The sequence below is a fragment of the Chaetura pelagica genome, unplaced genomic scaffold (genome assembly GCF_000747805.2).
Source record: "Chaetura pelagica isolate M959 unplaced genomic scaffold, ChaPel_1.0 scaffold50, whole genome shotgun sequence".
Classification (NCBI taxonomy): Eukaryota; Metazoa; Chordata; class Aves; order Apodiformes; family Apodidae; genus Chaetura; species Chaetura pelagica.
In genome coordinates this window covers 3,104,266-3,176,354 of record NW_009952366.1, presented here as the reverse complement: position 1 = coordinate 3,176,354, position 72,089 = coordinate 3,104,266, and positions in this window count along the sequence as shown.

Below are 72,089 nucleotides of genomic sequence, written 5' to 3'. Positions count from 1 at the left end.
AAGAAAAAAAAATTAATATACATGTGCATATTGCTGTAAGACAAGTTAAGAACTAAAAACCCACATAATTTCAGAAAAATATTTCATCTACAAAGACAATGGCTAAAGAAACCTGAATCAGTGATATTCAGGTCTTCTGAGTAAAACTGTGTCTCACCGACAGACCCCCCCAAAAAAATGTGATCCTGTGGAAACAAGTGTCACATGATCTGTATGTATTTTCAGTCAGCTTTATTGCTTAGTAGAAATGAAGTGTTTTGGTATCTTTTTTCTTTTCTGAAATTAATTTTATTATTTTCAAATTACATACCATCTTTCCTGTAAGTGCATGAACCTGTAAAATTTTTCAATTAAAAGCTTCTCGTGTTTTGGGGTTTTTGTGTGATCTGGTTAAAGGTACTTGGAAAACAAGGAATCTCTGCTTCTAAACTGATTCTGTTGAAGGTTTTTTTCTGTGAATGGTAATATACTGTCAGATAATCATACGAATTGTATTGTCCTTGCCAATAAGATATAATCTAATTATGCAAAAAGGAAAGAGCTGAGTGCTATAAATAGTTTGACAGATTTACGAGATTTATTTACTTTTTCTTTATGAATGGGTCCTTATCTTGTGAGCAAGTTGTGAGGTGCAACATTATTTAATGCAGTGTAATCTGAAAGGGAAACTTTTCATAGAAAGGCTAAAATCTTGAATTTGTTAGAAGATGTTTCATGCTGGATTCAACAGCCTGAGAGAGGTGAGACTGCTGTTTTATCTCTCATCTTAGCAATTATTTTTGCTGTAAAACTGGACTAAGGTAGTTCAGATACACTGCACTAAGCTAATCCGTGGATCTCAAGCAGCTGAACAACTGAGAGGCAGATTACAATTTTTCACTGGGTACAAAGCCAGGTGACCATAATCATACTTACAAAATGGGAAATTATGAAATTAAAAATGGCTCAATCAATAAATTCAGCTTCTTAGTAGATTTACTTAGTAAAAATCTGCTAAGGCATAGCAGAATGTGAAGATGCAGCAGCACCATAAAATCAGTGCATGAAGCACAAAATGCAAGATCCTGAACAACGCAGAGAACTTAATTCTCAGCATGACTTTATGAAAGAATACTATTCAAATACACAAATGCATATGTTTAGCTAAGGACAGGATTACTCCTTTCATAGAATCATAGAATCATAGAATCATAGAATCTTAGGGGCTGGAAGGGACCTCGAGAGATCATCTAGTCCAACCCCCCTGCCAGAGCAGGGTCACCTAGAGTACATCACACAGGAACTCATCCAGGTGGGTTTTGAATGTCTCCAGTGAGGGAGACTCCACAACCTCCCTGGGCAGTCTGTTCCAGTGCTCTGTCACTCTCACAGTAAAAAATTTTTTTCGGATATTCACCTTGAACTTCCTATGCTCCAATTTACACCCATTACCCCTTGTCCTATCACTGGTCATCACCAAGAAAAGCCTAACTCCGTCCCCCTGACACTCACCCCTTACATATTTGTAAACATTGATGAGGTCACCCCTCAGTCTCCTTTTCTCCAAGCTAAAGAGACCCAGCTCCCTCAGCCTTTCCTCATAAGGGAGATGTTCCACTCCCTTAATCATCTTCGTAGCTCTGCGCTGGACTCTTTCAAGCAGTTCCCTGTCCTTCTTGAACTGAGGGGCCCAGAACTGGACACAATACTCCGGATGTGGCCTCACCAATGCAGAATAGAGGGGGAGGAGAACCTCTCTTGACCTACTAACCATACCCTTTCTAATGCATCCCAGGATGCCATTGGCCTTCTTGGCCACAAGGGCACATTGCTGGCTCATGGTCATCCTCCTGTCTACCAGGACCCCCAGGTCTCTTTCACCTACACTACTCTCCAGCAGTTCAGCCCCCAACCTGTACTGGGACATGGTGTTGTTCTTCCCCAAATGTAAAACTCTGCACTTCCCCTTGTTGAATTTCATCATGTTTCTCCCCGCCCAACTCTCCAACCTATCTAAGTCTCTCTGAATGGCAGCACAGCCTTCTGGTGTGTCAGCCACTCCTCCCAGCTTAGTGTCATCAGCAAACTTGCTGAGGGTACATTCTATACCCTCATCCAGGTCGTTGATGAAGATGTTGAACAACACCGGTCCCAGTACCGACCCCTGTGGGACTCCACTAGTCACACACCTCCAACCAGATTCTGCCCCATTGACTACAACTCTCTGACTCCTTCCTTTCAACCAGTTCCTAATCCACCTCACTTCCTGATCACCAAACCCATACCTGATCAACTTTTCTACAAGGATGCTGTGGGAGACGGTGTCAAATGCTTTACTGAAATCAAGATAAACCACATCTACCGCTCTACCATCATCTATCCACCTAGTAATTTCCTCATAGAAGGCTATGAGGTTAGTCAAACATGATTTACCCTTGATAAAACCATGTTGACTGCTCTTGATGACCCCCATGTCCTTGATGTGCCTGGAGATAGTGACAAGAACAAGTTGTTCCATCACCTTTCCAGGGATGGAGGTGAGGCTGACCGGTCTATAGTTACCCGGGTCCTCCTTCTTGCCCTTCTTGTAGACTGGAGTGACATTTGCTATCCTCCAGTCCTCAGGCACCTCACCTGTTGCCCATGACTTACTGAAGATGATGGAGAGTGGCCTAGCAATGACCTCCGCCAGCTCCCTCAGCACCCTTGGGTGCATTCCATCTGGACCCATTGATTTATGGATGTCCAGATTACTCAACTGATCCCTAACCCAATCCTTCATCTTCTAAAGAAAAACATATGTTCATGAAACTACTGCTGAAGGGACCAGGACATTTATATAGTATGGTTTTGAGCCCAGAGGGGTACTCTCAAGTTGCCTTTTAGGCACATATCAAATATTTCACAATATATTGAAGTTTTAGTCTAATAATTATAAATAGTCATGAAAGTTTAAAGTCTAAAATAGCTCCTCAAAGCACCTGTATGCATCCTTGTTTCTACAGTGGAAAGATATGGATTTGATGGATGGAACACTCAGTGGATAAGGAATTGGCTGGATGGTTGCACTCAGAGAGTTGCAGACAAAGACTCTATGTCCAAGTGGAAATCAGTGACGAGTGAACAGTATTGGGAGCAGTGCTATTTAGCATCTGTGTTGGCAACATGGACAGTGGAATTGAGTGCACCCCAGCACGTTTGTCAATGACACTGAGTTCAGTGGTGTGGTCAAGATACTGGAGGGTAAGGATGCCATTCAGAGGGACCCTGACAGGCGTGAAAACTGCATGAAGGCAAAGTGCAAGGTTCTTCACTTGGGCTGGGGCAATCCCAAGCACAAATCCAGGCTGGGCAGAGAATGGATTGAGATTGGCCTTTCATCAACAGTGATAAAATCAAGTATCGTGATACTAAACACAGTCATTTTGTAACCAAAGAAGTTTCTTCAAAATTTTTGCTTTCTTAAACTTCAACCTCTGTATCATGGTTAGTAGTATACAGCTTTCAAATCAGCTTAAGAAGGAAGAACAGAGAGGAAGTATACAGAGAGTGGAAGCTAGGACAGGTACCCTGGGAGGGTTAGAGACAGGTTGTCCGAGCAGCTAGGGATCACGTAACGAGAGCCAAACTCCAGATGAAATGAAATCTTGCCACAGATGTAAAGAGCAGTAAGAAAAGCTTCTATAGGTATGTTGGGTATAAAAGGACAACCAAGGAAAATGCTGGTCCTCTCCTGAGGTAATACAGCCCATGTTTTTAAAAACAGAAAAAGAAGACCTGGGGAACTACAGGCTCTGGTCTCAGTCTCACCTCTGTGCTAGGCAAGATCATGGAACAGATCCTCCTGGAAAATCTGCTAAGGCACATGGAAAATAAGGAGGTGACTAGTGACAGCCAAAATGGCTTCACTAAGGGCAAATCATGTCTCACCAATTTGGTGGCCTTCTAGGACAAGGCTACAGAGATGGTGAGGCAGAGCAACTGATGTCATCTGCCCAGATTTGTGCAAGGCATTTGACACTCACCCATACGACATCCTGGTCTCCAAACTGACAAGACATGGATTTGACAGATGGAACACTTGGTGGATAAGAGATTGGCTGGATGGCCACACCCAGAGAGTTGTGCTCAATGGCTCAGTGTCCAGGGGGAGGCAGGTGACAAGTGGTGTCCCTCAGGGGTCATTATTGGGACCAGTGGTGTTTAACATCTTTGTTGGAGACATGGACAGTGAGATTGAGTGTATCCTCAGCAAGTTTGCTGAAAATACCAATTTGTGTGGAGTAGTTTACACCCTAGAGGGAATGGATGCCATCTAGAGGGACCTTGACAGGCTGGAGAGGTGAGCCAATGCCAGCCTAATTAAGTTTAATAAGGCCAGGTGCAAGGTCCTGCACCTGGGTTGGCACAGCCCCAGGCACAAATACAGGCCTGGGTGAGAATGGCTGGAGAGCAGTCTCATGCAAAAGGATTTGGGGGTGGTAGTGGATGAGAAGCTTGACAGGAGCCACCAATGTGTGCTTACAGCCAAGAGGGCAATCTACATTGTGGTTTCATCAAAAGAAGTATGACCAGCAAGGGGGAGAGAGGTGATTCTGCCCCTCTACACCGGTGGGGCTGCACCTGGAGTACTGTATACAGCTCTGAAGCCTTCGTCACAGGAAAGGCATGGAGTTGCTGGACAGGGTCTAGAGAAGGAAGGGCCACAAAGATGATCAAAGGTCTGGAGCACCTCTGCTGTGAAGACAGGCTGAGACAGTTGGGACTGTTCAGCTGGGAGAAGAGAAGGCTCTGGGAAGACTTTATAGAGGCTTTCAGTACCTGAAGGGGGCCTACAGGAAAGCTGGGGAGGGGCTTTTCACCAGAGAGGGTAGTGACAGGACAAGGGTTAACAGTTTTAAACTAGAAGTGGGGAAGTAGGTTAGACATTAGAAAGCAATTCTTTACTGTGAGGATGGTGAGGTACTGGAACAGGTTGCCCAGGGGTGTTGTGGATGCCCCCTCACTGAAGGTGTTCAAGGCCAGGTTGGGCAGGGCTTGGTGCAGCCTGGTCTAGTGTGAGGTGTCCCTGCTCATAGCAGGGAGGTTGGAACCTGATGATCTTTAAGGTCCCTTCCATCCCAAATCATTCTATGACTTTGTGATCCTATGAATTTTGAACTCCTCTCTAAACCATGAGGGACCTCTTTCAGGAAACCTCAAACCTCTGAAAATTCAGTGCTGTGACATTTCCCAATTGGACTGAACTTTAAGACATCTGTAACACTTTGTAAATAGTTAAAGGAAATATGATCTGCCGCACTCCAGAAAACTTTCAAAAGCTGTAAGTTTTTGAGCATGAACATAATTTTCCCAAGTTTCCTGATAAACTGCAAAGTTTTTTCTTTTTAAGATTTGGGAACTGAGATATGAATTAAATATGTGCAAGCAAACAAATAGAATACACTTATACTTTTAAAACATAATGTAAAACTGAGTTCTTTTCCAACTCCTGAATATTAAATTCATTAATTCAGCCAAATGAAGACAGATTATGTCTGCAATCAATTTTGAAATATAACAGACACTATAAACTCTATTTGAGTAAGAAAATTTCATGCGCCACCACAAGATTAAAATAAAACATAGAATTCAGCAATTTAAGCATATTCTACTTGCATTGGAAACGAATTTCCGTAGACATGAAAGGATTATTTTTTTCTTTAAAGTACCCTTTTTTTTATACACCAGAGAAGTTCAATAACATGTTTCTCTGATGTTCTTCATAGATTAAAGGCAGTGAAGTAAGTTGTGTTATTGACTGCAATTTGAAGTTCTTTCATTGGTGAATTATCCATTTAGTAGTACAGTCTGCTTTCTTACCAAAATTGTAACTAGTGCATTTCTGTTATATTTCTGACTCTGCTGCAAACAGTTTTGGTATTAATAATTGATTAAATATTTATCAGATGGAGAATATTCTAGTACAAATTGCTATATATCGTGGATGGTAAGGATATTCTTCTAAAGAACTTTTAATATAGAGTTGATTTGCATGAAAAATAAATTCAGGTATATCAGTTAGAAGTTTTACTTGAAAATACTTGAAATATAGAAATAATTGTCTACACAGCTCAACTAGCTAGAACTGCAGTAACTAACATATTTCCATTGACTTAAATTTCAGGAATTGGGCAGTTCAATTTGGATTATCTATGAAGTTATTTGATATAAAATAGAGTTTGAGTGTAGGAATTCTTTATCAGCTTCTTTCCCTTTGCTGAGCATGCATCACTTCATTCTCTGTTTAGGTTTTCATATATTCTTGCTATCAGATACAACACAGAAGAAAAAAGAATGCTTCAGAAATGCTTAATAAGACTGTATGCTCTTTCATCATCTACACAGAAACATAGAGAAGAACCTTCTTTTTCTGTCAAAGTCAACAATACAACTAATCTTAAGTTTATTGTCCTGTTGCTAGGTAACAAAAGTAGACATTAGCTCTTTGGAAACATGGACATATTTATCTAATATCTGACAAACATCAGAAAATGAATTTCTAGTGTGGAGACTTGATCCTCTGCTGAACTGACATTTCAGATGATAATTACTTCCACAACTTCATATTTTTCTGTTAACACATAAATCTATAGTTGGAAAATTAAAATAATACAGTAATTAATGCTGTAAAGAATGCTAAAATAAAAATCCTTAATAGCTTTAAAATTCATTTAATCAATTAATTTAATCTGAAATGCACATCCAGAATTCTTATTTAATTTTTCTCAAAAGAATTATCTAAGGTGTATGAATGTGTGAGTGTAATAAAAGCACAGATTATATTGTTTCAGTATGAAACAATGAAAGAAGAGACAGCTTGGATTGGAATATGATTGGCTTTTGCCTTATAAAGCTCTTCTGATGTGTTTCTAAATCTTGCCACATAACAGGAGAACAGTTAATTGAATGGATCAGAAGCGATCTCAGATTCTACAGCCTCAAAATCCTGTATAGCAGCTGCATTAATGAAAACTTTGTTAGGGAGGAGAATGAAGAAGGAATCTGCATTCTGTTTTTTGAGATAGAAAATGGCAGTTACTTTACTCTATTTTAGAAAATGGTTTTCAGATCATCATGTCTATAGTACCACCTTTGCAATAGAACACCACAAGAACATACTGTTTTCTTCAAATTAAAGTAACTGTGTCTTTTATGGGTCCCATCATCAATTTCCCATAGCAATGGAAATCAGGAGAGCTGGAATTTCCACTGTAGTTTTAATTAGTTTGATAATCAACTGTATCCTATTATAGTTGAATGAACTTTGTGGCTGTGTCCTACCTAGGACTGAGTTTCTTTTTGTATAAATTGGAGATAATATTATTGTTTTATGAGAATGTTTCAATGACTAAATAGATGTCTAAATAATGTTCTGAAAGGTGTAAGAAGGAAGGTTTTCATAGTAAATATTAGTATTGCTCTTCGGCAATGTTACATGGAGACTAAGATTACAGAAGTGGGAAGTGGACTGAAGGTCTCTCTTATGACATTGCATGAATGTCAAAAGTGTTGATAATTTTCTGCAGGACACACTAAGCCCAGATTTTTTAATTTTTACTTCAGTTCTGTGGCATTTCTGAATTTGAGATTTACTGAATACTTGTTAGGAAATGGTTTACGAGGTGTGTTTTTCTCTTTTTAAAAAAATAATACATGGAAATAGAAGAGATTTTTATTATCAACTTAATGGAAAAAAACTTTAATAAACCAGATTTTAAATTACTACTTCCAAAATAGTTAGACATCAGAGAGACTATTTGTTTTGAACTTATATGACTTCTTACTAGAGGTTGTGTGACAGGAACACATCAACTTAGATGCTACCAAAGTGCTCAGTGGTAAATGACTTCTGGTGAAAGCCTCATGCAATTAACATGGAGGTGATGCAGTGGGACTTTCTCATTATGCTAAATGAGTAAGTCAGAGGCACTGTAGGGAACACGAATTCCTCATGAACAAGTTCAAACCCACTCCTTTAGTCCTTTTTTCATCAACATTTCGCTGTCGTTTGTGACTTTGAATGTAATCTTTGATCTCTGAGTTTTTACCAGAGTTCTCCAGAGACTACAGAGTGAAGAATATTATTGCCTTCTTGCATTTTCATAATATCAAGACAGCACAGGTCCACTTCAGTATGATTGCTGTCTTGACTAGCAGTCCATTTTATTATGACCAGAAAACCTCATTCATTCTGACTAATGACTGAGACACCCCTTACAAGTTACTGAAATATGCAAGCGGGTCAAGAAACAAGGAAAACTCTCCCTTTCCCGAATACAAATGTGTTTGATTCATTGATCTGTATCAAATGGTTTTAAAGTGATTTTCATAACTTCAGAAATGGAATGGGATTGTAGCAGACTGACAGTGACATTAAATATATCTCAGGAAGGGAAAAACATTGTAAACAGGATAAGTACATGTGTATAAGACTATCTGAATAATGCAGCAGGCTCACACACATTAAAAATTACAGCACAGAATCTCAGCTGTAGGATTTGCATTCCTCTGCTGTTATGATTTATTTCTGGTGTTTTGATAGTGCCCAGGGGTCCAGTGATAGACTCCAAAAGAGCTTCATTCTCTAGTACACAGAACATAGGTTCTCTTTCCTTATTTATTTAATGATGATCAGGTTTCTACTTATTTATGAATGTTTTAATGTAAAACTAATTGTAATTATTTCTGATTATTACAGTAGTTGGTAAGCTAAGGATGAAACATTTTGTTAGAATTAATGACAATTAACTGTCACTCTATTGCAAAACCTCATGGGAATTGGAAACTAGTAGACATTTTTTAATACTAATTAGAAATGAATCTTTCTCTCTAATATCAGAATAAACCACTGATTTTTTGTCACTAGCTCATTTACAACAGAATTGGAAAGAGATTTGTCAGAGCTCTCATTATTGCCTGACTGTTCATCCTCTACATCCTCCAGCACTTAAAAAAAAAAAAAGCAAAACAATAAAATCTGACAAAGCTGCAGAGATTGTAGCAAACTAACTACACGTTTTTCATTTAACATATTTTTTGTTCTGCACAATTAAACCAAGCGGACTCCTTTTCTTCTACAAGGAAAGTTCAGTGCCTCCAACTACCTTGAATTCCTCCCATTACTTCTTTTTTTTTTTTTTTTTTTTAATGTGAACAGGATGCTACTCACAAACCTCCCTCAATTTCTTATTAGAAGGCTTGGGTGGTTTTTTGTTTGATTTGTTGGATTGGTTGGTTTAGGATTGTTTGTTTGTTTTGCAATATTTATTTAGATATATAGTGCATACAGTCTTTTGTCTGTCTAAAGCAAATCTTGCCAACATTGGCTGTGCTATCTTGCAATATTGTCAAAATAATCTCTTGCTGCTATATGTCCATTGTTCATAAACTCCTGTCCCTGTAGATATATACATTTATATAAAAATACTCAACTCTCTATACATCTCTCTATATATATACATATATACATGTGTGTGTATATCGCTGCTATTTAACATATTTGTCAGTGATATGCCCAGTGGGATAGAGTGCACCCTCAGCAAGTTTGCTGATGACACCAAACTGTGTGGTGTCCCGCACCTAGGTTGGGGCAACCCCAAGCACAAATACAGGTTGGGCGGAGAATGGATTGAGAACAGCCTTGAGAAGAAAGACTTGGGGATGTTGTTCAATGAAAAGCTTAATACATGTGAGCAGTGTGCATTCACAGCCCAGAAATCCAACCACATCCTGGGCTTCATCAAAAGAGGCATGGCCAGCAGGTCAAGGGAGGTGATCCTGCCCCTCTATTCCACACTTGTGATACCCCATCTGGAGTACTGTGTCCAGTCCTGGAGCCCACAACATGGGAAGGACATAAAGCTCTGGAGCAAGCCCTGAGAAGGGCTATGAAGAAGGGCTGGAACACCTCTTCCGTGAAGACAGGCTGCGAGAGTTTGGGCTGTTCAGTCTGGAGAAGAGAAGGCTCTGGGGGGACCTTATAGCAGCCTTCCAGTATCTGAAGGGGCCTACAGAAAAGCCGGGGAGGGACTTTTTACCAGGGTGTGTAATGATAGGACAAGGGGCAAAGGTTTTAAACTGGAAGAGGGAAGATTTCCAGGTTGGACAGGGCTTGGTGTAACCTGGTCTAGTGGAAGGTGTCCCTGTCTTTTCAGGTGGATTGGAACTAGATGATCTTCCAGGTCCCTTCCAACCCAAATCATTCTATGATTCTATATATACACACACACATAAAATTTGGTTAGATTCTAAATGTGCATTAAACATTGACAAAGTATTTTGAAAACATTGTCTAAATGTACTTAAAATCTAGAAAAAGACCATATATTTACTGTATTGAACATGGCTGGAAAATCAAAGCCAACTGTATTTTTTGAAGTTGCCCTTAATATATTTTTTCTTTTTCTTTTTCTTTTTTTTTTTTTTTTTGAAAGGAGTTTTTTCTGTTGCTGCAGACAACTACTTTGGTTTAATAGATCACAGGAAATATTAACGTCTTCATGAACATGTACACTTTTTATTGAACAAAATAATAGAAAATCCAGTAATAAAGTTTCCTTTTTAAAGATTAAAGTTTAGTAGAATCAAAGAACAATACAGATTGCTTGCTGAAAGGAAGGGCCAACTACAGTAAGTTGCTTACAGCCACCACCGGTAGCATTTTGAATATATGCAAGGACAGTACAACCTCTCTGGGCAACCTCTTCCAGCATGTTCCATCCCTTCATGATATTTTCCAGCATCTTTGACCCTCATGACATTTTTTTTTCTTTGCATCTAGTTGCTAGATCTTCCTATTGCTGCTTTTCACTCCTCCGCTGTACCTGTCTTTGAGATGTCTGGCTCCGTAGCAGATCAGATAGCAATACAGATTCCCCTGAGGCTTCCCTTCTGTAGGCTGAGCAGATGCAGCTCTCATCCTTTTATGCCAGGTGCTCCAGGCCCCTCACCATTTTGGTAACTTTCTGCTGGACTCACGCTCCTCTGGTGCTGGGGATCACCAAACTGGACACAGTCCTCCAAATGAGGTATTACCTAAGAGAGGAGAACATTCACCTCCCTGGATCTGCTGCTGGAGTGCTTGATGAAGCAGCCTGGTTGCAGACAGCCACCTTCTCTGCTGCCAGGCTGCCTAGTTGCTTACCTTCTACTCACTGTCCAGCTCATCTTTTGGTGCAAAGGTGACATCTGGCAGCTTCCTAGATAGGTAGATGAAGAGATAATTGCATATATGCAATGGATAAGGAACTGGTTAGATGGTCGTGTCCAGAGGGTAGTGGTCAATGGCTCTAAGTCCAGATGGAAAACAGTGACAAGTGGTGTCCCTCAGGGGTCAGTGCTGGGCCCAGTGTTGTTTAATATCTTCATTAACGATATTGATGGTGGCACTGAGAGCACCCTCAGCAAGTTTGCCAATGACACCAAGCTGAGTGGTGTAGTCGATATACCAAAGGGACTGGATGTCATCCAGAGGGACCTGGACAAGCTAGAGAAGAGGGCCCAGGTGAACCTCATGAGGTTCAGCAAGGCCAAGTGCAGGGTCCTGCACCTGGTCCAAGGTAATCCAAGATATGAATACAGGCTGGGGAAGTCACGCTTGAGAGCAGCCCAGTGGAAAAGGACCTGGGGGTACTAGTGAATCAAAAGCTGGACATGAGCCACCAATGTGCAGTTGCAGCCCAGAAGGCCAACTGCATCCTGGGCTGTATCAAAAGAAGTGTGGCCAGCATATTGAGAGAGGTGATTCTGCCTCTCTACTCTGATGAGGATAGGCTAAGGGAGTTGGGATTGTTCAGAGTGAAAAAGAGGAAGGCTCTGAGGTGACCTCATTGTGGCCTTCCAGTACCTGAAGAGGGCCTACAGGAAAGCTGGGGAGGGTCTTTTTAACGGGGTTTTCAGTGAGAGGACAAGGGGTAATGGTTTTAAGCTGAAAGAAGAGAGATTTAGGTTAGAGATGAGGTGGAAATTCTTCAGTGTAAGAGTGGTGAGACACTGAAACAGGCTGCCCAGAGATGATGTGGGGGCTTCAGCCCTGGCAGTGTTCAAGGGCAGGTTGGATGGGGCTCTGAGCAGACTGCTCTAGTGGAAGGTGTCCCTGCCCATGCAGGGGAGTTGGAACTCGATGAACTTTAAGGTCCTTTCCAACTCAAAAAGTTCTGCGATTCTGTGATATGGAAACATATAGGTGTGGGTTTGTGTACATGTTTACAGAGGCGTAAAGATGAAAACCTTCCTCCTTGCTGGGAAGCTGTGCTTTATGAAATCTGCACTTCATTAAATCTGCATCTGCTGTTTTCCAAGAAGTTCCACAGATTCCAGATGAACTCAACAACTTGAAACTCATTATATATAGGATCAATTTTTTTCTAACTTAAAAATTCAGCTGTTTTATGTTTCTCTCTTTTTCCAGCTTATCCAAAGCTGAAGAATTTACTTTAAAATAGCATTTTTTTATGTTTCTTCTCTTAGTGAATCAAGAAAGTAACCTGTGCAAAAAGCACACTTAATTTCCAGACTGAAAATACATACATTAACCTAGAACAAAGGTTCTAGGTTCTAACAGTTTTCAGCCCTTGGATGTTCATAAAAAATAAAATTAACTTTTTTTGTCTATAGATTCTTCCTTTAATGTATCCACATGTAGACACATGCAAACAAATACACATGCAAAAATAATCCTGTAAGCAAGAATCCGTTATCCATATAACCTACTCTTGTACTTTAGTAAATATGCATATATACATATATTCAATTGCATTAAAAGTTTTCCTTTGTTCAACAGAAAATCTCCTGCAGTATTTAAGAAAGTACTAGTTCGTCACAGGGAGTCACTGAAATTTTATGCGCTTTTCTAAGTACATTAGAAATCCAGAGGAATAGGTTATGTATATTTTAAATTTGTTTCATCCTTGGTTACTAACCTTTGTATTCAATTTCCTTTGCTGGTTGAAAATTCTCTTACTAATCCATTATGTCAGGAGCATAATTCCTTCCTGGTTCCTGAACAAATTATTCACAAAGAGAATAAATTACACTGCTTCTGGGGGAAAGATCTGCTTTATAAGCAACTCAGATACCTACTATGTTAGATCTAACTAATAAGGCTATCTAAAGCGCTGAAAACTTTAAGATACATTATTAGACATGCCTTTGTTTCTTCAGAGGTGCTCAGTGTAACAGAGGTGCTAGTTGCTTTAACTGCAGTGACTGTGTTCACTGTGCAAAAACATCCAAGGGAGGAGATGATCTCTCAAGTAGTCTATTACCTTCTCCTAACTTCACTCATACATAAAGAAAAAAAAAAAGAAAAAAGAAAAAAGTAGAGGGGCTAGGGAGACCATCAGCTGACACTGGTCTAATTTCCAGTGATATCTTTTACTTCAAATGAAGCAACAGTAATTACCATGTTCCTTTTCACTTTTTCCCTCACAGCTGCTGAGTGTCTTTCTTTGGTCGAAGCTCCTGTTGGAGGACATTCTAAATTATGAAAGAGGGATGGATAAAGTGACATGGTGCTTTATGATTAGTGCTTCTATTACAGGTTAAAAAATAAAATAAAATAAAATAATCTGATTAAGAAAGCAAGATTATTTTAATAAGACACATTTCCCTGGCACCGTGAGGAATGTCTTGATTTTGCTTTTAGAATTTAAGATTTTAAGCTTTCAAGAGCATTCTAAGACATCTGGACGTAATTATCACTTCAAATGGGATTGGTTTTATCTTTCTGACCTGCTATTTCCAACCTGGAGATTTGCTCTCCCAATCTTAAGATAAAATATTCTACCTTGTGGTGCTTCTTAACATTTTTCGTTAATGCATACTTCATTTTAGTGGGATAACCTGCAAGATACTCTGTAATTCAGATTAACTTCTGAACCTAGACAATGTCAAATGGTGGAAATCTTATAATGCAAATCTAAGAAATGTTAGCATCTAACTTCATCTCGATCTGAGACTAATTATTTTTTACTTTTCTGTTTGGAATATAAATCAGTTACCATAATTCATCATAAAATAATAAAAAATGTTTTTATTTTACTCGAATATTTCATTTGATAGGTCATTCCTTAAAAACATATTTGATTATAAATATAGTAAATATTTCAACAGATGGAAGTACTTGGCTAGATCCCATTCAACTGGGAAGAAATTAATGCAATCTTAAGAAGAAAAAAATTAGTTTATCAGTATGATAAACTCATGATCACTCCAGACATAAGAAGCCACAGTTCATGTTTTCTTGACACTGTCTTTGATAATTGCTGATAGCGTTCTCACGCTGTCCAGGGACAGGTCCCTGGGGAGTTGGTCCACAGAATCTGTGTGTCTAGTTTGTCTTTGCTGATCCTAACAAGAATTAATTCCCCTTAGCACTGGTGAATGTATAAATACTGAAGGCTGTCTAATATAATCCCATATGCAAACATGAACTAAGATAATTTTTGCATAGAACAAGTATGTGTCTTAAAAAGAAATCATAATTCATTACATAGGTCTTTTGGTGAAGTCTCATGAGTAAAATCTCAGTTCTTCTCATCATAGCAGTCTAAACATGAAAAAATAGGGGTTTTTTTAATCAACTGTGTCTGATAAAATCTGCAGTTGATTTTTTTTTTTTATAAGAATGTGAGTTTCAGCAATGCATTAGAACAGTAAAAGGTTCAGCACAAAAATTTTAAATACATGTATTCTTTTGCTAAGTCATATTTACAAAGGTATAAGCCCTTGTCTGTCTGGAGGAGGAGGCAGTTGTTATCAAAAACACAATTGTAGACACTTTTCTGATAATCACACATCTCTATACACTGCAACTTTTGACCTGAGTGTGGGCTGATAAGGTATTTAAAAAAAGCTAACAGAAGTGTTGTTGAAATTGAAAGACTTGAAGGGTTTGGACCTGAAAGCTACATATAAATCAATCAATACATTTTTTGTCTCTGGTGCTTGATAGTATAGGTAAGGGACAAGAAAACCTGCTGGTTCTGAAATACTTAAATATACCTAATATATTTGAACAATGAGATGTAGTGTCGTATTCTGAGAGACAGAAGCTAGAACAGTAAACATCAGAACACCATGAATAGATGTTTTAATTTTAAATATTATTGTGGTACCTTAGCACTGGAGTTAGAATCAAATCATGGGTGAACATTCAATAATACTGCTTGGTGGCCAACAGGATACACAGACAGAGGAGGTAACACTTTAAATATATAGGAAATAAAGATTTTTATTTTTTTTTAATTTAACCTTGTCTGTTTCTTGTGGTATTTATAATTTGTAAAGCTTAAATTGTATTTTATAAATATTTTATGCCGTATTTTATATGTAGAATGCTCCTCACTCTTTGTTCTCTACTTTGGATGGAGAAATTTGACCTTCTGATTTTATATGATTTGCTCTACTCAGTCTTCTTATTCCACAGAGAGTCTCTGCAAAATGAAAATTGTATTAAGAATTAAGAGGTGTCAATTTGCTGCAGGGACTCTCAAAACATCTTTGATATAAACCCAAAACATTAATGTGCACAGGGTTTTAAAATCAGCTATAACAACAGCCAGAGTAGAATAACAGTGTAAGAAAAGCTGGAAGCAGTCTGCACTGGGCCATGAGCCAATATTGAAAATGAATTAAACTGAAATGCATAATTAATATATAACCTAGCCAAAAAAATACTTCAAATATTATTTTGATTCTGAGATTACTTCATTTGTTGTTCAGAGAACAAGGTAAAAATTAATCCATACAATTTTGCACATAGACAAATAACTCCAGCCACTGCCATTTACATGTCAATTCTAATAACTTTTGATTTGACATGAAAGCACACATGTAAGTATCTTGCATCCCCATACCAATCGGCACTTCTGCTTTAAGGGGACTGCCTACAATAACTGTTCATAGAATCAGAGAGTATCAGATTGGAAGGGACCTCACAGACCATCTGGTCCAACCCTTCTTGGGAAAAACATGGTCTAGGCAAGATGGTCCACCATCATGTCCAATGGCTGATGGTTCTCATTGTGAAACACTTACCTCAGGTGTGCAATCGAAACCTCCCCAGGGGTAACTTCTACCCATTAGCACTTGTCTTTTCCATGAGACTCCTTGTAAAAAGGGAACCTCCATCTTCCTTGTAGTGACCCTTTAAATACTGGAACATGGTGATGAGATCTCCCCTAAGCCCTCTCTTCTAAAGCCTGAACAAAGCCCAGTTCTCTCAGCAGTTCCTCCTATGGCAGGCTTCCAAGTACTTTGATCATTCCCTGGACCCTCTCCAGCCTGTCTACATCTTTTTGGTATAGTGGGGAACAAAACTGAAAACAGTGTTTCAGATGTGGCCTGACAAGTCCTGAGGAGGGTGGGATAAGGAATTTTTATCTCTGCTGGTGATGCTCTGGTTAATGCAACCCAGAATCCTGTTGACTTTCTTTGCCAGTGCAGCACTGTTCGTTCGTATTGAGCTTGCTGTCCACCAAGACGCACAGGCCCCTTTCCACACAGCTGCTCTCCAGCCAAGTAGACCCCATCTGTGCTGCACTCCTGGATTATATTATCCCGGGAGCAAGACCTTGCACTTGTTTTTGAACTTCATAAGGCTTCATAGACTCTTCTGACCTATCTAGGTTGTCCTGCAGGTTGACTCTCCTTTACAAAGTGTCCCCTTCCCCAGTCATTTTGGTACTGTCAACAATCTTCATCAGGGTATATTTGATCCCGTAATCCAGATCACCTATGGAGATACTAAAAAGTGTTGGGCCCAATATTGATTCCTGGGGGATCCCGTCACCTCAGGGACTGGTGACAGGTTGCCGGTTTGAAAAGGAGTTATGTACCACCACACTCTGGGTGCAGCTTGTCAGCCAGTTCCCCACCTGCTGCACAGACCACTTGTCTAGACCATAACATGTCTGTTTCTCATGGAGGAGGCTGTGGGGAGCTGTATTGTCAGCCTTGGAGAAGTACAAGTAGATCCAAGCGGCAAGACTTGAGCTGGGACTCCCACGTGAGTGAGGGAGGGAGCAGGCAGATTACACAGAGATGGTGCACAGCCCTCACTGCAGGCCAGCTCAGTGTGACTGTGTGCTTCTGTAACCTGACTAATCTGTCAGTTTAGATTAATTACGCTAGATAACAGAAGGGCAAGACTATCAGAAAATCTCAAGCAAATTATAAAGATGCCCTCCAGCTGCAAATTTATCTTCCTATCCAGCACTAACAGCTATTAGTCTTGTAGCTTAGCAATTCAGAGAGAAAATAGACGGCATATCATCCTGATAGATATCACTATCTACAGAAAGTCACTTTGAACAGATTCAGAAATTAAGCAGGGTCGGTCCCTGTTTTGCCAAAGGTGTATGTCTCTTCAGAAAGGAGGCTGAATGGGTAATTCTCCCTCTCCAAATGACAAGCTTCAACAACATTAACCTAAACTTTTTTCCAATATCTGAAGATGAAGGAATGGTCTTTCAACTCAAACACGTTAGAATCTGTGCAATATTGACAGTCAAAGGATTTTTGGCTCTTATTCCTTTAAGCTTTTCTGAATATTTTACCAGTTGCATATTGTTCAAGTTTTATTTCAGTTTTGCATGGTGAATATTAAAAAAATAAATCAAGCCATTTAGAAATTCCTGCTATATCTCTTCCCAAAAGTAACCTTTTTAAAAAAAAATTCTTCACTTGAAGATTGAGTTATAATCAGTAAATAAGTTGTGTTTTACCTTACTTAAATGGGACATTCATTAAATACAGACAATTTCAAAAGTAATTCTATTTACTTACCATATTGAATGAGGTGTTTCATTTCATTCAGATCTCAAAATAGCTAAGGGAACATATGTTGATTTAACTTTGTCACATTGGAGATACATTCTGTTTAGAAATGTATTGCACATGGAAAGTCTTCATAGCTTTTGCTCTCATGCTACTTTCCAACACATGTAGTAGCTATTTGCTTACCAAACAGAGGTGCAGGAAAGGTAAGCTAGTTAATGTGGATACAGCACTTTGAAAACTTTGAAACCTTTATAGGAATGCTAAATGTTACCCATTTGGGACTGATGCCAAGATAACTGTGTTCTGTTGTTTTACTACTTATTACATACTGTTTGATACTATAATCACTTGCACAAAAAATTCTGTTGCAGGCCCATGCCAGGGGGGCTAACGGCTGTCAGGATGCTTTCGCAACTTCTCCCCCACCCCCAGTTTGGAGGGGTTGTTGAATAAGACCGAGGGTCACATGTGGCATTCACCTCTCACAGAGGAAGAGCCATTGCAGAACTGTATTTTAGAGTGGAAGTTAGAATACATCCCCACCATGCTTTCAAATTGCTACTGAGACCAATGTTTAGTTTACGAATTAACCAGTTTATTAAGTGTTAACACAAACTGAGGGATGAGGTTTAGGGAAAATGTAAGGGTGACAAATGGCTACCAGGGATATATCAGGGAAATAATGTGTCCTTTAGGGAGGTAATGCAAAAGTACTGTGCTCTTAAGGCATTCTCTCCGAGAGAGGATTGTGGATCAAAGGAGAGGGAGGGAGGAATTCAGCCCAGCAGGAAAGTTAGAAAGTTAGAGTTTATCCTTCTGTAGCGTGTGGCTCCTGGGATGGGGCTTCTTTCCGGCAGCAGTGCTGGCGTTCCAGGGACTGCGAGGGGTTGGTTTCCGCGGCAACCTGCAGCAAAACTGGGGTAGGGCCCCGGCGCCTATGGGAGCCCAGGCAGGCAGAGTCCTGGAACCAAGCTCCGTATTGTGGCAAGTCCAAGGACAGCGAAAGCATCTGAATGGGCCTCAGGGGGCCCCACCTGCTGTACTCACCGCCTTTTATACCCCCCGTGACCCACCTGTCCAGTCAGTGTCACTGTCCAGAGCCAGTTGGCACCCATGAGTCCCAAGTTAAGGCGGTAACTAGTAGGGACAGTGCATAACTTGTTGCACATCCTTCCTGCCTTGCATCACACCTGTTGTTTGGCTTCTTCTTGTCCTTGAGCAGCAGGCCTGTTTTTAGTCTGTTAGCTGAGAATAATCAGCAGAAGGCCTTTGCTGACTTAAAAGACATTTTGTTTAGACTTAAGTGGGAAAGAACCGTTTCCCAGAACTTCGTTAAATCATACCCTTCCTTTTAAGCTCTGTTGTTTTGTAGCCATTTGTTTTTTGTTTTTTTTTTTTGTTTGTTTTTAATCTGCTCTTATATCATGTGAGGATACTGTTGAAATAATTACTTTTCTAGCTTTAGGAAACTTTTGTAATAGAGACAGTTAATCTAATCTTAATCTATCACAACAGTTAATTCAGAGAGAAATCCAAATTAGTCTATAAAGTGTGGTAGCTTTTATTTAAAAAAAAAAACCCACAAAAAAAAACCTTCAGGTAACTTTGTGGTTTTGTTACCTTTTTTGTTTGTTTGTGGTTTTCTCTGTGTTGTTCAAAATTGTCCAGTTTCCCATACTGTTCACCCATGTCTTTTATGTAACTGTTTTTGCTTACATTTCCTTACCTTTTTTTTAAAGGAATTAGGTTTCAGTGCCTATTCCACTTTAAATGACATTATTTTACACCTTCTTTTATCTCATTTTGTTAAATTGTGCTAAGTTCATTCTTCATGTTTTGAAAAATATATGAAATTTCGTGTGAGTGAAAAGGGGCTTAACTTTCACAGACTAAGAGAAATGTCTTGCTTCTATGAAGTCAATAGCAAATCTCCCAGTAATTTCAATACAGATATTACTTTATAGATCTCTAAGCTTAGCATATTAGTTTCAAAGGAAGCTAACTCTCTTATTACTTCAAAAGCCATCCCAAATTTCAAATAATTGTATTTCTTCCTCTTCAGCATGGCTTTTCTGTTTAAAATAAAACCAAGTAAATGAGGATACTTCTACAGTTAAAAATTTTTTTAAAGTATCACAATACCCATAATGAACAACACTGCTAGTTATTCCTTTCTAAATACTATTATAAATTCTTTGACCTAATAGAGTCCTTCTACTTTGTTACCTCTTCTTATTAAATATAAGCAATTTAGAGATTTTGCAGAAGAACAAAGACTAGTAGGAATGTTAAAAGCTTACGTAATTTCAGCCTGGATGAAATTTGTGTGACGAGTTTAAAATACCAGTTTAAATATGCTGGGTTTCAAGTGTCACTTAAAAAATAATGTGAAAATTAATCAAATCTAAAAGTAATATTCATTGCAGTTTTATAATTCTTAAGTATTTATGTAACTGGATTTGTGTTTGGGTGAATCAATTCTTATATTGACACATTATCAGACACACAGGTTGGTCAGGTGCATTTTCACCTGTATTTTTCTGCAAATACCTCTCATAAATATTAATAGGAGAATGACTTAAGAAGCATATACTCATGGAAAAATCATAGAGTTCAACTACTTTAATTATCCTTCAGAATATTTTAGGAAGAGAGCGCTGTATTGAGTTCCTCCTCCCCCTTGAAAATATAATTCATGTTTAAATTGCCTTTACGTTGAAGTTAAATTAATAAAACAATTATTAAATTGGGACAATATTGTTAACTTGTAAGATGAACCATGCCAAGAAAATCAAGCAATACACAGCACTGTTTCAAATATTACCTGTAACCTTAAATATCCTCTCAGTGAAAAGCCAGTGAAAAGTCAGTTATCCTGTGATATGAAATTTAATTATTAGATTCATACAGGGAAAATATGCTCAACTAAAGCGTCTTCCAAGGAAAGACTAGGAAGGTTTGTGCATTCACCCTTATCTCCATCAGCATTGTGCTTAGTGAGCATGAACTTAATTATGCAGTTACTGTCTTTTGCCTTCATGCGATGGTGGAAGCAAGCTTTCTGCAGTTAGCTATTTTAACTACCTTTGTGGTCTCTATGGCTTTCACATACTACTCCATCTTTTTCTTTCTGCTGCTTAGCTGTTTCCTCCTCAGTTTTCAAAGAATCAGACTGCTTGAAAAACTCACATTTTTCTCACTTAGGATACAGCAAGAAAATTCTCAAATATAGGGATGAACTATGGAAAGTTCTTCAGGTCAGGGCTATATGTACTGGAAAACTCCTCATATAGTGGTTGAGAGAAGAGCTGACAATGAAACACTCTACATGAACAGGAACGTTTGATCATCAAGAGGACCAGTGGGTTCAGGGATGAAAACCATTGCAGAAAGCTAAGGAAAAGGACTGTGGCTGAAACTTTAAGAGTGGATTTACAAGTTAGAATCTGCAAGTCTTTACCTGTGTGATTCCTCGGAAGACTTAACGAAGGTAAATAATAGAGGCACTTGGGAATTTTTTTTCAACATAAAAATGTGACTGCAAGAAGAGACTTTTGTACATAGGAATGAGTTCACTATTAACGAATACACAGAATGTATGTATGTAGAGATTAATTTCAGACTGAAAAAGCTGTGGGTAAGCTATTAAAAACAATTTTAAACTCATGATTATTTCAATTAAGTAAAAGTTTTCACCTTCCATTATTTTTTTAATTGTATTTTCACAGAAATCATATGATCATAATGAAAAATGTTCTACAAAACTCAAAGAAAAATTAGGCCCGTACTTCTTTTCTTCTTTGAAATATTTTTAAGAGGCAGGAGATATATGGTTTCAAAAAATTCCACAGATTGGCAAGAAATATTTCTCTAGATTTATAATTTGTATTTATTTTTTCTTCTTTCTGTAATTATGCTGAATGGCCACTGGTAGACATTATGAGACAGATTTTTAGGGGTATTTTAAAATGTTTACAGCATGACACAGCTAACTCTGTCTGAGGTAAGTTTATACAATAGTTGGGTGGAATCAGAGGAATCTACCAGTTCCCTAATTAATGAAGAAAAAGCTTTTACCCACTTGTCTATTGAGAAACAGTATTTCAGTGGGAGAAAAAATGTAATGGACTAGAACATAGTGATTTGGTAAAAACAAGAGCTATATATCTCTGCAAAAATGGGCTTCTCTTCAGTACCTGATGAAACTAAGAGAAGATTCAGTCAACTAAGTAGAAGATCAAATAATATATACTCTAAAAAGGTATTTTATCTCATCTTCAAGAAGGTGATGTTAGCTGTTGAGATGAACAAGTTTTCTAGAAAAAAAGTAGCTCTTTTTCAGTTTAGCATGCTCATGTGGTACTATACTGTATATTTATTACTTCAACATGTATTGAAATACTCAGATAGTTGGAAAACATTTAGAAATCTCTATTCCAAAAACAACAAATAAGAATCTTCTTTCTGCTTCTACTGAAATGAAGTTTTTGGGTGGTTCTAGAGGTTTCTGTGGTTTTTATAGGTTTAAAATTATTAGTGCTACTCTATTAGGTGAATAATGGAGATTTTTTCTGCCGGAATATATAATTTTTTAGCTGAGTTACTGAGCTGGAGAGTTTCTAAGGGTTCTAAATACGAGAATTTTTAAGTAAGAAATTGAATACTTCCCCCCCCACCCCAGATTAGGAAAATCCTGTTCCCTGTTGCTGCTGTCTCCATATTCAGGGACAATATTGACATCATTCAGTATATGCTTCTTAGAAGAAAAAGGTCAGAGTAACCATAATTCTTTGGTGCCTCATCTGGACTGGGATTTTAGTTGTCTGAACACAACTGCAGTTTTATTTTCTGAAATATTACAGAATCTGTAATTACTAGTAAGTAACTGTCAGATTCTGTCTTTCTTTCTTGCAATTCTATAGCAAAACTGTGTAACCTGAAGTTTGTATTATTACTCTTTCTGATAATTTGGTAGACCTGATAATTTGGTAGACCAGATGATTTTGCCATGCTTACACTGTTATCCTGTGCTACCAGTCCCAACTATGACCTTATTAATTTTGTTTTCTATCTCTATTACTAACTTAGTAATAATATGAGCTTAGTATATGCAGTGGAATTATAATTTCCTCTTGTGTATGTTCTTAGATAATTTATTTTTTTACTGTATTTCTTCTGAGATATATTATGTAAGATACATAATGTATGAGCTCCTTCAGAAACATATTCATTCTTTCTTCCTGTGAATGCAGACTTCTGCTTTATGGTCTGTTTTGTCACTAACAATGCATATGAATGGTATTTGTTATAAATCTATTCATAGTTCTTATTTTTTGCATACCTTGCAGTGTTAAATACTCATGTTGATTGAACATAATAATAATATTCATAATTATAATTTAGGTAATACACGACTGCTGCCACAATCAGACAGCCATCCTAATCCTTAAGTGTGAAAACCTATATAGTTTTTCCTTCAAATTAAAGCCATTTATATTAAGCAAGGTTATTTTCTATTCAGAAAATTGAAGAATATTTCATATAGCAAGTAATTCTTCATAGAAAGCTAACAATATTTTTCATCATTCATGGTATGATAGATTTTTGTGTTTGTACTGTACCTAGTAGTTAACACAATAGGAGCTCAATCTTGATAGGAACATAGGCCCTGACAGCAGTATAAATATTTAATCATATTAATTAAGTTTAAAGGAGGGAGTCAAGAATAAACCCAGTGTATAAGGAGCTTGTTACATTGGCTGAAACAGGAGTCAGTGGAAAATTTATCAGAGTTTTAAGACTTGAAGTTAAGAAATAAAAATAGAAATTGCTAGTTGAGGTCAACGTTACATTTCACATACTTAAATTTAAGTAATGTCCCTCCAGTATAGCGAGTATTTAATGTAGTAGGCAGCTCATTAAAACAGTTCTAGTTCTGTAATATTTCACAGTAGGGAAGAGTGTTGGCGAAATGTGACATCAAAAAAGACTGCTGAGAGACTGAAGGAAAGAGGAAAAGAAATAAAACAGGAATTGTAAAGTAGGCTGTTAACAAGAATATGCAGTATGTTCATTTAAATTAAAATAAATAAGTATATCTTACAAATAAACATGAAGTTTTTCTATGAATGGTTGAAGAAGTATTGGAGAAAATGTAATGTTTAAAGTAAATTAAATTGATGGCAAAGAACTGTTAAGGGAATTTTACAATTATTTTAACCTTCTCAGTTCACAAAAGAAATGTCAGTATTTCACAAAAATACAGATCTTCATTTTGAAGTTTGTTGGGGGCTGAGCTAGTAGTGAATAGGATTATGATGGTTACCCTTGGACAAGCAATACTAATAGGGTGTCTCAAATAGCAGTATCCATCTGTGTTTAGACAAAATAATGAGCCCTTTTTCAATTAAAAGAGGAATTTATTCAGCTGAGCAGACAACTGGTGTCTACTGCCAGTTGAGCGGATTCTCTGCAAGGATGCATTGTTTTTACTAAGTAAACACTACAAGTCAGCTGGGTGTCCAAAGATGACTTGAGATGTCCTAGACTTACAGGGATAAATGCAAGGTCTTGTACCTGGGAACGCATAATCCAAGAGTGCAGTTCAGACTGGGATCCACCTGGCTGGAGAGTTTGGAGAAATGATTCTTAATACTTTTTTTAGAAAAATTATTTTTCAGAATATCCAGTTCACTTCCAATCCAGTGGAGTGAAAGCTGTCTAGTAGGACAGCTCAGAAAGGGAGCAACATTGCAATGTATTACAATGACAAGAGAGCAACTAGTATAGTAAGAGGAAGAGGAATACTCTTGAGGAAGAGTGGCTGGAAAGCTGTCCAGCAGAAAGGGACGTGGGATTTCTGATTGATGAGCAGCTAAATATGAGCCAGCAGTGTGCCCAAGTAGCCAATGCAGCCAATGTCGTCCTGGCCTTTATTAGAAATAGTGTGGCAAGCAGGACCAGGGAGGTGATCATCACTCTGTACTCAGCATTGGTGAAACTGCACCCGGAATACTGTGTCCAGTTTTTGGTACCTCAATACCAGAAGGAAATTGAGTTGCTGGAGTGTATCCAATGAAAGGCAACAAAACTGATGAAGGGCCTTGAGAACAAGATTTATGAGGAGCGCCTGACGGAACTGGGGCTAGTTAGTGTGAAGAAAAGGAGGCTGAGGGGAGACCTCTTCGCCCTCTACAACTACCTGAAAGGACATTTTAAAGAGTTAGGTGCTGATCTTCTCACAAGTAACTGGTGATAGAACAGAAGGAAATGGCTTAAAGCTGCACCAAGGGAGGTTTAGAGTAGACATATAGGAAGACCTTTTTTCTCAGAAAGGGTTGTCAGACATTCAATCAGGCTGCCCAGGAAGGTGGTTGAGTCACCATATGTGTAAAAGTTGTTGAGATGCGGTGCTTGGGAATATGGCTTAGGGCTTAAAATAGAGTTAAAGATGGGACTTGATAACCTTGAAGGTCATTTCCAGCCTAAGTGATTCTATGATCCTATAGGACAAAAACAAATTATGTGTAGTGCTGTTATTTTAAAACTCTGCTGTATTCTAGAAGAAATGTGCTACACAATAATGAACTCTGCAAATGTTACTTCATTAGAAGGAACAACTGATTTCAGATTGTATTTCAGACGTCCTATCTCTGACACTCAAGTGATATGAAATAATTATCCCTCCAGAAACAAGCTAAAGATAATTCCTAGCAACTTTCTATCATGGAAACTTACCTTGTTAAAGTTACAAGAGAAGATGACAGAACACCAAATTTAAGCCTGGAAGGATTTTTTCTCTTTTCATACTCACTCTTGATGCAAATAGGGGTTTTCTTTGACAGTTTTCCAGCCTACACTGATGAGAATAGTCAATATTTTAAATTGTGTATTTAATGATCTTTCAAACCAATGAAATGCGGTATGTTTATTTCACTTTTATATTAGATGACTTAGTCAGAATGAAAGAAAAAGATTTCAGTCAGTTGGAAGAAACTTCAATGAAAAAGTTTTCAGACAAGTAAAGAATTGTATTAAATTTGAACTACTTCATCATATATTAATAATTTTTAAAATATGTTGTTCAGGGCAAAAGGGTAGAGAAATTTCTGTATTGAAAAATGGTAAAGAATAGCTGTATGGGCACCAGCTTTTAGGTTGTGGGTGGAAACAAATGTTCTGAACATCAGGTAAAAATATGAAGGGATGGCTTTAGCTGAAGACTAACCCCCAAAGGAAACAGGTGTTTTTTTTAACTCTTTGACCATTTATATATACTTACATATATGTGTGTGTATATATATATATATTTTTTATTTTATTTTATTTTTCAAAGGAAAATGTAGCAGAGAATGATATTTTCATGGAGATCAAGGAACTTTAACTTTCTAATGGAAATAATTTTGTGTCTTGATGTCAGCTTTGGGGCAATAATGTTCCATACAGTGGTGTTTGGGATATTCAGAGCAGTATTTGAATAGGCACAGAAGCACTGAAACATATATCTAACTTCTAGTTTATGTTTAGGTTATGATTTTAGGCATGTCATCTATATTTTTTTTCTTTTTGTATCACAAATGTTTATTCCATTCATTAAAAAATATTTTAAAATTAAATTTATATCAGTCTGGTTCTTGATCTCTGAAATACTTTATTTATTTATTTATTCATTTTTACTTTCTTATTGCCCAGATAAGCAATGTTCCCCAGAAATACAATGTATTGCAGAATCTCAGAATGGATAAAAAATGCACATTACTAATGGTGTATAATTGTAACTTTTTACAGAAGCAGCACAACTCCACATTTGCTGTGTCTGTTCATGGTCAAAGTATTAATAAAAAAAACTCCCTTATTTCATGAGAGTCAATATTTCTCATATCCAGACTCCAAAGAAAGATTTCTTCAAGTTAATGATTCCATTTAAACACATAGCAATAAGCCATGTTTAGTGACCTTTACAATTTCCAATTACAAAGCTATCCTTTCTTTCAGTGTTTTCATTTACTTTTTTTTATTCTTTGATTTTGTTAATTTGTCAATCAATTAAAACTGCTGTTGTTTCAGGTAGTAAATTAACTGTAATGTTTACCATCCCCTTGGCACATACTTCTCAACTGAGCAGAGACTAAACATTTGAACTGACAGAAGGTCCTGCATGAGTTTAATTGAGATGTTAACAACTCACCTTCTCCATCCTGTTTTCTCTCAATCAAATCCAAGCCAGCAGCTACATTTACAATTTTTTAAACCTCTGAGCTGTACGCAATGACCAAGGCTACTTGAATGAGCTCCTAGTTCACCCTTAGAAATTTAGCTGTCCAAAAATTATTCCAACCTATATAGCTTTTATATTAAGCTTTTATATAAAGCTTTTATGTATTAAATGTCTAAGGATTACTTTTGTGGGGGAAAGGGAGAGAAATGACTGAGGATCAATTTGCATTACTTATGGTACCTGTAGGGCTAATCTGATCCTTCTGTTGTAGAATGTAATGCATCCTTATGAGAGGAAATACCAGCTGTGGGTCTGAGTGCATGGATTATTTGCCATGCAAAACTCTGTGATACGGTCAAAACCTCCCTCCTTGCTAACTTTCAGGGTTTTTTTTCCTCCTGTTTCTATCACTGAATTTCAGTTTATATAGGGGACCTAAGGTCTGACTAATTGTTGCAAGAACCTAAAAACAATAAAATAAAATCACATACATCGGAACAGTAGATAACCACTGAGGACAGGAAGTAGTGTCCTCTCATTTGGATGATTATCAAAGTTTATTCTTTGGCTCACTAATTAAATTATCATGATGGAATCAGTAGAAAATGGTAATGGACAATTCTGCCTGTATTGATAAGTTTTTTTGGCATGCAAGATCCTCAGCCATTACTTTAAGTGCATTTACTCTAGAGGAACTATGTTACACTCTAATTCTGAATGACAAAATAATTTCAATTTTCTGATTATGTAATGCCTTACACTGTTTGGGGATTTGTTTTGTTTTGTTTGGATTGTTTGAGTTTGGTTTTTTTGTTTGTTTGTTTTAATGTGTTTCAAGAAAGTATTTTTAAATATTTCCTGTGGAGAAAGATAATAGCTTCTCTTCATTTATAAATATTCTGTGGAGTAAGTAAGTCAAATGTTTTAGTCCACTCAACAGAATTTATGTAATAATGCATTTTCCTGTCTAGTGTCAGTCTTTTGCATTTTGGTTTACTAGGTCATGTAGTTTTTAGATAGATCAGAAAATAGTGACTTCAATTATCTAAAATATGGTAATAACTCAAGTGAGGAAAGTGCAAAAATGCAACACTGAGTCATTGTTTTCTTATCTCAGTGCCTTTTTCTTAGGTTTTCATTTTAATTCTTTGAATGTCCTTTTATCATCAAACTGCCTTCCACATGTTATTTTGCTTTTTTTATTCTGACACTTCTTTTTCAAGTGGGTAGCCACTGGAAGTGTATTATCACTGTTGTTGTAGCTCTGTTTCTCAGTTTCTAAAAAGAAGTAAGTCCCTTGAAAATTGTAGTCACTCTGCCAATGTTTTTTCTGAAAAAAATCCTGTGATGGTTTAATAGGAGAATGAAATCTTTTCCTTTCCCTTCCCACCTCTACCCTGTCACTGCCCCTTCTGTTCCGCTTCCTCCCTTTCCTCTTTCCATGGCTCTTAAAATAATTATTTATTCCTAAAATATGGCAGCAAATTGGCATCATGCCATAGACTTTCTCACATAGCAAAAATAAATTAATCTACAGCATAGATGGACCTCAATACAGATTGTTGTATATAGGTGATTTCTACATATAAATCCACACATAAAAATAAAATATTCTTCAGATAGTTTGCTTTCATTAAGATGATGATGCCTTTCAATATGTTTGTGAATCAACACTCCTCTTGAAAGGTCATCTATCCCTAGAGTGTTTACAGTAATTTACAAATTGCTCTACAGAGCAAGGACTTCCCAAGTGTTTTGCCTTTCTCTGAAAAGGAGTGAAGAGGTAATATTTTCCATCCCTAGGGATTTTAAGATCTGTGGTTAACAACTTCTTTTAGATTCTGCCCTAACAACTTTGCAACATACCCAATTTTCACTCAGGTTTTTCTACGTCAAGAGAGTTATTGCTATGCTTGACTGAATAGCATATACTCCAATCACTTCATATCTTCATTTTACTAAATGGTTTTAGTCTGGATGATGTGTGTTTCTCTTCAGGAAGTCCTCCTACTTCATCTTCTGGTGCAAGAGAAAATCGGAATCATGTATCCAATGTATTAGGAAAACTATAAATGTTTTAGAAGTGTATATAGAGAGAGATTCTTTAGACCATAAATGAATAGAACTGTGTAGTCAAGTGTGACAGATACCTCTTTCTTTGTTATCACAGTGTGTCAGGAAAATATTTCTGAATCACAGAACCTCACTTTTGATCAAATTTAACCAGTGAGATTTACTCTGTATTGTATATTAACCAAACTTTACCTCTATATAGTTACAATGCTCCAAAATGATACAGCTTCTCCAGCAAGATTATTCCACAGTCTTCCACTCTTGATACTGTTTTCCTGAAACTCAGCTATGTTTTCTGTCTTTAATTTACTGAGAGGGAGATAAATGAACATTTCTTATGACTGCATCAATATTTAAAACCAAGGAGACAGCTTTATTCCAAGGTTTTGTGGCTACACAATATTTTAAGCACCCTGAGCAATATGGCTGCTCATAGGATCCCAAACAGTTGTGGGAAGTGGCAATCAGAATGCACAGATTGTGTATTCTTTATTCTCAGTTTTATTATATTATAAATGGGAAAAAATCAAACTGTTAATTCTTTTTTCAGTGGTCAACTTACCTCATGACAGATGTCATAGTCATACATACTCCACACCAAACAGTACTCTTCTGTTAGTGAATTTTAGGGACCAAAAGCCATAAATATCATCTTGCAATAATAATTCTGTAGCTTTCATTCCTTTATTGTTATAAAAGGACATTCAGTTTGTCACAGAGCATTCCAGACACGTTTATTTTTTTTTCCCTAGCAATGTGATTGAAAAGTAACATCACAATATATGTATCTACTGAGATTAACATTAGTGAAACAGATTTCCTGCCATTAAAATTATTCCCCAGCTAGTAAGGAGAAAGGAAATATAGATGAGAATCTCTGGAAGAATGCTTTGAAAAATAAATTGGAAAACAGATAGACCGTTTGCAGCAAAATTGCATCTGCACTTTAGCTGCTGGCATTCTACTTGCTCCTCAACTTGGATGAGAAACACTTTACAATGGTATTTTTTTTTTTTCTTACTGATTCCTTTTGGGAAGATAATTTTCAGGTTAATAATGAAAATGGGCTTTAGGGGGGTGAATTTTAGACAGATAATAGTACTTTTTCAAAAAAGAAAAAAGGATAGAAAATCAAGAGAAAGAAAAGCACAGAGAAACAGAACAGATAAGGAAATAGCAAATAAAAATTACGGCTTCCAAAACATAGAAACAGATGTCTAAGATCTTAGTTCTTCTTTATGAACTCATATTCCTGAGTCTGAATGAAAACTGTTTCTTAAGAGTTTTCAAAATATACTGCCAGGAGGACTTTGCATTTACTTTCATTTTGAATCATTAAAAGAGTAATTAAAAAATTATATTGTATACAAAAAAAAACCAAAATGAAAACCAACCAACCAAAAAACCCCTGAAAACAACCACAAACAAAAAAACACAACCCCACACACCCAAAAAACGCCAATGAAAATAACCCCACCCAAACCTAAACAGCTCTGTCCCGACCACTAAGGATTTCTAGTACTTATCTAATTCTGGTACTTTACTCAGACTATGAATTTGAGGGGACATTTGCATTTTATTTTTGACCTGTTGCACAGGCATATCACAATCTAATCGGTTGAGCAAAAAAATGATACATGCATGTTGGAACCAGTCAGAATTACTAAAAATTAATCCACTGCTTAGACAATAAATTGAAATCTGCCAATAAGAAGCCTTTGCACCTGCTCACTCTTTTATATCACAAAAAGTCAAGAACATTTTTGTCAAAGATCTTCCCAGTTTTCCTTTTGCTTACAGCTTTTCTGCAGCTGATTCATAAGATACCATTGCATCTTAGGCACTACATTGTTTGCTCTATTGTTTCTTAGCCTTGATTAGTAATTTGCAGTGTTCAATACTTACTGGTTCATCAGTTTTTTCCAATTGTTTTGCAGGCAATCTTTGGACTATATAGCAAAAAAAATCTCCATATGTGTCATGCTCTGTTCTCTAGTCTACTGTGTTATGCACAAGGTGACAGTGAAAGTAAATACATCTCGCTTACTTCTGGAGTAAGATTACTAACTAATTTCACTTCCCCCTTAACAGTGAAGATTTCTATGCAAAATTAGATTCTGTAAACTTACAGTAAAAAAAAAATATATCTGAAGTATAAAAGGGGAAATTGGTGCTTTTCACAAGTATCTGTCTTGCTGTAAGATGTTAGAATCATAGAATCATAGAATGGTTTGATTTGGAAGAAGCATTAAAAATCATCTAGCTCAGGGCCCCATCCAACCTGGTCTTGGACACTTCCAGGGATGGGACTTCCAAAACTTCCTTAGGCAACCTCTTCCAGGGTCTCACCACCCTCACACTTAAGATTTTCCTCCTAACATCTAGTCTAGATCTCTCCTCTTTCAGTTTTGATCCATTACCTCTTCTCAATACAAGCTCTTACAACAAGTCCCTCCCCAGCTTTCCTGTGGGCCCCCTTCAGGCACTGGAAGACGGTTATAAGGACCCCCCGGAGCCTTCTCTTCTCCAGGCTGAACAGTGCCGACTGTCTCAGCTTTTCCTTGTAGCCAGCCCTTGGATCACGTTCATGGCCCTTCTCTTGACTTCCTCCATGAGCTCTGTGTCCTGTGCCCTTCTTACGTTGGGGGCTCCAGAACTGGACAGAGTGCTCTAGGTGGGGTCTCACGAGAGTAAAGAGGGAGAATAATTTCCATTTCCATTGACCTGCTGGCTATGCTACTTTTGATGCAGCACAAGAAAAGGTTTTTCTGGACTGCAAGCACACAATGCTGGCTCATGTTGACATTCTCATCCACCATCACCCCCAAGTCCTCCTCTGGACTGTTTTTGATCCATTCTCCACCCAGCCTGCATTTGTGCTTGGGATTGTCCCAACCCAGGTGCAGAACCTTGCACTTGGCCTGGTTGAACATCATGCAGTTTGCACAAGCCCACTTCTCAAGTCAAGCTCCCTCTGGATGGCATGTCAACCTCACCATGCATGTAGATGTCATTGGCAAACTTGTTGAGGCTGCACTCAATGCCACTGTCCATGTCACGGACAGAGATGCTAAATAGCGCCAGTCCGAGTATTGACCCTTGAGGAACACTACTCATCACTGGTCTCCATCTGGAAATCAAGCTGTTGATCACTACTCTTTGAGTGTGCCCATCCAGCCAATTCCTTACCCAGGGAGTGGTCCATCCATTGAATCCATAGTGTTCCAGTTTTCATACCAGGATGTTGTGTGGGACAGTGTTGAAGGCTTTGCACAGGTCCTAATAGAAGATGTTGGTTGTTCTTCATTTGTCCACCAATGCCATGACCCCATCATAGAAGGCCACCAGGTTAGTCAGGCAAGATTTGCCCTTGGTGAAGCCATGTTGACGGTCACCAGTCACCCCTTTGTTTTCCACATGCCTTAGCAGAAACTTGAGAAGAATCTGCTCCATGATCTTGCCAGATGAGAGGTGGGACTGACTGGTCTATAGTTCCCTGGGTTTTCCTTTTTTCCCTTTTTGAAAATGAGAGTTTTGTTTCCCCTTTTCCAGTCAGTGGGGATTTCTCCAGACTGCCAAGACTTTTAAAATATGATGGACAGAGGCTTTGCAACTTCATTGGCCAGTTCCTTCAGGAGCTGTGGAGGAACCCCATCTGGTCCTATAGACTTCTGCACCTTCAAGTCCTTCAGATGGTCACTAACCTGCCCTTCTCCTACACTGGGGAGAGCTTCCTTTTCCCAGTCCATGTTTTTGCCTTTTCTAACTTGGATGGTGTGACCAGAGCCTTTGCCAGTGAAGACTGAGGCAAAGTAGTCATTGAGTACCTCAGCCTTCTCTATGTCCTCCATGGCTAGGTCTCCAGTTTCCTTCTGAAGCTGGCCCTCTTCTTCCTCTATTGCTGACATACCTGCAGAAACCTTTCTTGTTATTCTTAACATCCCTGGCCAGGTCCAACTCTATCTGTCCTTTGGCCTTCCTTATCTGATAGCTTGCTTATCTGACAGCTTGTCAGTTCTCCCCCCAGGATACCTGGCCCTGCTTCCACTCTCTGTGAACCTTTTTTTTACACTTAACTGTGTCCAGAAGCTCTGCTCATCCACAGATCCCTCCTGGCTCTCCTCTTCTTTGGGACACGTAGCTCCTGGGCACAGATGAAGTGATCCTTGAATATTAGCATAATGTACATTTTAATATGGTCAATATGGAAATAAATGCACCTTTATCTCAGTGAATATAGAGCAATACCTTGTCACTTGGCTGAAAATATTTCATGTTGTGTAAAGAACTGGTATCATAGAATCAGAATCATTAGTCATACTCTAGAGACAGGATTTGCCATCACATGAGTACATGTGTCTGTATATGGAAGATGTGGACTAGTTATGTGTGCTGGTTTTGTACATATTAGTGCTGTTAGGAAGCATTTTAATTTTCTGGAAGTTTTTCAAAAATATTTGAAAGATTTGCATAATATGAGAGAATATGAGACAAGAAGTGGATTACTAGAAGTTGTGATACACAACACAGGTCCATCTCATACTTGCCCTGTGCCCTCTACATCTTCCCTGGGGACTTACAGGGAGCATACCTAGCAGGGTACCTGGCTACACAAATCTAGTGAGATTTCAGTTATTTTATGAGATAATAATTAAACAATTTCTAGAAAGTATCCCAGCAAAACTTCCGAGGCAAGGATAGTAGTGAAAGATTTTCAGATGAGTTTCCCTGAAACTTTTATGCTGTGCTACTTATTTTGAAAAATCTGAAGAGAAAACTGTACAGGAAGAACAATTTTTTTTTGTAAATTTGTTGAGAGGATTGAAAAGAAAATAAATTTAACACATTTATTATCTGTAAAATTAAAAAAAAAAAAAAGTCATAAGGGAAGAATCATATTACTTAGCCTTATTCAGTGGAAGAAACATGGAAAATTTTTTGTCAAGTTCTACTTACAAGGCTGAAAAGAAATTGTGATTTTAATTAAAGCAGAACTCCCGGTGTGCTTCAGCAACCTCTACAAACCTGTCCATCATGTAGATTTTCTGTCAGGCTTTTGTTTGTCTTGTTTTTGATCCATTTTTTAATGGTTTATATACCTATTAAGGCTACTTTCTATATTACTCTTCATGAATCAGTGTGATGCTTTAATTCAGTGATAGAACAAATAAACTCTCTCTCTCTCTCACATCATTAGCATATTCTGGAAATATAATAAAGGAGATAACTATTTAGAACAGTGTGAACCTCTTTCACAAAATGTAAATTATAAATCTCCATCCAATTGACTAATCACAATGCATTAAGTTGTGGTGGGGTTTTTTCTGAAGCAGGAAAATTGCAGAGTGAGATTCAGACAGATATGATTAACAGAATACAGAAAATGGGGAGGAAAAGTATTTCTAAAGAGGCTCTAATCACAGGGTTTTAAAAGAAATCCTTTTTGCAGGGGATTAATTGCACTGCAAAGTACACTTTCCTGATCATCAAAATAATTCTGTTTGTTGCATTTGTGGTCTGTTATTATCCCAAATAGCAGGGTGTGGAAGCGATCAGAAAAGAGATGGTATATTTCATGATACTTCTTGCTATAAACAGTTCATTTTATATATTCATAAATAAAAATATTTTGTGGGATTATTATTGACTATAGCTATTAAATTTGCCTTAGAGCTTGAAAGTTTGTTCATGTAGTTGGAAGATTTTTTCCGTCTCTTTCTTTTTTAAAAAGTGTTATCCTTTGTGTTTGCACTGTTTGAATTTTTTCCCAATTAATTTAATGCAGCTTACCACTTAATTATTGAGAACACTGTGTAGTTATTTCTCCTTTTAATACAAATTACATTGATATAAATTATATCATGGCATATTTTTGACTGAGATGGAAGGAGCTTTTTTCAATTTTAGAAAACAGGGGAGGAGTGGCCCAGTAGCACCTGTGTTGATGTACCCAATCTCTCAGAAACTCATCAAATGAATGTTTACGGCATTTTCTGCAGGAAGGAATAATTTTCCTCTCCAAGCTGTTAGAGAATCTCATGGTATAGTTCTCATTCAGACTTCCCCCATCAGAACTTGTCTGCATGTAAATAAGTATGGCCCCTGAGAACAATGTAGCATTACTTTCTTGAAGATTGCAATTTCCAATATTTGATGTTCTGAGACAGCTTGAAAAAGCAGTAGCACAGAGTCAAAAGAAATCTTGCTTGAAAGATTAGCCATACTGTTTTTGTTCGTTTTAGTAATGCAAAAACTTTGATTAATGGACTAGTATGAAAATTTACTAAGCAACCTATGTATAAAAATGTTATTCTCAGGAAGAACTATGAGTACCTAGTCTGCTTATTACACTTTATATCAAGTAATCAATTAATAAAATATATAAGCAAGTGCTGGAATTCAGGAACTTCCGTCCAAGTTCTAACTCTAGCATAGTTTGTTTTATGCTGCATAATGGACATGTCTGTATCAGTATTTTAGTTCAGATCTGGAGTGAGCTTTTAAAGTGAACTGCATTATTTTGTCTACTTAACAGAAATTACCTCAGAAGAATCTCAGTCTATACATTAAATTATTTTCCCATTGAATGAAACCAAACCTATGCTTCAGTAGCTTTCAGTTCACAGAACTAGAGTGGAATTAATCAGAAATAACCTTCTCTTCCCTATCACCATGCCTATGATGTGGAAATTGAGTCCTCAGACTGAAGCACTTGGATCTACAGGCTCTGGGCCACATAAATTGCTAATGCAGCAGTGTGGCACAGGTATTGCATGAAAAATGAAATAATTCTTATTGTTTACTTTTTAGACTGTTGATGTGGATTTGTACATCCTTTCACAGAGAAAGGCCTAAATCTAAGGCTGCCACTTATCAAGTATTTCCTTACCACTAGACCATTCTTACCATAAATATGGTACCTTTTGAGGTGATTCAAAGAAAGATAGAAAGCAGAAGGGGAACTGCATGCACCATGAGCAACCTAAACACTCCAAAAGTGCTGTGCACCTTTAAAATTAGGTTCTATCAGACTGTAAGCTAAGTCAAGATGTATTTTGCATAAACCTCAGAATGAATTAGATTAGACACAGAGTGGAAAGCCAGTCTTCTCTGCCCTGCTGTCATCAGCCTAGTGCACGTTTGAAAAAAAACATTGTTTAGCCCAGGCTCTCTCCTGGGACAGCATCTTTTCAACTGCTTTCTAAATTGTCGTAAGCTTGACATAGTCCTTTCCAGATTCCTAAAAAGAGTTTTTTCTTACTTTCAGGACTTGAAGATATTTGTGTGTTCCTTGTGATTTTCAGGAGTCCCTCAGTCCCTGTGCTGGTGAGTTCTCCCAGGTCACCACCACCCACTCCTACCTGTGTGCACTCTGACTGTGTGGCCCAGGAAGACCTGCAGAGCTAGTGCCAGGAAAGGCAAACAAATTGTCTTCTCCTATGAACAGCTAGATTCTAGTAAAGAGCACTATAAAGCTCAAGCATTATAGGTTTTGACTAGTCAGAATAATTCTTAAGATATGTTAATGGAATCGAGTTTGAAAATTATAAGCTTAAACTGGTGCTAATTTCCTTTTCTGGAGAAAGAAGCTGACAATGGTACCATGTGTCTTCAAAATCCAAACTCTGAACCATTAATAGAATATTGAAAACAAGAATACGTTACATCTTACCTAAGGAGAGGCATTTCATTATGATGCATTACTTTGTAGTAATCTGATTTCTGACCTTTTGATTTCAAACCATGGCGAAAATTGTTACCTTTTTTAAGCAGTCCTTTGAGAACAACCTTTATGTTTTGAGCAGTTCTCTAAGAATTTTCTGGGGATGTGTTTCTGAAAGTGGTTATAATGACATTAAATAAAGTAAACTATAAAATAACTAGATGCTGGGACATGTGGAAGGACTTCTAAACTATGAACCATAAATCACTGAGCACCTACAAAAAGCATATCCATTACCTGGCTAGCTGGTTTGACACTACTTAGTCATTGGTTGTGCTTGTTAGCCTCTATGTACATTACTGTTTGGATAATCTAAATAATTTTCTATAATGCTGGAAGACTGTCAAGAAGCTGTCACTAATCAACTCTTTCTTGCAGTGCTAGGATTCAGCATTTGGTCATGTTCTGTATTAATATAATCAGAAAAACTACGTCTACAAAATATTTAATGTCTCCATGAATTAGTAGTTCAAGTGATCTCTCATTTTTCATATTCAGAAGATTTATATACTGTGGACATTTATTTCTGATAAAATTTTATTAGAATGACAACACTGTTCTTTATTACCTACTTTTCCTCTGACATGGCAAGATTGAAACCTTCTCTGCTGCAGTTTTGACATTTTTTTGAAAGTAGGCCATTGATCAAGCACTGTTTGTGCCTGGAATAAGAAACATACGTTCTGAAGATAGGCTCCAATATTATATTTTTACGCATATCTGAAAGCCTGGAAAAATAACCACATTTGAAAAAGGATCACTAGGTGGGCAAGTAAAGCAAAACAAAATAAATCTAATTAATCTGCTTCTCTTCAGGACTCAAATTCACATTGAATTCTCTTCACTGGTTAATGAGAAGGGTGATTTACTGTGGCTTTTATTAGCATGGGAAGTAGTCTGAAGATCTGAAAAATATTATAAATGGGTGCCACAAAAAAACCCAACAACATCCAAACCCTCCACAAATCCCCACTCAAAGTCATGACAGCTCTTCTCTATTCTTAATTTTACAGTTTCTCATATTTGTCAGAGAATATTGATACTTTCAGCGGGAATTAGAGCTTCTGATCAATGCAGAATATGATGTAACAATAATCATGGAAGTTAAAGTGAGGCTTAGAAAAACCTTCCTTTTTCCAAAGTAGGAGCTATCAGCTACTTAGGAAGTGTAAAAATCAGATACATCTGTTTCAGATATTAGTCTTGCGACATGACTTGTTTTGCATCCATTAATGAAGTGAATGATCTTGCTATCACTAACATTTTCATAAATATTTTTCATACTTAGGGAAAAGCATTAGCTTGCCTGTTCAACCACTTTTACATTCTAATTTACTTTATGTTATCATTGACTTTTATCCTGGAGTTTTCAGATAAGCTAGATTCTCTGTAAAACTGCCCTTGTCACTGCCTTTATAAAGGAAAATGCATTCTTTGAATAATTTTGATACTTTATTACCATATTCTAAATTACACAATTTTGAAATTTTCCATTATGATGACATTAACAGTGGTTTTAACATCCTATCAATCCTAATTTCTATTTATCAGTATTCCCATCATTGCTGAAAATAAGTTTTCAAAACTGAATACAACACACAAGAATGCAAATAACCAAGCAGCATTTCTGAATAGAATCATAGACGCATAGAATCATCAAAAGACCTTCAAGGTCATGAAGTCCAACTGTCTGCCATACAGCCCTTAACCACTAAAGCGTCTCCCAAAACACCACATCCACCCATTTTTTTAACATCTCCAGGGACAGTGCCTCCACCACCTCCCTGGGCATCCTGTTCCAATGCCTCACCACTTTCAGTGAAGAAATTTTTCCTAATATCCAATCTGAACATTCCCTGGCACAATTTGACCCCAATTACTCTCATCCTGTCTGTACTCACTAGGGAGAAGAGGCCAACACCCACATCACTACAATCTCCTTTCAGGTAGTTGTAGAGAGCAATGAGGTCTCACCTCAGCCTCCTCTTCTCCAGGCTGGACAGCCCCAGCTCTCTCAGCTTCTCTTCCTAAGACCTGTTCTCCCGTAATTGGCCTCATTGCCCTTCCTGTACAGCAGGGCCCAAAACTGTACACAAGGCTGGTATAGGGGCAGGATGACCTCCTTGTCCTGCTGGAAACACAATTTCTGGTGCAATCCAGGATGTTGTTGGCCTTCTTGGCCACTTGGGCACACTGCTGCCACATGTTCAGCCAGCTGTCAATCAAAACCCCCAGGTCCCGGCCTGCTGGGCAGCTCTCCAGCCACTCCTCCCCAAGCCTGTAGCGCTGCTGGGGGTTGTTGAGCCAAAATGCAGGACCTGGCATTTGGCCTTACTGAAATTCATACAGTTGGCCTCAGCCCATTGATCATGCCTGTCCACATCCCTCTGCAGAGCCTTCCTACCCTCAAGCAGATCAACACTCCCACCCAACTTAGTGTCACCTGCAATCTTACTGCGGGTGCACTCTATCCCCTCATCCAAATCATCAATTAAATGTTAAACAGGAGTGGCCCCAGCATTTATCACCACTCAAGAGAACAAGGGAACAAGTGTTCAAAGGAACACCACTTGTGACCGGCCACCAACTGCATTTAACTCCGTTGAACACAACTCTTTGGATCCAGCCATCCAACTTTTTGTCTAGCAAGGAGTGTGTGTATCCAAGCCATGAGCAGCCAGCTTCTCTAGGAGAATGTTGTGGGAAACCTAGTCAAAAGCCCTGCTAAAATCAACATAGACAACATACACAATCCTTCCCTCATCCATTAAGCAGGTCACCCTGTCATAGAATCATAGAATCATATGGGTTGGAAGGGACCTCGAAAGATCATCTAGTCCAACCCCCCCTGCCAGAGCAGGGTCACCTAGAGAACATCACACAGGAACGTGTCCAGGCAGGTTTTGAATGTCTCCAGTGAAGGAGACTCCACAACCTCCCTGGGCAGCCTGTTCCAGTGCTCTGTCACTCTCACAGTAAAATTTTTTTTTCGGATATTCACCTTGAACCTCCTATGCTCCAGTTTGCACCCATTACCCCTTGTCCTATCACTGGTCATCACTGAGAAGAGCCTAGCTGTATAATGGTACTTAGGATGATTTGTTCTGTCAGCTTCCCTGATACTGAAGTCAGACTAACATGCCTGTAATTTACTGGATTATTCTTCTGTCCCTTCTTATATATGGGGATTACATTGGCTGATTTCCAATCTGGTGGTACCTCCCCAGTCAGCCAGGATTGCTGATAAATGATGGAGAGTGGCTTGCTGAGCACCCCCACCAGCTCTTTCAGCGCTCATGGGTGCATCCCAACCAGCTCCATAGATTTGTGCACATCTACATGGTGTAGCAAATATATAATATTAATACTGTAGCTGAAGTCTGAAAAAGAAATTGCAAAGATGTTTGCAATCTGTAACAAAAGGCACAGTACAGCATTTAATATTAGTGTTAATAAGGAATATGATTACTTATAAGAATAAAACTACATTGCAGTTGAGGACTTAGAGATTCTTAGTCCACCAAACCTATCTAAAGCCATTTCTTGCATCTTCACAAGAAAATTTGACAGCATTTCCAACATCAAATGTGAAACAGGAATATCTTCCAATTTTTTCTCTATAAACTTTTATAGTAGAAACTGAACATAAAAAAGTCAGAGCAACTACAAGTAAATTGCATACCTTCAAGAAAAGATGCTAAATGTAAGCAGATACACAACAAATAGAAAGATGAGAAGACCGGTGCAATCCTCAGTTTAAGCTTCTTTATGCCAAAAATATTGGAATAAATCTTCCTAAATTAAAGAATATTATATAAAGGTGGGGAGGGACTTTTTACAAGGGTTTTTAGTGAGAGGACAAGGGGTAATGGATTAAATCTTGAAGAAGTGAGATTTAGGCTAGATGTTAGGAGGAAATTCTTTGCTATGAGGGTGGTGAGACACCGGAAGAGGTTGCCCAGGGAACTTGTGGAAGCCTCGTCCCTGGAGGTATTCAAGGGCAGGGTAGATGGGGCTCTGAGCAACCTGATCATCTGGGAGGTGCCCCTGCCAATTCAGGGGGTTTGTATCTAGATGATCTTTAAGGTGCCTTACACTCCTAGCCGTTGTATGATTCTCTGATTTTTACTCAATGATTTAAAAAGGATTACTTTCAGTCTAAAGTACTGAAATAAGTTTTGACATTTATAAATATTCTGGTTTTCTTTAAAAAAATAATGCTTAATATTTGAGTTCTGACTGCAGATGAAAACAGATTTGGAAATACAGAAATCAGAAAAAAAAGGTAAATTTCTAACAATATTTGTTCTACCTGAGAGGTTTTTTAGTCCTATAAAAATGAAAAGTAGCATTTGCAGACTGACAAATTGTATTAATAAGATGATATTTGACTGTATAATGTATTGTTCCCCCCTGTTATGCATACCTCTGGGAGTAACCAGCATCTGTTCTCCCCAGGTTAAATGTGTGGTTGAAGAATGTCCTCCATTACCTTGATTTATGCAAATCTTATAATGTTTACATACTCGCAGAATGCAACAATATTCTTCATTAAAATATTACTTCTTTAAAGGAATACCATTTCTTCTGTTAGCAAAGTCTTGTGTTTATATTGGCAATAGAAATCGTTTTGAACTCAACCATTGCAACCATTGTATCTTATAATAATTTAATTTTGTCATATTCTTACAGCAATATAAAAAAATGTTTTATAACTTTCAGCGTTAACATCTATGTGTTATCATACTAATAACTTTGTAAACAATACATATGAAATATGTATGTTTGAAATATATTTGTTTCAATGAGGGGAAATAGAATTGTATTATGTATGGAAGTGATAAAGTTTGTGGTCTTTTCCTATCTGAGAGAAGAGTGAGAGGAGACCTTCTCAATGTCTATAAATGTCTGAAAGGGGGGCTGTAAGGAAAATAGAGCCAGACTTTTCAGTAGTGCCTGGTGACAGGACAAATGGCAGTGGGCACAGGCTGGAACACAGGAAGTTTCATCTAAGCATGAGTCAAAACTTCATGACTGGAACACTGGAACAGGCTTTCCAGGGTTATTGTGGATTCCTCTTCTCTGGAGACACTCAAAACACACTTGGATGCAATCCTGTGCAATGTGCTCTAAGCAATTCTACTTTAGCCAGGGCAGTTAGACTAGATGATCTCTATCGGTCCTTTCCAACTTGGATGATTCTGAATTTCTGTGTTTGCAGAAGACATAGGTAATTAAGACCATCCTGGAGAAGGAAAGGTGTGGTTTTGATACTAAATGTGAAATTATTCAGCTGGTTTAGGAGTTTCTCTTATGCTAATTCACAATGAAGTATTTCTCAAGTGCTTCCTCATGAAAGCCCACCACCGTGAAAGGACCAGATGATCCTTGAGATCCCTTCCAACCTGACATTCTGTGGTTCTATGATTCTATTTTATTAATAAAATGCCAGTTTATTGCAAATTGTTCTTCTCACAAACTCTTTTATCCTTAAAACAGTACTAGGATTTAATCCACATACCTCATATTCAGTTTTTGTTATGGCCTTTTTTTATTTGTTTGGGGATTTGGTTTTTTTTTAGTGATGAGGTCAGAAGTTCTTGTAAATATAAATAGTTGAGTAGCGAAGTCACAAGACCTACAATACCTTATTGTAGACTCACCTTTTATACTTGTTTTATCTTAATTTATTCTCTCTTCTTGGCTGTATCGGTATACTTAGCTAGGGTCTATATTTTCCAAGGTGCTGAGAGCCCAGGTGTCCCCTTAGCTCTTAATGTATTACCTGCACCATGTTTCCAAATGATAATCAAGATGAAAGAGTTGCAGTTTAACTTGAAGAAACTCAAAATAGATTTCTGCCAATTTCCTGAGATGATTTCTGCTTATGCCCAACTCCATCTGTCCTCACATGGCTTTCACATCTATCTTTCTTTCCATCTACTGATAGAATTCTAAACTGAAAAAAAAACCAAACATTGAAAAATAAAACCTGAAATTGAAAATACAAAATAAATTGTACACACTTCTAAAAAACAAAAGCAAGCAAATGCCTTTTATGGTTCTTTGGATCAGTCATAAATGAAAGGTTTATGATTTATGTTTTCTTCTGCTTATGTGCTATCATACCGGGCATTTGGTTCTAATATTTTAATTCACTTATTATAATTAATTTTAGTAGTTTCTTTCTGATTGTATCTTTTTAAGTAGATTAGGCAAAATATAATCATCTTTTTTTATTAATGTTTTGTTTCAGCCAATAAAAAATAGCTTTGGAAACAGATGTCATGATGTGAAAAACACAATCCATTGACTCTTATTACATCAGAAAATGCTGAAACATGGCCTTATATATAGTAAGCATCAGAAATCCTTAATTATACCTTTGCAAGCAAGGAGGCAAGGAAACAGTGTTATGCAATCTTCTCAGTTTCAAAGATGATGAAATTATATATTGAGCCATTGTTACAACAGAGTTTAGATTTCTGGTTTGACACTTCGGATTTTAGAAGTTGAGATGATTCTGCTTTACATTTTCAAGTTGTCTTGAATAATGGTATTACTACTTATAGTTGATTGGCCACAAGTGAATTTGGTGTTTTATATTACTATTTTCTAGCATTTGTTAATTAAAATATTTAATTCCTCTTTCCACCTTAAGTATCATCTTAAGGTGGTTCTCTGTCTTGCATATACTACTTTTGTTCTCAAGGTTATTTTCTTACATTGATCAGAGAATAAGCAAAATAATTTTCCAGCATGGTTAGGACAGTCAAATCTACAGCATCTTCTTCACATGCTTTCTTTGGACATGATCTTTTAAGAACTTGAGTTAATACACAGAGCATTATGCTTTTTATTTTATTTTATTTTATTTTATTTTATTTTATTCTTATGCTGAAAATTAAATGAAAGCTATCTTACAACTTCTAAATTATTAACTTCATAATTTCCTTTCCTTCTGATTACTTCTCTTCTTGGTTTCTGAAAATGCTTTGCATTCCCTTTAATAATTTACTATTACTTCCAGCAAATTATTTTCCTTTTTTCCAATTTTTTCTAAACTAATTTCCAAAATGTTTCCATTCTGTGCTTGGGGAGGAAATCTGGAGGTATTGGGATGTCAACTGAATATTTCCGCATCCTTGCTGCCTGCATTTCACAACATTGTTGGTAGCTACTTCAAAAAGAAAATCTTACCAGACCCTGCTGCTAGAGCACATGAACAGGAGTCTTAAGGGGTAGTCCTCTCAAACACTTAGAGGCTCTACAACACCTGGCACTTACTCCTTGAACTACGTGAGAAGTCCTCTCTGTGACTTTCCACAAGCAGCCCTAGTCTTCTTTGAAGCCATCCAATCAGAGTGACAGTTCTGTAAGACAATGTAAGTTTTGCTAGACTGTGGTCACATTACTCAGCATGTTGCATTATCACAGTATATTAGTGGAAAGATTGTCTCTGTCAGACTGATATTTGTCTTTACATTAGGTCTTAAAACTATCAGCACAGAAAGCAAATAAATGAAACAGTGTTTACCTTGTCTGAAACATCATTTACAGGAAAAATAAACTAAAGATTTAGAAATGAAATGTAGATGAAAATAAATATGATTCCAGCATATTTATTTCTTTAAGTATAGAATGCATAAAAAGAAAATACGAAAATGTAGGGAGGTTTCTTTATATAGAAAAATAATTACATATGTTTTTTATCTGAATGTGAGGCCTTATAGCCTCATTATCCTTTTCAAACACATCAAATCAAATACACATTTCAACTTCTTAAATTTTATTAGAATTGCCAACGATACATAAATAATTGAAGACAAAAAGGATATAAATCTACCAGAGAGTGTTCAGAGCAGGGCCACGAGGTTGGTGAAGGGTTTAGAGGGGAAACATTATGAGGAGCAGCTGAAGGCACTTGGTCTGTTCAGCCTGGAGAAGAGGAGACTGAGGGGAGACCTCATTGCAGCTACTTCTTCTTCATTAGGGAAGGAGGAGGAGTAGATGTTGACCTCTTCTTTCTGGTGACCAATGATAGGACCCAAGGGAATGGTAGGAAGATCTGCAGAGGGAGGTTTAGGTTGGACATTAGAAAGAGATTCTTCACCCAGAGGGTGCTGGAACACTGGAATAGGCTCCCCAGGGAAGCAGTAATGGCACCGAGCCTGACAATATTCAAGAAACATTTGGACAATGCCCTCAGGGACATGGTGTGAACTTTGCAGTTGTCCTGTTCTGGGGCAGGAGTTGGACTTGGTGATCCAAGCTGTCTGGGGAAGTGGTTGAACCACCATCCCTGAAGGCGTCTAAAGGACAGATGTGGTGCCATGGTGGATGTGGCAGAGTTAGGGTAGTGGTTGGACTTGATGATCTTGAAGGTCTTTTCCAACCAGAGTGATACTGTGATACTGTGACTTTGAATGACTTTAGAAGAAGCTTGCACTCAGAAACGAACATTTGAAAACTGATGTAATTGCAGAGTACAAGCTGATCTTTAGCCTCTTGATTAGCATTTTTCTTTTATTTCTAGGAATATTAAAGGAAGTGATGATCGAACAATGGGAATATCAGGTTTTTTTGGAATAGTATAAAAATGCAAACATTAATTTCGTTCAGATGAGATAATTTGCATGCACACTGAACTGACTATAAGCTTGTCTCATTACTTTCTCAAGCCTGTGACGTCTCCCTTTTATAGGAGCCATTAAGTTTAATAAGATAACTGCCTTCATTGTATATTAAATGTGTATCCACTATGTAGTTGCTGCATGTTGGTGAGCTGCTAATAACTATTTATCTTTTTATGTTCTAACACATTCTTCTTACTTTGCTCTGCTTGAAATAGGATACACGACAGCAAGTCACAGTGGGGATTTTTTTTCTTTAATTTCTTCTGAATATTTTCCTCCCTTCCTTGTCAGAATGTTTTTTAAAAACTGGACATTTAATTAACTATTAGCTGAAGACCTGTCTTTCAGCAAAATGTAATTGACTTAAATATTTTAAATACAAGTATTCTTTCATTAACACAAATTCTATGCAGTTTTTTACAGTCAGTCGTACTGCTTTTCAACAGATGAGACACAGATTTTTGTTACATCTCCCCGTATTAAAGGCATCAGGTCTTGCACAAAATTTTAGTCTGATTACCAGATGTAGGTGCCTTGTGGATGACCCTGAACCTTGGGCTTTAGAATCACTCAGAGGCCAAACTGCACTGAAGCAGAAAGATATTCAAGGCTTTCTGGTGGCTGTGAGACAAAGGAAAAACTAGACTTTCAGAGGAAATCCAAGGTCTATCAGCTTTACTGTGCATTCATGTAGTGTAAAGTGAAAGAAAATAGAATCTAGGAATAGGGGAGCTCCACATTCCAGATATACAGGGTTTTCAATTTCGAAGAACCCTCTGAAGCCTTTTCTAGTCTGCCAAAGAACATAAGGGAAAGGAGGAAGAAAGCAAGCTATCAGGTAGTCAGTGAAAAGTAAAAAATACCAAGAAAATATTTGCAATTTCATCAGACTGTCCCTTGGAGATATTACAGGAATTTTCCTGTGAAATAGTACACAGCCATTAAGGCAGAGTATGCATCAGTAAAAACAGAGTGTGAAGAGTGTGCAGACATGCAGAAGGCACAGGTCCTCACATCCAAGGCAGTGCTAAGTTTGGTTGATCGTGGATCAGCAGTAAGAGGGCAGGTAATGGGTGTGGATGATCAATCAGGATGGAAAGTAGCCATCTTTTTCTCAGTAAATAGTGACAGGTAAAATGTGCTAGCTTTCTTTTGTTTATGGCTGGTAGGGCTCTTTGTCAGGGTTAGTACAGTGCAGAATTAGTTGTTTATTGAATTGCTGCAGCTCTTTGCTGAGAACAACAATGGTTAAATAACTAGAGGCATTTAAACTTTCAGAGAGAATAAGGAAACATCTTCCAAGGAAGGAAGCACCTGACAACTGGATAACTATGGCTTAGACCTGGATCTGGGGTTTCTGACCACGATAGCAGAGAAGTTTAATGTTTTGTTCCTTTTTTTTTGGTACTAATACATTTCCCTCGTTTTACGTATCGTGTAAATACTGTCTTCTGGGAATGTCCAAGAGAAGTAGTTATTTTTTCTGAGATTCCCAACAGATGCTTGATAAAGTTTATCAAATGCAAGAGATAAACTTAACTATTAGGTTACGTCATTGGTGCCTTAGATGCTGCCATTAACTGTATGTGAAGTTTTAAGAGTTCAAAAGTAAAGCAAGCTGATTTGTAGACATTTCTATGGAAGAAATTAAGAGTTCAAAAGTAAATTACACTGGTTTTGTAGACTTATTTCTCTAGAAGAATTGAAGATAGAAATGATAGTAAGGGAAGCAAAACAATAACAGAGGTACCAGTCACCATATATCTAAGGAAGCAGATTTATTGGAGTCAGATACAGAATAGCAGATTTGTGGACAGAATTGCAGATTCACACAGATTATAGACAGAAGAAGAGATTTCTGTTTATCTCAAGAGGATTAGCTAGTCATTTTTTTTATTACCATTGACATATTTTGTGCTACCAGGTTTCTTTGGGCAAATGTTCCCTTTATGTTTTGAGTTAATGAGAAAAGAAAAATGCTTCCACAGTTTAAGTGATTTTCTGGGACTTCCCCTACATGCCTTCAAGTGTCCATTTTCTTACAATTTTTCTATGTCAATTTATATAGCTTCCCTGTACATCACTACGAGGGAATAGTTACACTTATAAGAATACTATGAGGCTAAATACATGAAAGAATAAACAAGCATTGTAAGATATCATGTCTGCATTTCCTATTACCATAAAAAATGTTAAAAAAAAGTAAAAAATCAGTCTACTACCTTTGCAACATATACTAAATGACAGATGTTCCTCATCTGTCCATAAGTAATTATTTACCCTTGGAGATACATCATATGTAAATCATATGATTTAAAAGAAACACTGTTAGCACTCTTTGCTGCTTCTCTTCTGATTATTTTCAGCCTTGCAGGTTGTAACAGGAATGGTTTCAAATTTTGCTAATGAACTCACGCCTTAATAAGATACTGCATTAAATACTATTATTATGAACTGATGGAAATCTATTATTCTGATAGATTTTTATTCATTATACACTGCTTTCACATAATTGCTAATAACATAAGACAATCTATTTTAGAGCGTAAAATATAATGTCAATATTTCATCATAATGATTGAAATTCATATGAAGTTAGACAATAACAATATAAGTGAAAATTATGATATTAATGTGAGTTATTTCTTATTGGACATATCATGATGGATTGCAATATAATGAATATCTAAAATGCTAAAAATCACTAATGATATAAAGTGTAATAGTCTAATATAACAGTTTTAAGATCTTCCCCTCAAGCTTATAATTAGCTCTGGTGATATCATTAAAGGGCAATCTAAATCAGCTTTTAATTAATATTTTTACTAAAAAATGTAATAACTTTCTTAACTGTTTTCTCCTTTGTTCTGTTAGATATCTATTCCAAATTCCCCCTGAATACCAAATTCAAAGACTTCCTTAAACTTACTCTACATAGAATGAAATACAGCTTTTTCAGATTTATGAATGTACATAAGTCTTTAAAGAATTGTTGCCCTAGGATTATTGAATTAAAAATAATCCATTAACTTGAAATAATCTATTTTCCAAAGTGATTATAAATAGATACTTTTACTAAAAATATCTTAGATTTCTGAATCTGGTTGTTTAATACCTGATTCATGTTTGTTCTGTCCCTTACTCAATTGGTGGCTTACTCAATTTATTTATGTCAAACCTCTCTCATGGAGTAATGCTGATATCCATTCTCTATTTTGTAGAAAACAATTACTTCTTTCACTCATTACAGAAGTATATTTTCACATTTTTTTCTGCCATATGAGTGAGTGTTTTTTTTTCACATGCCCTCTCTCCCAGTTTCTTCTATGTGTCCCTAGACAGTCTCTAAAACTCTTGTCTTGAAATACTATTTTGGAGCCTGATAAACGTTGTGCTAGTCTTTTGTTGATGGTTTTGTTGTTGGTTTTTTTTTGGTTTTTGGGGGGTTTTTGTGTTTTTTTTTTTGTTTGGGTACTCAATGCTGTTACTTTCATCCTATTACTCTGGTTATACATTCAGACATTTGTTCATTGTTAAACAAATTTATGCATATTTTTACAGTTTATGATTTCCTCATTATCAGGAATAATTTAACCTATCATTTCAAAATAATGGTATCACTTTTTGAGCAAACGTATATTCATTTTAAAGAGACATTTTGTCTTCAGAATCAGCAAATATCACAGAAGATTGTCTCCTTTATAGTTTTCAGATATTGCAATACCTTTATTCAAACATATATTTTACTGACATTTCAGTCTATCTTCTATTTCAGAGTCTTTGAGAAACACTCCAGGAAAGCCAACATAATCAGTCTAAAATGCCTGTGTTCTAGAGTGGCCAAGTGGATGGAGATGCAACTTAATGTCAACAGAATGTCTTACATGTTTGCTGACTTGCGCAAATAAGTTCTACATTCTAAGAGTGTCTTATTTCAAGAAAAGGAAAGTCCGTAGATCCAGTAATAATCATTCCTGTGTAGAGAAGCCAGTATTTCTAGCAGAATAATGGTCATAAATAAAGTCCGTGTTCTGGTGTGAATCACAATCACTTTAGAGCAAAAAGATTATGCCTTTTCTTTAATATCTCAAGTCCTACAAAGCCCTTCAAAAAGTTCATCTTTAAACTCGGAAGTAAAGAAATGGTTAGTATTAGAAGACATACAAAAAGAACAGCGTGTTAAAACATGGAAAATTGAGAGGATAAATAGAACTGGGCCCCTGCTATGTTCTTTTGAAGCATTACATCACAACTTCACAAGATACCTGAGATGTGGAACTTTTAAGTTAGTGAACTCACACTGTTTTATAAGAGAGAAAAGACTGTAAGGCATGAAATAGGACTAAGTTTCATGATGAATGATACTCTATTATCAGCAGTTATTGGTTTTGACACTATCAGTGAAGAAATCCTCCATGGATAAGAGCATATTGGTAAAATATTGACCTTAAATGCTCCTTCTGCAAGAACAGAAAATGAACTATAAGATATTTTATGAAGAGAAGTTGATACAGAAAATACTTTATGAAGAGCATTAAAAAATAACAGATAGTATCTGTGACTGAAACAGACAACTGAGAGTGAATGCAGTGTCGAAGTATTAAGGACGCTTGCATGGAAAACAGTTGTAATTAATAAGAGTATTCATTATGTAATGAAAGGAAGAAGAAGGGGAATAATTAATTAAAAATATACTAAGTTATGGCTGTAAATAGAAATATGTTTCATAAACACTACTTATCAGCAATCCTATAAGGTAGGATACTATTTCCTATCAATCAGCTTAATCATTTAGTAAATTAATTTACTGATTCCTAATATTAAAGTGTTACCAAGAATAAGAGGAACCTCAGTGGATGCTTGCATGCAGTCCACTGACTTAGAGGAAGACAGTTAAGAAAATGCTTGCTATGACAGAGAGGTAAGGGAAACAGATGAGCTGCCGGTACAGTTCAGAACCCATGTGAAAGCTAAAATGTAGACAGGAATGTCAAGCTTTAGAAGACTACTATGTAGATTTCAGACATTGTCGATATTTTGTATGACATGTTCAGCCATCTACGGAAAAGAGACACCAAAGACCATAAAAATGAAAAACAGCATGATTTGAGATACAATTCTACAGCTTATTGTCTACAAAAAGAATTGCAAATTGCATGTTTTCAGAATCAGTCACATCTCAAGGAGCACAAAAATAAAGAAAGAGGCCAAAAAATACATTGGTAAGATAGCTCAAAAGGCATTATTGTATGGTTTGGTGAGGAAAAAAGAGACAGAATACTAATGGGTTTGTAGGAGTCTCAGTGCAAAGAAGACAGACTATCAAATGTGCATGGATTTTCCAAAGACAAAAAATAAAAATCTTCAAGTTACAAAAATTGCAATTAGGGAAGATAAGAAACATACAAATACAAGCTTTGAGACATCATTTTCAAAAGCTGATCTGGGAGCAGGAGGAAAGAAACTGAAGAATCTTAAAAATTTATGAGAATGAAAATCCTAATATTTTACAGCCTTCTTGACAAATCATGTAAGGCAAGAAAGGATAAACCAAACTGAATACTTTGCAGTTTAATTTTGTGTTTTTAAAATCCTGAAACAACACCAGGTTGGACTGTCAGGGAGGCAGCTGTGCTGAAAAGGCATTGGGGGTTGTAGCAGACAGCAAGCTGAATATGAGCCAACAATGTGTTCTGGTAGCAAAGAAGGCCAATGGTATCCTGGACTGGATTGATTTTCCTCTTTTAATGTAGATTCATTAGATTTAATGTAATAACTGTGTCCATATTTTGGTCCCCTTCAATACAAGAAAAATATTGACAGATTGGAGTGAGTTCAGTTAACCAATAAAGAGTCATGCAGTTGGAGCACCTGACCTGGGAAAAGAAACTGGGGGACTGGGGCTGGTTCAGCCTGTAGAGGTTAAGGCTTTGAGGAAAAATAACACAGGCTTCCTGTGGAGGTGGCTGAGAGAACAGAGCCTCTCATAGTGATGGGAAAACAAGAGACAGTAGGTATAAATGGAGCAAGGAAGGTTTTGACTGGATATGAGGAGAAATCAGTTCCCATCAACAATGGAACATGTTGCACAGAGACATGAGCAGTCAACACCCAACTGGATACAGTCCTAAGCAGGCTGATCTGATCTCAGAGCTGACCCTTCTTTGAATCTGGATTAGAGATCTCCTGAGGTCCCTTTGTCCCTATGATTTTTCTCTATATGTAAACTTTATGCTGCTTCCATGTTGCTTCTCATATTATTGAGCAAGAATAGTGATATTTCCACATAATCACTTATTGTAGCTGTGAGGAAGGAGTGAGTTGGGTTTAACTGGTGCACTTTTCCTATAAAGTCATGACTCCTGTGTTACAGAGTCATGTATTAGGGAGCATAAGCATGGAATGTGACAGCATTTCAGCTCATCTCTTCTGTTTTGGTCAGTTTGGTTGGTTGGAGGAGAAGGTTATGGGATTTTTTTGGTGTTTTGATTTTTAGTTGTTGTTGAAACCACAAGTTTCTTGGCAGGTCATTGAATATTGTTAAATACTAGGAATTCGTCTGAATAGTGAAACTCAGTTTTGACATTTGGTGAGGTTGAAAAGACCTAAAGAGAAAGACCAATTGGGAGATAAAAGAGGGAATATAAGGGACATAATGAAGGGAGGAAAACTGATTAAGTGGAACACTTCATAGCCCTTATACCACGTTATGGGCCCATAGATAGCCTGTGGTATTGGAGTGAGACCCCAGACAAGGAAAATTGACTTTCCAAAGTCATAGAGATTTATGATCAAGAAAATTCAGGTGGTAAGAGATTTTTAGCTATGTTAAAAGTATTAGCCTTAAGAGAACGTGGCATCAGGCTGTTAAAAATCAAGAAATTATGTACATATCCCAAAACCAGAAAACTGTCTGATTACAGGTGTGTGCACTCACGCACACATACATGCAAGCACATATGTAGCGAACAATTCTGTAGCACATTACAGCATGATTGGTCTGTGCATGTATATTATATTTACAACCATACTGTTGAAGTATTTTAGCACAAATTCTGTTGCCATGATGAAATATTTAGCTGGAGTGATGGCACTTGGTATATATCATTGGACTAGCAGCTATTAATGTTATATAGTACATCATCAATGTGACAACTTTGAGAGGACGTGTAATACATAAACAGAATGGTCCCATTTGGACATCAATAGGTGGTATTTGCTGTTATTTATGATGTAGTGGGTTTAGTTGCATACAGCAAATAGACATAATTTTGTTTCTAAACAGCACTGAAATCCCTCTAAATAGTACCACAGCAGCTTCTAACATGCAGTGAATTTTGTGATAAGAAGTGGCTCACAAACTAGAATCTATATATACTGATTGCCACCACTTATTCTGCTGTAGGAGTAAAAATATTCACCACCAACAAAAAACCTTTGTAAAATGAAACCAAATAAAACCTTACCAGAAACTGGGATGACATTGTATCAGCAGAATAGTGTGCTAACACAGTATTAATTATTCTGTGAGTAAAAATGATCAGTGAGGGCAAAATGGACAGCTTTGCAAAATAAAAAAATGTTTGATGGCTGTGGCAGTTGGCATACAACATAGATGCTACACCTTCCCTATTTAAATATAAAGTCATGAAAATAACAGATGCCAACATATACTCAAAGGAATGATGAATAAAGTAGGTTAAGGAAAAGGGTGTCAATTTTTTACTTGAAACTTACTTAAAACTACATATTTTTGTGATAATTAAATGAAAACTGATCCTTCCCTTCCCATCCCTTCCCTTCCCATCCCATAGTAACTTATGTTTGCTTGCCTAAATTGTTACTGAAATGTAATCTTTAAAAGGGTCTGTGTATTCAGTAGTCTAATATTACAGTCATAGTGTCAAATCCACACTACATCTAAGAATCTTTGCTACTTTGTTTTACCTGGGAAAAGGGGAATCAGGCTTAGAAAATCATAGAATATCTCAAGTTGGAAGGGACTTGAGGATAAGGATCATCAGGTTCAACTGTGCTCCTCAGAGGAATTACAAATGCAAGAGAAAACACTAATTCTTCATAATATTTTAATGGGGAAATGCTGGGAGCTGGGAATTTGTAGAACAGTATTACGTTTCAATGTTTGGATGATATAAACATTTTCTCAAAACTGTTTCAGAACAAACAAGGTATATGAATATTTGTTTCACAATCAAGTTATGTATATACATATGTATATGCCTTCTAAAATCCTTTTCATGTTCTTTTTTAGGAACTTTGAATGGAACAGAAATAATAATTACATAGATATAGCCTTGTGTATTAGAAGAGGCCAGAATGCAGCATGAAACTTTGACATTCTTTTATGCATATATTATGTTTCTTTATATGGAGTGCAGGATGCGAAAGTGTTATCCTGCTGATCTCATCCTATATTTCATTGGCAGCGATTTGTTGAAATATAAAACATAGTTTGTGTGTTTCTTTTTTACCTGTAAAGTAGTAAAAGGAAAAAGTCACACCCCATATTTTTTTGTTTTATTGTACCAGAGTACAGGAGTATACTTAAAATAAAATGTATCTGGTTTAGTTTATTTAATAGTATCCTTTATCACAAGTTTGTTTGTTTGTTTGTTTATCTTATTAGTGAGAGAAAGCTTTATGAAATGTTGATTTACAGCTTTTTCCTGAAAGCCACATTCTGAAATCATAAAAATATGTGCCCATGGAAGCTGCATTTCTGTATATTACATGTTACATATCAAAGGTGTATTACATATGTTGTATGTATATATGACATGAACAGAAAAAAAATAATGCAGATGGTATTTTGAAAAATAAGTAGTCCCTGAAAGCTAGTACCAGCTTCCACAAAGTGATACATTATTGGAATTAGGGAATCCAGTATAGAATATCATAAATAAATATGTACTCTTTCCTAACAGCTGGTATATACAGGTTAGAATAGCATTGTATCTGAGGCTGTCTATTCCACTGATGCTGTGGATAAGAAATTTGTAAAGCAGTAGACTTAGCTGTTTAGAATACTTGTGAAATTAATTTAATATATTGGGTGTTCATATCAGTCATCATAACATATTCTTAGAGATTTCTTTTCCTCTTTTAGTTTGTTTAGAACTCCTGTAAGTCTGAAGGAAACAAATTTATTTGTTTTATATATAACATAGTTCTAAAAGAGATTTCTTTTGTGTTTGAATACCACATGAAAAGGAAACTGCAGTGGAAAAGCTTACCTAAGAACAGCTTCCCTGAGCAGCTTTGGTTTTATGCAACAAGTTAAAAAAATGTTGTTTTTTTTTTATTAAAGCCATGAACTCTTTGAATTAATTTTAATTCTTCCTTTGTTGGCCATTTAAGAGAGGTGATCTGTAGTCATTTCTGCCCAGAAAACAATTTGATATGTAGGTATTTCCAGAAGGCTTAAGCTTGCAGGCAGGTGATCAGTAGAGCTTGTGCAGACATGGTAGAAAGGTTCCTACAGTGTCCTTCAGTAGTACTATTCAGTGTGATTGCCTTCCAGGCAAGAGATTGTACTAACACACCTGGAGGCAGGTCAACATATTGAGACAAATGTCTATAAAAGTCTAAATTCAAAGTATTCATGTTCTACCAAGAATCTAGTTCAGAATGCATCAAGAGAGAGAATATATCTAAAGCAAACTTGCTAATGAATAACTTTTCTGCAGCTTAAGAAACCAATCGACTGGCCTCTGATGTACTTTATTTTGTATATAAAGACATTAGTGTATACCTATAGCACTATCAGTAATTTAAAACAGAATTTAAATGTATTTTGAGACCTGAAAATATTAGGGAAGATAGGAAAATAGATTATTAGCAAAGACAGACACCTTCACATTTATGAGTTGTTGGAATATATGGTAGCTCTACAAAAATACCAAACTTTAAAAATGGCATTAAAATATCTTGGATTAATTGATACCATTACTCTTGCAATAATCCTTCCCTCTTTTCTCTACCATGCTCAGGGCAGGGTGGGTGGAAAGAGAAAGGATGTAAATAAGCACTTTGTATTTCACTTCTATAGCCTATAAAAATGGATACTCTTGTATAAGGTAATAGACTTGTAATCCTGTATTGCTCCAAGCCATTATATAGAAGAAAGAAAAATATTTTTAGTAGATAAGATAAATATCTAAATATATTTCCAATATACTTATAATTTATACTTAGTAGTACTTGAACTGTTTTTTTAAAAAAATATTTTTTTTTCCAAACAGCAGATGTTCATTTTGTATATATTTTTTTTCAGTAGAAATAAATTATATGTATTTATATCCCCTGTCAGGCATCTTGCTTTGAAAAATATAATGTAATGCAAAATATATCACTTTGGGAGAAGCCATATGAAAGGCACACAAAAGCAACTAGTATTTTCCTCAAGCAGTGGAAGTACAGAGATTTTTCAATATCTGTGTTTCCCATAGCAACCCACTTGTTGACCCACTTTAAGAAAATCTTACCCATTTGTACCTGCTTTTTGATTTCACAAACTAAGCAATAAAAGTAAATAGTTATTACTGAGATATATCTGAAAATTAATTCCAAAAAGGATTGGCTGAATACAGAAATGCACAGATTTTTTAATGGTTCAAAACATATTTAATTTTTTTATTTCTTCTGTGGCAAGTTGTGTGTGTATATATAAAATGTAATTACCATATTAATGTCATGAAATTATATTGGCTTCTATTTCCTAAGTAATTAACTTGCATACCTATGTATGCCTTGCTTAATGAAGACTTTTTAAAACAACAAGATTAAATTGACACTATAAATATACTGTAACTATGTTACTATGATAAATGTGCAACCATGAACAAACAAAAAAAAGACAGTTGCGTTATCATACAAATGTTCAGTTTTTCTCTGATAAAATGAACTGGGGTCTAACAACTCATTTGAAAACAGGAGAATTTTCAACTTTCATTGAATGGAAAATAGGAAAGAAATAATTGCAAAACGCCATAAGAGATGGTTTTGTAATACTTTTGTCACTTGTCAGCTTCCTTGTATGTATATCTTTATTGAGAATTGCAACATGGGGCTGAGCTCTGAGTCTCATCTGTTCTTATTCTTATTGATGGGATATGGGCCACTCAGGACAACTTTCTGCCAAGACACAGGTTGAATCTTGGTGGACAGTGCTGTACTGTCCTTCAGCCATGTCCTGGGCAAAATCCCTGATATTAGGCATTACTCTTCAGTGCATGAACTTAACCACCTGTAGCTGAAACAATCCTACTCCTATATTGGAGCTGAATGAGCATCGGCCTCCATGAATCTATGACAGTTTAAGATCTTAGATATTCACAAGTTCAACTCGTCTAGAGATCAGTAACATATTAAGCAGACTATTTATCTGCAATAAAGACTAGGCCTTTAATTTGCATTAATGTGTATGGCTATTTTTTCCTCTCCAGAGAAAGGTTTACAGCTAGTAAATCTCAGGAGCTTGTTACCTCTTAAATTTGTCTGTATATCTAATGAGTACATAAAAAGCAACTCCTACCTAAGATCATGTAAAAAGAAAGCTAAATAATTAAATGCATAAATATTCAAAAAATAATAATAATTTAAAACCAACCAGTTTAACTCTATGAAGTTATTGATACAGGTGATTTTCCAGGTAACTCAATTACTACTCTCCAACCACTTTCCTTGTCAGAATTTTATTTATTTCTTTCACTAGGTACTTTAGGGTTTGAAAGTCAGTTTTTCACAATTATTTTATCAATTTCAGGAACTAAACTGGTAAATTGTGGAAATAACTGGTAACAACTGGTAAAAATATGAAAATGCAATGAAAGAATAAATTTTTCTCCCTACTGATAGAAAAGCAGGTCATTCATTATCTATTTTAATAATCTTTCCACACATTTGCCACTATGCAATGTCAGATAATATTGACATTTGTTCTTTTTAATGTCAGTAGTTTACATTTAAGGATCCTCTTCAGATATTAGGGTATCTAAAAGCTGATGGGACTTACGGGGTTACATGTTGGATTTTTCAGATAAGTTTTTGTTGTGTTTTTTGTTGTTGTTGTTTTGTTTTCAGTGTTTTAAGCAGTAATTTTGTTTTGTTCTTTTTATTTTGAGATTATAATGCTTTCTGATATAATTCTTAATTTCTGTAAATCTATTAAATAAATAAAGTTTCAGATTCAGAATTGCATAGAAAATAATTAGATCAGACAGAGAGAAGTACCTGCTTCACTGTAGCTTGATATGAGGAAGACTCTTACTAAATCCCTGCAACATGAAAGACTTTAGGATGAAAAACATGTTTTGGCTAAGAGAAGAAAAACAGACAAAATGAGCTGCCGAGGAAGATAGGTTAGTTTCACGCTACTCATTGGCCCTTGGATATTTCTAAAATTCATTACTGGAACATTGTGTGTGATCATATTTTTTTCTGTTATGTTCCGTAGGAACATAATGACTGGATAATCTTACAAAGCTTGTAGGATTTGTTCCGTTCCTATTATAAGTCTAAGAAACTTTTCTGAACTTCTTTCATCTTTTAATCATGCTGGAAGCAGTGCACAAAATAGTTTCCTTGGATTGTCTGGTATTTGGTCTCAATGATCCCTGAGGGCAGCAGCTATAGTGATAAAAAGTGAACTAAGCTTTTATAAATTTCAGCACTAAAAGTTTAGCTAAGTTGGCTAAAATTCTGCAGATGTTAGGTGTATCTCAGAAACATTAATCTAGCTTGACTAGAGTTACAGTTGCATGTTATGCTGGCATATAGAGGTAATCTCAGCCTTCAGAAACGCTTGACTAAAAATACTTAATAATAATTCAGCAACCAACTGCCTAGAATTCATGACATAATGTCTGATATGAAAACACATTGTATTGTCAATGGGATGTCTTCTTGCAGCCTGCATCTGTTGGTATTTAGTAACAGCATTTGAGATATCCCCAGTTTTCTATTTTATTTTTTAAAAATGTTCCCCTTCAATATTCGTCCAACTTTTCTGCTGTTATCTGACAATTTATATACTCAGTTTATATACTTTAGTCTTCACTGATATTTATCCAACTGAGCAATTAGAGAATATTTTGTTAAATTTTGGGTTTATTTAAAAAATAGGACTTTAGTTTCTACGCCATCTAGATTGGTGAAGAACCAACCATCTTTTCAAATTATTTAGACATTAATAGCATAAATGAATAGTCCATAAAAAATCCAAATAAGTAACTTAGACATTTTAATGGATGTCTGTCTTTAAGTGTCTTTGAAAAACTAACCTTAAGGCACTTATGTTATTAAGCATCCAGAAACACCAAGTAGCATTCGTTTTGACAATTCTTATAATGCTACTAGTCAATTATAAAGTTATTCTCTCCCTGCAAGTGTGTAGCAGACATGGCAATATGTGAAATGGAAATAAACATTTGCACCCATTCTCTACACAGTCCTATATTGGATTAAAGATTTTTCTCTCAATATATCTGTCAAACTGAAGTTTGCCTTTCATTAAAGAATTGTGTATTGATTTGTTTCATTGCAAAATGTTCTTAATCGATTTTTTTTTTACACTGCAACTGCAGTTTGTCTGATTTTTTGAACTAATCAAGACTAATATTTACCCACTACAACTAAACTTTATATCAAGGAAATTAATCCCTTGATAGTTCAATTGTAAGCAAACTTGGTACTACCATGGTAACTCTTGAAGAGGCATATTACAAACTGCAAAAACAACTGTTCCTTGCAAATAAAAAGCTAATATATAGTGCAAACCTAAGAAGAGATATTGTTGCCTTGTAAGTCAATATAAAAAATTCAGCCATTAGAGTTGCAGCACATTTTCCCCGAATTGAGGTATATTCTTTATACTGGAACCAAATAATTTTTATCTGTCTTGTTAGCATTTGTACTGTTAGGTATTTTTCTTTATAATTGACAAATAACTTTGAGGGCATTTTAGGCTCTGGCAATCAGGAATAGACAGTACTGTAACATCACATTAATTAAATACTGCACGGTAAAGGTGCATTTTATAAATATGTTTGGGATTTTGAAAAAATAAATAAATAACAATATCCTATGTATCAAAGTAGAATAAAGTCTGGTAATAGGAGTTAAGCTGTGGTATCGTTTCCTCCTCAGATAAAAATGGGATTTGTTGCAGATGATGGCACAATACCACAAAAGAGCAATTTCCAAAAAACATTTAGGACAATCCGGTCATAGTATTCATACATTGCTGGTAGGAAAAGCTGTTTAAAAATATTTTATTGCAATTATTCACAAGTGGAAACTGGAGTTTTTACAAAACCTTTTTTTTTAACAAAAAATTATATACATATATTCATACACATACATACTTGTATGTTTTATGAAAATACTTTAAATATAATTTTAATTTAATTTTTTAAACAAATTTAATTGACCAAAACCAGTTTCAGTGGAATCAGTTGAGCAAAACATTGAACTGCTGTTTCCTTTCACTAAAATACATTTGCAAACTGCATCCTTAGTACTGTCTTTTATGGGACACATTTCTCTGACTAGTGTACCAAGTGTTAACAATGAAAATGTTATAACAGTGAAAATATTCATCTTTCTGTTGCTCAGTATAATCAATTGACTCAGAAAATTAGTTGTACAAGTAATGTTAATGTTACAAAGGAAAAATAACTCCTTACTTTTGGGGTAAAGAAAAAAAAAAAAAAAAAAAGAAGAAAAAAGGGTTTATTCAAATGAGAGCATGATAAGCCAATTCAATATATCTAGTAATTTTAGAGATTTCGTAAAGGTGAGGGTTTGTGTATTTCCTAATCCCTCTTCTATATTTTTTTTTTAGTTCACTTCTTTTATGTCAGTTTGAAAAAAAGACAAAGATTTAATGACATACATTCTAAATTTCATAGTTAGTTATTAACTTTCCCCTAATATATTTTCCTTCATTATCACTGTCTTACCTTTATAATAATATATCCTGTTTAGAAATAATAGCAATGTTTAGGCACACAGTTTATATAATAGACTCACTTCCTTCCAAGGGAGAACAGTTTGCTAGTATCCAAAAAGCTGATGTAAGTCTGCGTGCACATATTTCTAGAAACTACAACTTGCATGAGGGGAATAAATAAACAATAAACAGAGAATAACTTTGCTTTGTTTCTCATTCCAGTTTAAAAAAAGGATAGGTGGAGGATTGGAAGGATGAAAAGAAAATGTGTCACTTGACTGGATTTACTTGCAGATATACACAGCCAGCATATGGAAAACTGAGTGAATAACAGTTTAATGACTCCTTCTCTTCAGTTTCTGATTGCCATACCACCATCCAATGATCTGAAGCTTTTCCCACATTCTCAATGAAAGCAGCAGGAAACACAAAGAGCAAGATGGATGTACTTACAGAGTGGTGAGAAAAAGAGAGTTGGAGTACTTTTTTTATAGTTTCTAGGCCTCAGCAAATGCTCTTTTGTCATCTAAGTCTTTATCATCAGATTAAAAAATAACAGAGATAAAATAAATAAAAGATTCAAAGAAAAACTCTTATGAAAAGCTGCACTTTAAACATAAGATATATTGGTGGAGAAAGATGTTTTAAAGCAAATTAGGAAATTTAAAGGATGCATCTTTGTGATTTGCTGAAATATTCTTTAAAGTAAACTTTAGTAGGCATGCTTCATAATATGAACTAACAATGTTCATAATGTAAAAAAAAAAAAAAAAAAAAAAAAAAAAAAGCTGAAACACTTAAATAGCTTCTGCAGATTGTACACAAATTACTACTTTCCAATGAATAGGCATTTTAAAATACAATTGGTATTCTGGAGCTATAATATGCAATCTGTGCTACTGATAATGTGTATTCACATCATAGACATGAGCTCTAGAGAAACAATTACAATATATGATGCAAATGTACATTAAAACGCAAATTACATTAAAGACCATGCTTTAAAAGGAGACAACCCAGGCTTCAATTTTGCACCTGCAGTCACTTCCAGAACCAACAGTGTGGACACATAATTGCAAACCAAATGATTGCATGTAACTGGTGAGATAGTTAATTTTCAGGTTCAGTCATCCAGTTACATATTTAAATGTTGTAATTTGTATCAACAATTATTAATGCCTGTAGGATTTCTGTTACAAAATTTATTTTGCTTTTATGAATTGGACCTTAATATCTACACACTTGTCCTGGTTTGAGTCAGGATGAAGCCAATTTTCTTTTTACTGATTTTTTTTTCCTTCAGTGAACTTTCCTTTAAGCAGCAAGTTTTCCTGCTAGTGGACAGATAAGGCTGGAATGTTTGCTGCTCTTGTTGAATCTGCTACTTTGGATGCTAAAGGAGCAGAAGACTCACATCTACAACCCTCCCGTAAGGAGGAGCAGACTAGACAGACAGCCAAATCGTCTAACCAAAGTATTCCATCCATATATCTTGGTATAAATTCAGGGATCACAGAAGTCAAGCCCTTCCCTTCCTTCTTCTTCCCTTTTCTTCAATTCATGGCCAGCATCCAGGGAATACTCCATCTGTCCATCACCATTTATCCCCAGGTTCATGTATTCCTGACCCTTGCAACTCTCCCCTCAGCTCCTGTCTTCTCTGCCACTCTCTCCAGCAGTGCTCCTGCCCACAGCTCAGGAGAGTGCTGTGGGAGTTGCTGAGGGTGGGGAGACAATACGGATTGTGCACATTCCTACACATATCTGTATAAGTTTGTATATATTTGTACATATTTTCCTTTTTCATTAGTGTTTAATTAAAGCTGTCTAGTTTAATTTTCAATCCAGAAAGTCTCTCTCCTTATCTCTCTCATTTCCCTACCTGGGTGGAAGGGGGAGGGGATCGAGAACATTGTTGTCATAGGTTTAGCTGCTGATCCTGTGTCAAACAGTGACAACACTCTATTGTCTTCAGGTACATTATTGGTTGAATAAAAGGGGGATATTAGTAATAATATGAAAAAGAGATTTTTATTTTATTTTTTTAAAAATTTTCCGTTGTGGTGGGATGCTGGTGAAATTTCAAGTTAATGCAACCTGTATTGTATCTAGATAAGGTAAAAAAAAAAAACAGTTTTTCATAGACAAGAAATTTTGACAGGCAAAGGGCAGTCCATAATGGGTTAAAGCTACTTGCAGATTTTTTTTCCTCCAATTTTTCAGCATGTTAGAATTTCCTTAGACCCTGCTGGCTAATTTTCTCAGACCTCTGAAGCTGATACATTGCTAATAGCCATTTGATTGTGAGAATGTTGTTCCCGTAGACAAGCTATGATGTGTTAAAGGTGCTTGTTTCTGTGTTTTGCCATCAAAAGACATCCTCCTTTCTCCCTTACTCTAAGATAACTTTGTCAGGAACCTACACAAAATCTTGAAATACTATCCTAAATTCAGTGGAAGGTTTAGAGAAATTTTTCTGGAGCTTAACATAATACTATTTTTTAGTGAATCTTGTATCTGTCAGAAAAAATCCAGCCAAAGCTTCTCACACTCATGGTACCTGACCTTTGTTTTGCTTCATGAAGTATTTCTTACATACTTGCAAAGTTCAAACCTTTGAAGATGAAAGAATATCCAGTGAGCCCACCATGTTCATGGTTTTTTTGCCATCAATGAATGACTTCACTTGGAAACAGCTGGGTTCATTTGAATGCAGTTTTGTTTGGTCATCCACAAGGCCAAACCACCATTTGAATGAAACAAATTACTTTTAACAAGAATAATTGATTTTATGTTTGTTAGTTGTTAGTAGCTACCAAGCCATAGCTTAGCCATAGAAACATTAATGTGAAACCTTTAGGAGAAACACAAGAAGTGTTTCTTATAAATACTAGATGTGAAGTACACAGAGGGATGGTAGCTTTCCACACCTCAGTGTTATACCTTCTAAAACAGGTCTATGAGGTCTTCATGCTTTAAATCCTATATTAAATGTATGTTATCGTTTTCTGATTTGACCCATGGAAATAACAAATTTTCTGAGTATTCAAGAGGTTTTGTTTGTTTCAAAGGAAAAAAAAAAACAACACAACAAAACACATAAACTGACTATTTGTTAACTGACAGTTACTCCAAATTCAATTCAAATTTGGAAATGAGAATTAGCAACCAGTGTGGGTTAGCTGAGATCCCATACATGTTTAGAGAACACGTACATCACAAACAAGGTGCAATAATCAAAGAACTCTGCATAGCTATGGGTTTGTCTATTAGCCACTGTAAAAACAATTTATAGCATATGAAAACTGTTAGGAAAAAACATGGCTAAACTATTATCATCTCTCTGGGTAGAGTTTAGCTCATAGATTAGGATACCAATGGGTATCTAGCTATCTAATAAGTATTGTTGATGTTGCAAATAGATTCTCAAAAGCTGTTTAGCTGATCAGCCATACAAATACAGGATTGGATTTCCCAAAGGTATCTGCTGTCATTGTAAACACTGTGAGTTATGCTCATAGGTAGGTTGCACTTACCCCTTCATTTCAGAAGGATGAGTGTCTCTTCAAGTTTTATGTTACATTTTTTAACCACATAAGCATGCCTTAGATGTCCTAAAGTGTCACAAAATGGCATTAAATGTTTATACTCTTGAATCCCACACTAAATCTCTATGTTATAGAGACTGCAACCGCTTTTTAATCTCCACGGACTATATGGAATAATCATGTGGTTCAGTTCCCTGCATGAAGGCACTTTGTGTCATTGTAGATGATGTAAGTAATCTGAGATATCTTAATTGAAGCAAATACAACACAGAACCTATAGGAGAGCAGAATACTAGTGGCATGGTGGGCGGAAAGATACTTAAGGGAATTTCAATTGACAGTAGATATCTAATGAGAAAATTAGCTGATCTCTGGTTCACATGTGAATATCAACATACAGAAACCTTCGTCTGCAAACAGAATCTCACTCTTAGTTTCAGTGAGGTACATTTTTAATTTTTTCTATGTGAATTTGTATTGAATTCCTGTAACTGAGGTGACAAGTGTAGTGCTAGAAGAGACACTTGGAAAGAAAGGCAGACTGCTGAATATAAAGATCTGGGCCTTTAACTGATATAGATACATGCAATGCTGGTGCCTTTATTAAAAGATACCTTGATTTAGATCCTCAGAAGAGCTGACTGAACAATGACACAAGCATTCAATGTTATCTGAGGTCTGTATTATGTGATACTAACAAAGCAACCCAACATATAGCAAATCTATGTATACTTAAAACTTAGAAAAGAATTCAATTGTCTTTCACTTAATTGTCTTAGTACTAGTTGCATACAGAGACATATTTCTTCAATCTTTAATGAATGTAAAATAAGGTATTTCTTGGAAATATCTGCCTCAAAAAATATTTGGAACTACCTAAGTCTTCAAAATATAAAAAATCAAAGGACATTTTTACAATTATCAGAATACAATATTTTAGAAAGCAACATATTTAAGTTCTGCTATTTAAGAGAGATAAAAAGAGTTAACTTTGTAATTTGGTGGTGTTGAGTTTCAAATATTTATAAGCAGTATCTTGATAAGTTTACACCTATAACAGTATTTGCTGTTAATTTTATAGCTCTGTTCGTTCAGCTTTCAATAACTTCAAAAGCAATCTCAATTTTTTAAAAAAATTGATTCATAAAAGTTCTGAAGTGAATCTATTTCTTTATTTGTGGTGGCTTCTTTATGTCTTCCTGAATGCATTATTTGCTCATTTCCTTTTTAGAACATTTATTAATACAAATAAAGAAAGCAATTCTGAAATTACTGTTGTAGGTTTACTTTGTTTCTGTATAACCTTGTGCAGGTATGAAAAAGAAGTGTCTTGAGATGGATTCATATTTTCTTTCAAAACAAAAAAGCTTGAATTTCTGTATTCTTTTTGAAGAAAGGTTTTGTGTATTTGACAAAGCCACTGAGTATGGTTCAGACTAGTGACCTGAATCATTAAACACTGTCAAAAAGGAGAAATATTCTTCTAGTGACATCAATCAAATGGTAATGCCCTTTGACATTATTCCTGAAGGACTCTGAAAATTGCAGCAGAGACCTATGGGATGCTTTATTATTGTACATGACATACTGAGCAGAATTTTTGAATGGGCAAAGGGATTACATGGTGCATCATCAATACAAATCTTGTTTTAATAATACAGTATTTTTATTTATATTTTCATTCATATATATGTATGTATATAAAACATTGAGGACTAGAATTTCATTTTTTGTGTAGAAGCTGAATAGGATCATATAACAAAATCTTGCAATTTTGATCCAGGCTCTGGGATTGGGAAACACCAAAGAATTATGCTGTAGTTTAATCCTCAGAGTAAAGCTCCATAATTTATATAATTAAAAATTTGTAATCCAAAGTATTATGCCCAGGACAGGAATGATTTTTACCTATAATTAACAAAAACATTAAATAGTTCTGAAGACTTGCCCAAATTTTTGCTCAATGCCAAAGAAATACTTGGAGCCACTCACATACAAAGTCAGAGACAGCAGTTAAGGCATCTTCCAGTATTTTCAAATTATTTAGCTTGATCTAGTATTGAGGTGATTTCTAAATAATTTATACTAGCTGAAGGGCTACTTAGACCTTGTCTTTCTTCACCTGTGGCATTTGTTCCAGAAAGAATTAGAAGGAGCATGTTATGAAAAATGTTCAATATCATCTTTACAGCCCCAGAGTGATCCCTCTGCATTTTAGGAAGCCCTAGAACTCCCAAACAGCATTTTCATGATGGTTTCTGACTTAATTTAAGCAAGTGGACTGGGAATTGAACCCAGAACATTTTTAATGAGAATAACTTCAAATTATGGAGAAATTTGATATAAGACTTAAGAAATATTTCAACTCTCCAAGTATGACTTTTGCCTATGTTTGGCCATCTTTTTATTGCAGGTGGATAACTTACATTCATAACATCAACATATTTGTAATTGGAAACCTAGCTGCCACAGAAAATGATTTGTCATGAGATAGTTGATTTTTATTTCTATTTTAAGTGGAGTAGAAACTCACTTTCCTTAAAGTGGTCAGATACCATCTAAAAGTACCCTGTTTTTCATGTACCAGATTTCCATTGTTAGTGGAATAATGAAAAGAGGTTGGTGTCCTGAAGACCACTAACAAAGAGAAATACATAAAATAGGATTATAAAATGGTCATGAAAACACGTAACATAAATTTAAAAAAATGTTTACTCATTCCTATCTATTAACTACCAATTAATTCTACTAACTGATAACTTCTACTAACTACTAACTCAACTCAGGTTAAGAGTTTATAGGAAAGATTTAGGTAGCCAGAGTTTGAATAAAATACTTCGTGCTAAACAGTGTATCAAACTTTACTAGGATTTAGTATTATTTATATCTAATCTGCAATAAATTACTGTACTCTAGATGATCCTGCTCTGGCAGGGGATTGGACTAGATGATCTTTCAAGGTCCCTTCCAACCCCCAAGATTCTGTGATTCTTGCATGAATGCAAGCAGCTATAGAAGAATAGTTAAAATGTATTTAAAAAAAAAAAAAAAAAAGGCCTTGAATTTCTGTAACTGGAGCTGGTTACTATTTAATAAGCAATTACTTTAAAATAATACATTTTTCATTATCAAAATATCTACATACAGGCTTTCAAAAAAATCCTTTTTTCTTTACTGCAGATGAAGTCATATGTACTGGAATAAGGTAAAAGTAAATGTAACTCTCTGAAAATTAAAAAAAAATAAAATTACAACGTCTATAAAACACATTCATGTCTCTAATATATTGTCTTTTTCTTCATGGAATGATGTGTATTCTGATTCTTGACGAAAGAGCTCAACAGAAGTTACAGCTTGATTGTATCTAAATTTTTTATAGCAAAGAATACTTGTGGAGAACTTACACTTTAAAAAATTAACAACAGCACACAAAATTAACAGCAATATACAGTTAATACCAGGTGTCTAGCATTGCCATTCAGTGATAATTATGTAAGTATTCAATAGATATTCATATTATTAATATTCAGCTTTGCTGCTCTTGTTTTTTTGGTTGGTTGTTTTTTTTTTTTTTAATTATTATTATAGCAGGTTGTTAGCATGAGTATGGTAGCTCTGGGGAGGTTCAAACAGAGTCACCTTTAAAAAACAACAACTGTGAGAGTCAAATCTGTTTAATGTGCTTTCATAAAAGCAGGTTAAAGTACTCTAGGGAATATTCTTCTCGATTTAAGCATGAATAATTCTCTTTAGCCATTCTGACAGTGCAGTATATTCAAAGAAGCATGAATGGACCTTTTCTGATTACTTTTCTCCAAAAAACTCAAGCGGGTAAATGTCTTCTTCTTGGAACATTCACTGCTTAGGCTGGATCAGCTCTGATGTAGATTAATACAGTAACATTGGTAAATGGATTAAAACAGGAAGTGTTCTAATTTTTTAAATACAAACTTCATTAGGCTCACTATAATTTGAGTCCTATAAAATAATTATACAGTTATCTACTACTATGATCAGCCAAGACTTCTTGAGAAGTAATTTTCTAACTGTATAAGAATATACAACCAGTTAAACTGAGTGAAAATATTTCACTAAATGATATCTATGAATGTTAAAATTTAGAGGAAAAGGTTAAAAGATATCAAAAGGGAGGACCCCTTTTGTACCATCTCACACAAGTTTGTACATTGCCTGAAATTTTGGCAAACCTTGGTAAAATATTACTTCGACTCAGTGTAAAGAATGTCATGTTTTAATTTTTGTTTTCATGAAATTTACCATTTGAATAATACATTTAGAAATAAGTACCTGTATCCTATATTTTTCCCAGTTGAAGGTAATATCTGTAAATATTTTGAACAGATGGAATATAAGGTGTATCAGATTTTTTTACATTATGTTTATTTACATTAAATGAAAACCAGTACCTTTACTAACTTTCATACGGTGTTCAGTTCAGTTCTCATGACTCAGGTCTCTGACATTAATTCATATGCTTGATTTGGTTTTATTCCCATCTCGACTTAATTAAGTCTGTATGTGCAGGAGTAAATTGGCTTATTTATTTCTAAAGTGAACCTGAGTCTGCTATACAATGAAATGGTAGGAAAGTGTGGATAGTCAACAGCTGCTACAACTCTGACTGCATGTGTCAGTTAACAGTTATGTTTTGTTTTTCTTTCTGAGGTAGTCCAGCATTAACAATCTAGAAAAGAAAGAACATGCCTCACAGGTGAGCTTCAAAATAAGTATGAGTCAGACTTTTCATGAGTGTTGCGATCTTATGTTCAATTGTTTTAAGGATGTCTGTAAAAATAAAGGTAACCTTTACTGAACTATAGTATTTACAATGAAAAACTGAACCCTGTTACAAATTCGCTTGACTATCCTTAGGATAATAATATTAATAAAAGCACGTGTCTGAAATCAGCAAATTGACTTGCTCTAGTTTATTTCTTCTGTTGGCATCTAAAAGGATACAGATTGCTTTTTTAATATTGCTGTTTGTGCCCTGATGGTTTCCTAATAAAAAATAGGGCAAGTCTGGTTGATTGTATTCAAAAGGCAGAGGAGAGGTAGTTGTAGTCCACTTGCAGGAATGTTGTGAAATGTTGCTACTGGTTACATGATGAAAATTCATTTATGCCATTGATTGTAGTGATAATTTGACAGGGGGAAAAGGCTCTTTTTACTCTGATTTTATTTTTATATAAAGGAAGAGGAAGACATGCTGCCATCAAGAAAAAGAAACAATGAGAAAATTTATTTAATGCAAACGTGAAACTGTATTTACTTACACACAGAACTTTTAATGTTGCAATAGGGGAAGTGTGCAGTTGCACAGGAATTACTAAGGAAAGTTAAAAGTGAGGAAATTGGAATAAATTATTTAAACTACCTAATAATCTGTCAAAATTAGCATATTTTATATGTGAGGAAAGGCAAATTTACATGCATGGCATTTTGGAGGAAATCACGACTTGGCAGGTAGTAAACCACAGACTAAACTCTGGTAGAAAAGAAAATCCCATCTAGAGTTGTATGCTTTACAATGCAGATTTATTATTGACCACCTATTAAGCTTCTTCATTTGATAACCTGCATCAATTAAAAAAAATCTTTTAGGAACCTAATCCTATTTGCCTTATTCAGATAAAACTTCCCTTGACCTCAGTGTCTGGGAGTGTAATCAATAAAAAAACTGCACTGCCTGATCTCTTTATGTTGCTGTATCCTGGCAAAACATACAATTAAACGGGACTTTGTGCCCTAGTCAAGACCGCAGAACAATTTCTTTCAAACACATTAGTAACTAGTTGCTGCAAAATAAACAACAAAAAGTTTCTACCTATGACTATGGACATGTGAACTTTAATGTGAAAATAATGACATATAAAGGCTAGCTCCAAACAGACCTTATAAAGGTTTACTCTTGTTCCTACATAAAAGCAGTTGTTACAGTTGTTAAACATGCTCTCCAATCTTGATTGAGACTTTTAATCAAATTGCCTATGCCAGGAATCAGTTCTACACTAAAAAAAAAATTAAGTAATATAAGGAAGCTTTATGATCTGTTAGGGAGATGTAAAGCATATTGCTTTTGCTCTGAATAAATACAAGAAGCAACAAGAAGTTTCCCCCATCAGGGTACTCTGAATAAAGTAGATCAGATAATCCAGGATTTGGGATTGAACGTCTCACTGTAGATCATAAACTAGGTCCAACAGCTGTAACAATTTCTGTGTACAAGGAATGTCAAGTAATCAAAATAATTCCATCATGGTTTTAATTTGATAGCTCATTCCTGTTTAAGAAAGTAATTTCCTTAGCAATTTCATGTATTTCAGGCAGACTGCTTCTGGTCTTTGGTTAATATACAGATACTTGTCTGTTACATTCTTTTCCATTTGAACCACTTTTTGTACCATTTTCAGCTAGCTTTGTATCAGATGAATTATGAGGTGACTGGTATTCATAAGGAAGGAAGATGAAACAATGATTTTAAATAGTTCAAACAGAAGTGCAGCAGTCCTGTAGAGCTGAAAACAAATCACAAAGAGATGGACATTATCTGTATGAACAAAGAAAATACATGAACCCAAGAACCAAAGGAGAATAAACCTTGTAGATAGACTGAGAAGTAGAAGCAAGAGATAGCATAAGAAGAATTTTAAGAAGGATGTAAACATGTTTGATGGGTGAAGGATTAATCCTGGTTAACAGCCAAATGCTCATCCAGCCACTCACCCACTCCTCTCCAGTGGCACAGAGGGAGAAAATACTATGAGGAAGCTGATGGATCCAGATGAAGATAGTGAGATTAGTTATTAAGTACTGTCGTGGATAAAAGAGACTCAAGTTGTGGAAAACTACTTTTATTTATTGCCAATTAAAATAGATTTGGGTAGGGAGAAACAAGAGCAAAACCTTTAAAATGCCGCTTTCCTCCCCACTTTCCTAGGTTCAGTACTCAACTTCTCTCCTTCATTTCCCACTCCCCTACCTCCTACCCCAAGCAGTGCAGGACCATGGGCAATGAAGGGTTGTGGTCAGTCCATAACTGTTCCCCTCAGCTGCTCCTTCCTGCTCATGATTTTCCTCCACTCCAGCACCTAGGAGTGTCTCCTTCTCTGACCTTGATGTTCCCTCTGTTATTTCCTCCCTGCCCCGCCTCCCCCCTTTTTTTTTTCCTCATTCTTGTCTGCTCTCTGGTATTTTTGACACATCTTAAATACACTTTCCCAGAGGCACCACCATCTGGCTGCTGAGATCAGCTGCTCCCTGTGGGGGATCCATTGGAGCTGACTGAAACCCACTGCCAGCACCTGGGCACTTGTACCCAAGTATATAAATGATGTGACTGTGAAAGACTTAATGATGAAGCTTACTGGTAAATTTGAAACAAAAAAATAGCTAGTCCACTTAAGGGAATTTTTATGGTTAGTATGAGAAAAAGGAAAAAAGTGATAAATGTTTAACATAGGAGGCAAACAAGGTAATTGAAGGCTAATAAGCACTTGTGGCTGGTTTTAAATCAATTAAAATGTATCTTCAGGTGCTCTGAAATGGATGCATTCTTCATGAGCCCAGAGAGAAACAAATGTCAGAAACACAACAATGACAAAATAAAGGAGAAAAAAAACATAAAATTTTGACTAAGCAATCCGTTTTCTGTTCTGCAAGGCCCTCTTGATTTCCACACAGAGTTGTTCTATATGTTTGTTCTCTTTAAACTTGAGAGAAATTATATTTGAATAACAGCAGATAAATAACTAGGACATGTTCCCTGGTATATTTTATAATCATAGTAGTTGTGAGATGAAAGATATAGAAACCATTCCTTCATTGTAAAGCTAATAGGAATATTTACTTCCCATGCATGTGGAGAAAAATTATAATAAAATTAGAAATATTAAGCTAAATTATTTTGGATTTACACTACTACTGATCTGAGAAAATTTAAGCTGAGACTTGAAATTATTCTGTGTTTTCTGCAGAAAATAACACTATATGGAGTTCTCAGAACTTTCTTAGGTCGACAGCTGCTGGAGAGCGAAGACTGGTCAGGTTACACGCATGGTCAGACCCATTTGTGGTAGTTATCTTCTTCTCATGTTTT